Source organism: Fistularia commersonii, chromosome 20 (genome assembly GCF_037954325.1).
Source record: "Fistularia commersonii isolate RoL2024-O1a breed Wild chromosome 20, RoL_Fcom_v1.0, whole genome shotgun sequence".
Lineage (NCBI taxonomy): Eukaryota > Metazoa > Chordata > Actinopteri > Syngnathiformes > Fistulariidae > Fistularia > Fistularia commersonii.
Window position 1 is genome coordinate 2,732,940 of NC_141303.1, and position 72,089 is coordinate 2,805,028.

General features: G+C 42.8%; 2 protein-coding genes across 6 annotated transcripts; both read left to right on the forward strand.

Annotated features, from left to right (window-relative positions):
- The first annotated feature begins 950 nt into the window (after positions 1 to 950).
- evlb (Enah/Vasp-like b) lies at positions 951 to 51,536 on the forward strand. 4 transcript variants are annotated; one of them, XM_086166672.1, is made up of 13 exons: positions 951 to 1,286; positions 34,806 to 34,974; positions 35,910 to 36,087; positions 42,803 to 42,869; positions 46,066 to 46,133; positions 47,012 to 47,262; positions 47,365 to 47,462; positions 47,594 to 47,633; positions 47,896 to 47,947; positions 48,377 to 48,434; positions 48,536 to 48,596; positions 49,180 to 49,237; positions 50,092 to 51,536. In XM_086166672.1, exons 1-13 carry the CDS (start codon positions 1,282 to 1,284, stop codon positions 50,127 to 50,129), a joined length of 1,143 nt encoding a protein of 380 aa, XP_086022798.1. In that variant the 5' UTR covers positions 951 to 1,281; the 3' UTR covers positions 50,130 to 51,536. The 4 variants fall into 4 exon arrangements, with proteins under 4 accessions (XP_086022798.1, XP_086022797.1, XP_086022795.1 ...); XM_086166671.1 differs by lacking the exon at positions 951 to 1,286 and adding an exon at positions 13,516 to 14,255; XM_086166669.1 differs by lacking the exon at positions 951 to 1,286 and adding an exon at positions 22,007 to 22,196.
- Positions 51,537 to 53,236: 1,700 nt separating this feature from the next.
- Positions 53,237 to 59,924, forward strand: yy1b (YY1 transcription factor b). 2 transcript variants are annotated; one of them, XM_086166674.1, is made up of 5 exons: positions 53,237 to 54,002; positions 55,513 to 55,675; positions 56,922 to 56,982; positions 57,726 to 57,884; positions 58,841 to 59,924. In XM_086166674.1, exons 1-5 carry the CDS (start codon positions 53,402 to 53,404, stop codon positions 59,021 to 59,023), a joined length of 1,167 nt encoding a protein of 388 aa, XP_086022800.1. In that variant the 5' UTR covers positions 53,237 to 53,401; the 3' UTR covers positions 59,024 to 59,924. The 2 variants fall into 2 exon arrangements, with proteins under 2 accessions (XP_086022800.1, XP_086022799.1); XM_086166673.1 differs by having other exon boundaries at positions 55,525 to 55,675.
- Positions 59,925 to 72,089: the final 12,165 nt, after the last annotated feature.

A 72,089-nucleotide genomic window follows, 5' to 3' on the forward strand; every position in this document is an offset into this window, starting at 1 on the left:
GCATCGGTTTCGACCAACGTACACCGGTGGATCCCAGCCGCAGGTGCAGCGGTGGCCGCGCAATCGCTGAACATGCTGTTGTTTACAGATATGGAACAACATGGTGACCCTTTCAAGGAATTAACTTTATATATATACATATATATATATATATATGCATATATAGTCACACAAAAAGAGCTTGAGGTAGCAAAGATGAAGATGTTGAGGTTCTCTTTGGGCAGCAGATGTTTCTGAGAGAAGGTCAGAGAAGCAAGACTATGATGGGTGGGTGATGAACAGAGGAGGGATAGTGAACGTATCGGTGGAAGGATGCTAGGGTTGGAACTGCCAGGCTGGAGGTTCTAGAGGGGGACCAAAGAGAAGATTTTTGGATGAAGTGAAAGAGGACAAGAAGTTAGTTGGGGTGAGGACAGAGGATACAGAGAACAGGGTTAAGAGAAGTGGCCACTGATGTTGCTGCCCGGGACAGTAGAAAGGCTACACTCCTCTAGCAAGAAGTACTTCTCGGGAATCAGAATCATTGATCCCCAGGGGGATAGTGCTCGTCGTTTCACCGGCTCCTACTCACAGATAAGAAATATATAGGATAAATATATAAGAAAAAAAATCAATATTAAAAGAATGTTTTTTAAAAGTATATGTGCAAGTGTCTGGGTTATTGCACTATTGGTATCGGGTTTCAGAAGGAAATTATTGCACATGGTTAGTGAAAAGCTTAATGGAAACAAATGAAACTTTCAAGGTGTTATAAAAATATAATATTTGAAAACATTTTCTTTTGTGGCATTCAGGATTATGTATAGGGAGTTTTTTCTTTAAAAAAATCAAAATAAAAAGGTAATCTGGGTAATCTGCAAGTGCAGTACCGACACTGACCGCCAGGTGCCGCTAACGTGCCAGCGGACCGCGCCGGGCTCGGAACACATCGGCAGCCCGCTCAGCCCGCAGCCTCCCAGCGGATGAAGGGAGGGAAAGATGGCACCTCTGGAGCTGCTGTCAGCCGCCGCTCCGCCCGGCTTCTAGTTCCCCGGCCCGCGGCGCGGTGCCCGTCCCATGGCTTAGACCGACGCAACGGCCGCCCGACACACACCGGACGAGCGTTGAGCCGTTATTTCCCCTCCCCACGCCGGACGGAGCCGAGGACCGGGGCCACCCGTGTAGCTTCTCTGAACATCTGCGTGGTCCGGCGGCCGCAGGAAACGCCGACGCCGGTACCGGAGCGGAGACGAAGGTCGGAGGAAGCGCTCTTCATCGCCCCACGCGTGGACCGGGAGGAAGATGAGGTAGGCGGACGCGCCTCGCTGATTTTTTTGGCGCAGCCACTTCGTGGGTTAGGAAGATGACGGTCACGCGTGTGATATTCACCGGTGGAGTGTGACGCAGCTCAAGTCGGAGGCCCGTCCTCGCCCCCTCCGCTTTCCGGTAACCGACCGGGGCCCCCCGTCGACCGACAGCCCACGTCTCCCTTCCCTTCCCGGGGAACCGACCGCCGTGGGCCCCCCCGGACGTGGAGCTCCTTTGGAGCCCGAGGAGCCGCCACGCACGGCGTGACTCAAGCGCACATCCCTGCGATGAGTCACGTGGAGAGAGTGGGGTGGGGTTGTCATGGAAACCAGGCCACGCAAGTACACGCGTTTTGATATATATTGAGATATATATTTATATTAACATAAGATATAGAAGTTATTATTTTAAACGGTCAACTGGGGAGTCCACGCAGGTGCACGCGCTCACACACCTTCCTCGGCCGAGAGCCAATGAGCGGGCGGCTTGTATCCGGGCGTCTTTGGGATGCAAACCATTTGGTTCGCTTGGTGCAGCTCAGTGGCCAATCAGGTTAGGCTTTGTTTCACCGTACCGGGCTGACACCAATCAGACACCGGGGTGGGCGGGGCCTCCAATGGCTGGCACAGGTTCACCAGAAGCAGGAGGGATCTCAGTGTAATGTGTTTTGGCAGTGTGTGTGTGTGTGTGTGTGTGTGTGTGTGTGTGTGTGTGTGTGTGTGTGTGTGTGTGTGTGTGTGTGTGTGTGTGTGTGTGTGTGTGCCCCAAGGTCAGAGCTAGTTTCTCCCCCCACGCAGAAACGCAAGTATCTGACAGGTGCCTTTGAGCAAGGCGCTTTCTTGTCACATTTAAAGCAGAGAAGAGAGAATAAACGGACAGCAATTATAAACAATTGTATTCAAACCAGAACTGGTTTTAATTATTAGAATTTAGGAAATTGAATTAACATTCCAGAGTAGTAAGAAATTAAATTGCATTATCAGTTGAAACAGATATTCTCAAACTCAAGGTCACAACCCCCAAGACTGATAACGCTCACTGTCTGTGGAAATGGAAATTCTTTCGATTATTTTGATTTTTACCATTTATTTTTTGTGTAATATATCTGTCTCTGTATCATAGGTAATGTCTCCCAATTCTCAAGCAGTTTTCTTGAAACTCTTTGGTCATTTCATGATATTTTAGATGATTCATTGCAGACATGTTGTCAGTTTTGGCTAGCTATTAAGTAATTAAGTAATTTTATTTAAATGAGATTTCTCACCAATTAATGTGTTCAATTTCATTTCCGTGTTTTAAAATAATCATGTGAATTTCTTGAGGCAAAATCATATAAAATCTTCCTGTAAACTGGGTTAACTTAATGGGTGTGATGAAATATAAGGTATGTTACTTTCAAAGAGATTTACAGCAAAGAGATTTACAAAATGTGTTGTTCAGCAAAACCGCAGAATGGAGACATTTTCCATGAAGGATTTTGACTAGACAGGTTTTACAGAAAGGTCTTCAAAACGTTGAATTCGCCAACCTGCAAATTCACTTTTTAAATATTTTCTCTCATCATTTGATCAAATTAGAGGTCAATACTGGGAAACGTCTGACCTGAAAATGCATTTAAAACGCCTGCATTTCTATTTGAAAAGCATCCTGGCAGGACGTCTCCCTCGAGCAGCGCAAAAGTGGCTTCTCGGTTTACCACAGTGCATCATGGGAAATCTGGTATCACGGTCTACACGGTAACCAAAGGGTGTCTTTAGTTTGCATCAAGCCTGCTGGAACAGCTTGTAAGCCAGTCTGACACAGCAACCAAACCATATAATTACAAGTATGGAGTTCAAACACGATGACCTTTGAACCGATAGACTTTTCCACGTTTCCACAGTGTAACAGAAGAGGCCGTAAATTATGTGTTTGAGCTTCACAACACAAAATGACTTGTCTGACCATTATTATTGATTTGTTTCACATTTTTAAAGTCCATGAAAGCCACAAGATGAAGTATTAGATATTGAATTACCACTGAAATGACCTAAAAGCTGAGCTGGTGGTTCAGCAAACGACATGGTTACTTGATGCTGTATTTAGAGTGCACTTGAACTGAATTTCTACTTTATGATGAACCTGAACTGTAATGGCCGCACAATGTATTCATTCATATGAGGAGTCACTAAATTCACTTCAGTATGGAGATGTTTAATTTCAGAACAGCTCTATTGCTTTATTAGTGATAGAAAGATGCACAACTATTCCAATTGAATAGTGTTGTTTGTCATAGGTTTCTGCATCGTACATGTGATCCGTTATTCCAGCCACTCTGAAAGCTGCCTTCCTGAAAAGAGATAAAACACCTCAGTCAAGTGACTCCGAATGAGCCCATTGAGTCATCCCCAAATCGTTTTTTTGGCCGGGTTTCCCCTCGTTTAAGCGGAATCATAGACATCAGTGACCTCGTGTCCCTGACGCTCCCTTCAACATCTGCCTGGACAAAACAAAACTCAGAGGGTAGAAATTCCCACACTGAGTAAAGTGATCTGTGCCTGGGAGTCAGCAGAGGGAATGAATGTTCAGAATGAACCCAACTGCTCACACATAAACAGTGTTTGTGCATATAATGATAATTACCTCTAATTTGTTTTTCAATCTTAACTGCTAGGGCTGCATCTTACGACTACAAATATATTTTATTGGGACAGACTCGACCACATAGCTGTGATTTGTGGGCGACTGTGTGCTTCACGGAGCTGCTCTGTAGGTGGCAACATTTGACTCGCCACAACCAGACTGTGCTCCGGGGAATCGGGTGGGTGTGAGTGACTTTATCTGCACCGTGTGATTGACCTGTAGTACAGGTTTGACTGATTGTGAAGGTGAAGAGTTCGGTCCGACCGTAGAGCACGACATTTGCATCTAAGTAGGACAATTGACGTTTACCTCTGTGATATAATCAGAGTGTTTCTGCCAAAGCTGCATGTTAGATCAACAATATTATGACACCCGCGATACAAGAGGGCGTAGTTTTGGTCCCATGACCTGGCGACCCTGAGGTTCACTGATCAGCATTTAAAGGGAAAATAAATTATTTAATGCATCCATGGATGGATGAAAATTTGCTCAAAAGAGTCGTCTCTAATTACCGTGAAAATTAAGAAAATCATATAATTCTGAAAAATAGATACTATCAATCAGAGCAGATTTGAAATTTTTTGGTGGATCCTTAAAATTCCCCAGGTTGCAATTAGAAGTTAACTATATAAAATCATGGACAGAGATTCTCTGAAACATAGTTTACCCATACTTAGATTATGATTTGTTGGTAATGTAAGATTTTCAAAGTGAAGATAATTCACGTTTTATTTTAGTTATTGTGGTTGAAAAGAAATCCAGTTTATACAGTTTACTATATGCACATCCATGTAACTAATTACTATTTATAGATTGTCATGTTAAATATCTTTAGCAGGGTTGAAAACATTAGAAATTATTTAAAGAATCAGCCTTTAGGGATTTTCACACTTTCACACCCGCAGTGTGAGTTCCTCTACTTCTGATTGGTCAGTTCATGAACATGTGGTCAGTAACAAGGAAGTAACGTTGTTGCTGTGAAGCTATGGAAGTGTGGAGGAAAAGAAATAAACAAAAAAAAAAAAGTGCGGATGTCAGGGGGCTGCTGATGGACTCCATCATTTTGAATTTAAAGTTTCCTGGCCTGCATTAAAAGGAATAAACAAGGCTACGTTTTCAATTTTTGTCTGAAAATTAGTTTTAAAAACAAAGAGAAGTAACCTACTCAAACGAACCTCTAAATAAGGGAATAAATGAAAACCTTTTGTTTTCAGTATATCTTTGTTCCTTAAATATATTTCATGCCGTAACCCATTTGATTTCTCCTAAATGGAATTGTATCTGGTACATTGAATTAAAATGTTTAATTTAGATCAAAGTTTCCTCTAGCTCTAACATTGTTTTTGTGAACTTTTTATATTAAAAACACAGCTTAGTTTGATTTATTTTGAGAAATTGAAACAAAACAGTTTAACTTAGTTAGAGTTGTAGCTATTAAAATCAATGCATTCCTGCCAGCAATTTAGAAGACTGGTCTTCAAACTTATTTGAAAATCTATGCCATTATTTTAAATATGCTTTGGGAAAAAAAAAACATTTTTTTGTCTTTATGATAAAAAAAAAAAAAAAAAAAAATGTTTCTTGTGTGGTGTTATTCCAACTGCATATTTACAGATAATCCTTTTTAGAAAAAAAAACAAAAACAGAAAACAAGGGATATGCTGAAAAATCAATCAGTCCTGTGTGTGGTTCATCAACGGCCTGAAATGTGTCTGTATCTGGCGCTCATTTGTCCGGATTAGGCCTCCTGGTTTCAGTTTCATCTCCAGCAGCAGGGAGGAGGGTTTCCGTCGGTCTCGGGGGAATCCAGTTAATGCCGGTGGGCTCCGAGTTAAGTCTTTGATCGCAGGTGTGATGGAGCACACTGTCCAATCCCTCTCCGGCGGGCTCCGGTTTAACCTCCTCCGCTGTCCCCTGCCTGCTGATCTATTACCTGAGATTTTCCTGGAGATGACCAAAGACCTTGTTCATCAAACAGTTTGATAGGACCCTTCCAAACATGATATTCGCAATTCTTTTCCGGCTTGCAGTGAGTGTATCGTCAAATCGTCTTCGTTAGCTGAGTTGCACTCATTCGAATTAACAGTGACTGTTAGTCACACGTTAAGGACTGTATAAGTGTGACTAAGCCGACCTTCTCATACAGTCTGACAGCGAGATTGATATGGTTTGCGCCTGGGGCCCCCTGGCCCCCCCCCCATCGATGCCTCCCTCTGTCGCCACCTCCCATGTTTGCATGGATCTGAGAGCTTCATTAAGCTCTGACAGAGTGCGGCCTCCATCGATAGAGTGGCAGCCTGATGCATATTGACGGGCTGTTGCCTCGGATGTGTGTGACCCATATGACTAGCAACATTAATAGCGTGTTCTGGATTAACACGGGACAAGGACACACACATAGAGGGGAACTCAACTTAACCTGATAAATGTATTGTTGTCTTATGGTACTCGAAGTGATGGAGTGGAGTCGGGAACGCTCACACCCGAGGAGGTCGCCGATTTGAATGGATGTCTTGTTCTCTTAGACAGTGGAAAGGAATATTTAGAGTATCTTGTGCCAGACCTCAAATGAATCATGGAGATGTCATGGTTTATGGTTTTGGCTGCAGTGTACTGCGGCACCAGAGTCCTGACTGACAGCAGAGGTCACATTTCTCCCCGAGCTGCGTTGTGGCCATTGTGCAGCCTCAAAGTGCACACCTGCACTTTGAAGCCACACAGGTGTGTAATATGGATATCATCTTCAACATAATACTAGAACCTTGAAGTCACGGCCTAGTTGAGAGGCTGCATTCATGTGTCCATTTGGACACGGTCGCATTTGAAAAGGCTGCATTATGATACATATCTTCACATGGTTTTGATTGGTTAAAGCAGCGGCTATGAATGGTCGACTCCTGTTGACTTTGGCGGCCCCACCGGGCAACAACATCAGTGGGCAATTTTCTCACGGGGCGGGGGGGGGGGGGGGGGGGGGGGGGGGGGGGAATATCATTGTGTAAAGGTTTGGCTTCAGCCACCTGGAAAGCCTGGAGAAACAAGGCATGCCATTTCTGAAAGTTTATTTCCAGAACAGAACATAAAATGGGTATTGTTTTCCTTTGGGGGAATCATCTTCCTCCATCTAACCCTCTCCTCTCCAACTAACTTCATGCCCACTTTCCCACCGTCCATACATCCCCCGTCTGGTCTTCCTTGAGTCCTCCTGCCTGGCAGTCCCAACCTCTGTATCCTTCTTCACAGATCTTCACTGTCCCTCACTTTTTCTCCAGAACATTTAACATGTGCTGTCCCTCGAATGGACTCATTCTTGGTCCCGTCTGTCCTCCTCACGCCCGAAGAGAGCCTCCACATTTTCATTTCTGCTGCCTCCAGCTTCCTCTCTTCAATGTAATGAGTAGCAGTTGGCATATAAATGATGAAATGTCATTGGTTTTTTCGTTTGGATGGAAAAAAAACAAATGTCTTCTCTCCCTTTGGGCTGCTCCCTTCAAGGGTTACCACAACCAATTGTGCTCCTCCATCTAACCCTCTCATCTCACAGACTTCACGTCTTCTTTCACCCCATCCATAAATCTCCTCTCTGGACTTCGAGTCCTCCCGCCTGGCAGTTCCAACCTTAGCGTCCTTCTACCCAGATCTTCACCATCCCTCCTCTGCACTCATCCAAACTAACATGATGCAATCTCTCATAATTAGAAGGCCTTTGTGATGCTTGTTGACAGAACGCGACAGCCGATGCAGAAACTTGATAGCGTGCAGATAGGAGTGACATCTTCTCGCTCAGTGAGACAAAGGAATAAGCGCACATCCCAAAACGGCATCGTTTTTTTCCACTGAGGCGAGCAGACAGGTTTAGATGTGAGCCCAAAGGGTTTCTGCTCGCAGAGGCAAACAAGCAGGGGAGGCTGATTCTTATTCATGTTGCCAGCTGCTCTTTACGCAAAGATTCATCCCGTAAAATAAGCAGTAAAAACAATCCAGACTCTTCCGATGATGAATGAAAGGTCACTTTGTGTTTATTTGGTCTCTCCCGCTTTGCGTAGGAGAAACATGAACTTTCAGTGACTCGCACGCATCTCCATATTGCATGCTCTCGCTCGATGCTGCAGTCACTTTGCATTTCTGAGTAATAACGCATCCAAATGTAATACGGCCAGACGTGGGGGAGGACAGAGTACGCTCTGATCCGGCCAGTGTCAGGTGTGAGGTCATGTGACTTGCGATGGTAACATACCAGAATTCTTTTTGCGTGTCAGGCGTGCAGCTTGTGAGTCACAGTGATGCTCGAGACTGAGACGAAGCAGTGAGGCTGATCCACGCAGATGTGTGTGTCTGTGTGTGTGGTTGAGAGAGTTAATCAAATCTTTGTGAATGAAACAGAAATCCCTGCCTGCTCCCCCACTCTGTCGTCATCCTTCCCCGCCCCCCGACTCCGATAATCCTCTGTCGGCTCCCAATGGAGTGCGATATAATTAAAAACGATAGGCTCATATGAGCCAGACGTGTACGTGTGTGTGTGCATGCATTTGTTTGCGACTGAAACGCAAAACCCTTGCCCGAGAGGACAAGCGATCGCAAGTTGACCGAAAAGGCAGGGAGCATCATAGATCTTCAACCTCCTCGCCATAACACCTATCGCTGGTTGTTAAATCTTCTTTCTCGACTCTAACCCAAACGGTGTGACGGCACGCAGGTTGATGAGGAGCGCTGAGCGGATGAAGGTGTGGGAAGTCAGATTGGATTATCCGAGCCAAAATGTGGCCGCGTTTGGACAGCGACACGTTCGTATTGTTTAGACGCCAGCGCATTTGACAACGGGGTCAACGGGCACCTTCATTTACATTCACGTTTCTTTATTGTGCATTAAATGTGCACAGAATGGAACTTTGCCTTTGGGGGTAATGCATGGACCAACAAACACACACACATACACGCGCATTAGCCTGCATGGCCATTCCAGTAAGGTATGCTGAGATCATCGAATGATGAATATAAACGTGATGTTTGCGCAGAATGTGAGGTCAGCAATCACCCATTCGCCATCTGTTGTCCAGTAACGGTGCAACGTGGTACATTTTTGCATTCAAAAATAAAAATGATCATAACGTGCCACCGTTTTTCAGCAGCAGTCATATCACAATTCCGCGATGAATATGTCAGCGCACGTTTTTTAATCTGGATTAAGTGAATGATTACGTGAAAGCACCAGATGACACCATGTGTACAATTTCATATGCTGGCATTCAAAGGCATAAGGTGACATATGGAGGGGAGACCATCTAATGATTGACACACTTTGTTATGATGGTTTGGACCTGACGTGACACTGCCGGGTCTGGTCACTGCCGAGACGTGAGCTGAACACGTTCCTGAAAACGATGCAGCTTCAGCCGCTCAATCCCTCTCTCAAGCTGAGATCGGTGTGATTCATCCCCCAACACACACATACACACACTCACACTAGCTAGCTAGTAGCCATGCTGTGAGTCAGAAGGTCGGTCATCCCTCCTGCTATATGTTAATGGAAAGGTTACAATTAAGAGCACGCACACGTACACACACACACACACACACACACACACGCACACACACACACACACACACAGAAGTGCACATGCACATACACACAAGGGAAAACAAAGGTGCTAGCTTCGAGGATTACAACGGTTTTCCGCTCTGACCTGAGAAAAGTGACGAGTGGGGGAAGGGAGAGTGCTGTACTGTAAATGGAGTAGGATGTCCTTTCACCCTCCTCCATTTCTCCACCTCTCTCTCCATTTCTATCCCTCCATCTCTGTCATCCCTCACTCTCTCACCTCGCTCTCGATGAACCTAAATGTGTTTGTGCGATGTGTCTTGTGGCTCTCGGCACCATTTTCCCGATGATTTGCTGTCACTAGAACATTAGCAGGAAGGTTTCTGACATCATCGGCAGATGCAGAAATGGAAATGAACTGATTTCTGAAGCAGCGGTGGAATCCAGTCAAGTCCGTCGTCGTGTCAACCCGTTCACACACTCGCACACAACAATGGCGGCTTAGACCGCAGTGTGAGGTGGTAACCACATCATCAGGGTCAGATCAATATCAATACGCTAATGGACCTGTCCGACGGCATCGGTAACTAAGATATCGACATACAACAAACGTAATATTATCCAGATCCTGGATTCATACTTCTAATATTTGGAATTATGAACAACAACAAGTTTGTCTAAATCAGTGCTAAAGATTTAAAAGGAGTCAGCGCTTCACACAAAGCCATTTCTGAAATGTGTATCAAACCTGTCCTTGCCAAGCATGTCTGAAACTGATTAATGATGATTGGATTAACTGATGCAATTTGTCACACCGAAGCAGATATAGACTATGACATATATATCTTGTGTGTGTGTGTGTGTGTGTGTGTGTGTGTGTGTGTGTGTGTGTGGCACAATGATATGCACAAAACAGCAAACTACCCCCTGCACAGCTTGCATTGCCAGAACTGTGTTATTGAATCAGTTTGACTATTTTTGTAAAAGTTAACTAGAAGATAATTATACATACAGCGAACGCACAGGTAGATGGGAGTTCCGGCTGGGCATCTCTGCTTGTCACTCCTTCAGTGCCCATGGGTCGCCCGCTGCACGCTCATCAGCCAGGAACCAGTATTCATCAACGTTTTGCCTCTTTATGCTTGGAACGTCTCCAGTTGACGTCTCCCTGTCTCTCCCTGAAGCTGATTGGTGTTACTCCCTGCGGCTGTAGTTGGTGTTAGCTGTTCTTTCCCCAGCGTCCGACCTTCCTCTTCAGCCAGAACCGAAAGCTGCCGTTCTCTGTAAGAGGTGTATTGTTGACAGTCCTACACAGCCTCAGCAACCCACCTCAGCACACACACACACACACACACACACACACACACACACACACACACACAAACATTTATATTTATATATATATATGTATATATATATATATACTGGACTGTCTCAGAAAATTTGAATATTATGGTAAAGTTCTTTATGTTCTGTAATGCAATTACAAAAACAAAAATTACTTTTTCATGATATTCTAATATTTTGAGATAGAATTTTCTAGTTTTCTTAAGATGTAAGCCATAATCAGCAATATTAAAATAATAAAAGGCTTGCAATATATCAGTAGATTTATAATGAGTCCAGAATGTTTGACATTTTTGTTTTTGTAATTGCTCTACAGAAGATAAAGAACTTTATCACAATATTCTAATTTTCTGAGACAGTCCTGTATATATGTGTGTGTGTATATGTATATATGTATGTATTTGTTCATATATACACATATATGTACTGTGTGTATATGCATGTATATATCTTTACTTATATGTGTGTGTGCATATATATACACAGACACGTGTGTGTGTGTATGTATATATAGTTAAGCCTAATTTTGGACATGTATCCACACAAATAATTCTGGACTTAACTGTGTGTGTGTGTCTTGCACTGCAGACAAAACAATGAGGTGTAGTTTAATTTCACCTTGTAGCAGCATATTGTTGATTTTGCTATTTTTTTTCTTGTTAGCTGATAGTTTCTTCACTCATTTTGAACAATTCCATTATTTTATAGTTGTCTTTTTGCAAGCCTCCTAGTGTTGTGTGAGTGCTGTGCACGGCTGAATCTCCCCGGGACACCTCTTTAAATCCACCTCATTTCCTCTCCTGATGCCTTGCTTTGTGACATGAATACATGACGCAACTGATTGCAAGAAAGAAGTATTTCAAGAGTAAATATGCAAACTAATATCTCATGCATAAAAAAAGGAGCGGGCTTGACATTTTATAAGATGTTGAAAGACTTGCAGCGGCGAGTAAAGGGGCAGGTAAAGCGGAGTAAATTGCATGTTAAATTGCATGTCCACTGTCGTCTGCAGCAATTACAGAACCGGCCCTGTCATGCATCCACTATATTGCAAGTCAAATCAACAAAATTGCCTCGGAGCCAAACGCAGTGGGACAGAAATGGACTGAGCTGTACTAGAAAGGGACCACGGGTGGGATATTTTCCTCGGATGTCAGACATGTCCAGTAAATATGGGAGGGATTTATTGTTACCGACCGGCTGCTGTGATTGGACGCCGGCCAGGGGATTATTTTATAGCCACGCATCCCATACTGTATATTAGTTATAATCTTCATACATCTGGGTATATGGAGCGCATTCATATTAAAAGGGCAAATGTCAGCAGAGAGTTTTCTTCGCCGCACACATTTTTTCACGTCAAAGCACGGAATACCCAGGTGCCTGGAGCAACATGAATAATTGCTGAATACCCCTAAGTTCTCACAAATATCTGTAGCCGCGAAAGCGTTTCACAATGCAGCTCCTTAAAACGGAAGGGTGTCATGACAAACATTTTCAAAACAATATTAAATATTTTACGTGCCTCTTATCGCAATCGTGGGTTTAGAGTAGCGCCGGAGTTTTTACATGCCGATGCGAATTATGAGGTCTATTTATAGCGCCTGAGATGGCTGATGTCAGAGGAGGAGGAGGAGGAGGGGGAATCGTGTTTTCGGTGGGTTTTTCATAAAGCTAACGCAAGTTGAGCCAGCCAATTGATAATCCTTATTTCACCCAGTCTGCTACATTTCTGTTCAACGGTGAAACTCACAGTTTATAGGTAAAACTCCTGGGGAACGTGTTGTTGCTCTGGCCAATTGATTTCTTCATATCAGTGATTTTAATGCTAATCACTGTCAAAATATCAACATGAATCTAAGGTTCCACTTGAAATAAGATCATACTTTATACCTAATTAATCCTATTTCAAGCAGAACCTCGGATTTGTGTTGATATTTTAACGCTTATTAGCCATTTGTTAGGTAAAGCTGTAACACTGCAAGTGTTATGTGTGTTTATATATGATATCTGATGGCTACATGAAAATGTGCCTTGTTTGAGTGGTTGCAGGCGCGGCCGTGGCTCGATGCCCTGCTCCATCAGGCGTCAGGGTGAACCTGTGCCCGTGGCGCCTCCACCCACAGAAAACCCCTCAACTGGGGTTTTCGTGTTTGCGTCCAGGCTTCCAGCTTTACCAGTTGAAAAACTGCATGACTTCAACACTTGATGTGCTTACACTGATTGTGTTCATAGCCAGTTGTATTTCCTCCACCTGTGTCCTACTCTTCTAATGAACATCTGCTATGAGCGTGTGTGTGTGTGTGTGTGTGTGCGTGTGTGTGTGTGTGTGTGTGTGTGTGTGCGCGCGTGCGCGCACGCGTACATCCCCAAATCCATGCCACCGCAAATTATACGAGAAAGACAGGAGCCATCAGATGAATTAAAATCTGTTGCTCCGCCCCTCTCCTCTCTTTCTCCGGCGGTGGGTTTACGCATCCCCGCCTCAGCCAATCCAGCAGATGGGAGAGAGGGAGGGTTTTTAGAGAGGGGGTGAGAGGAGGAGGGGGAGGAGGGGCAGGACCAGCAGCCTTCAGGGCTGGCAGCCCATCGCTCTTATCACAGCTGGGAGGGAAGAATGGAAGGGAGGGAGAGCGGGAGGAGGGGGGATGGCGAGGGAGTAGGTAATCCAATGAGACACTGAGAGGAGAGCCAGTGCAAGGGCAACGCCTCACAGCATCGGGATTCTCTCTCTCTATCTTTATCTCTCTCTTTCTCCCCCGCGCCTTTCTCTGAAGCGTAAAAAAAAACAAAGGGCTCTCATTTAGTATCCTCTGCAAGTGGCTGAGGTCTGCTCCCCTCACATTCCTCATTTTATCACCATCCCAATTTTTAGCATTTGTACTTTTTTTTTTTTTGGTTCTCCTGTAAATCCTGGCTTAAAACCTGCATAGGGATGAATTGATGACTGAGAACCTGGATTTTTTTTTTTCCTCTTTGGCTTCCCTTCGGAGGCAGAGCTTTCCCCAGGAGTCATCTTTGTTTGCCGCTCGCAGCTGCTGAGTGTTCGGTGACTGCTAGTAGGGAAATAGGTTAGTGTGCCTGTTCGGTGCTGGGCAGCGGAGGTGATTTAATGTTCTGTGCACGGAGGAGGAGAGGAGGGGGATGCCTTCCCGGCGGTAGCTCTCTGTAGCCCTGCGACCATTTGGGGAGAAGGTAACGAGGATGCCACCGTTGAACTCCGACCTCTAGCCGAAAAAGTGTCAGCGACCAAATCCGGGGAACGGCGGGGCTCGGAGCTGAAGAGAAGAAAAGCAACAACCGGTGGTGTTTTTCGGTCTCCGTGGTCGTGGAAGTGGGGTTGACCCGCGCTTCGTGAAGCCACCATGGACATTAACCTTCAGTCACACCGATTCTACTTCCCCCAGATCTACTGTGCCGACCCGGGGGCTCAGCCGCAGCTCACTGAGTTCAAAGTCAGGTAGGAGAACAGATGGGTAATGTGCTTATGACCGTTCCATCTTTATTCCTTCATACTGTTGCTCACATGTGATTTCTCCACTAGCTTTTACCGCCGTCAGATATCGAGGCGTAACAAAAATGTCGATCATGATGTTCCTGCATAGGGAGCATCTGTGTGTGCGATAAAAGGCACCGTTAGAGGCCGGTCACCCTTGCAGGGGGATGGGTTTGCATGTTAGTGTTCGGCCCCTGGGAGGAGCAGAGGGCATTGATGGCTCATGAAAGAGCTCGCCAAGTTGGTACAGAGGGGGTGACAGTGCCGCGGTTGTATTATTTTCACCACTCGGGGCCGCGGCAGCCCTTGTTCGCTTCCTCTGTGGCCCTTTTGTTCTTTGGCGTTTGCACTTCCCCGCCGCTCTTCCTCTCCGGCCGAGCGCTGAAAGTGCTCAAGGTGCCTTGTTGCATCCACAGCTGACGCCTGGCGTCACCGCCGCTCCAAGACGCATGCTCAGATATGCAACAGCTTCCCAGCCCTTTGTCTCCTCGAGATGTAATTATGCCGGATGTAGATGTTGGATTCAGCCAAGCAAGAACTCAGACCTGACGCCGGATGACACGGAGCAAGAAAATGTTTGCGTTTGCACTCCGTTGAACCGCACGCTCGCCATTGCCTCGCCGTTCTTTTGGCCTCACGGCCCTCTTTCCATCACCGCCCGTGCATTTTTCATTTGAGATTTTCCTTGTAATCTGGACTGCGATATGTTTCACAATTCCCCTTTAACAGCTCTGATTAGTGCAGCTTTAAAGGACTCAGCCAGAGTTTTGCCCCGCTAAGCAGCTTTTAGCTTGGCCAGGTCTCTAGGCTGGAACAGGTTTATGGGGCTACGATGTGTCAGCATCACGGCCTGGCCCTCTCCCTGGTGACTCCAAATGGGTCTAAAGTCATGCCCTCAAACAAAAGAGACCAGCATATCATGCATTTAGAAAAGGACGCCAGAACAGCATTAGACCACTTCTCACATTTACCTGTAACGGTAGCGGATAACCCCCCGGTTATTCTAACAATTGGAATAAAAGAAAAGAAAAACATAGCGATTGCATCCAGGGCCTTCTTTACCTCGGTGACCGCTGGAACGTTTGAATCAGCAAAGATTGGAAAATGTCAGCAAATATCAGCGTTTGATGTGTTTGCAGAACAACAGCCACACATTTCCGGCAATGCCCCATGCCTTTGCACGCTTTCCCACACTGGGGAATGACATACACACACACAGAAATGCACACCCTCTGCCTGCTCCTGCAGAAATGTAGGTGGTTTTGAGTAATAACTTACAAATCAGATTTGCTTTTCTAAGCAGGCGATGAATGCCTGCTTTGAAAAGCTGAGAGATTTTCCTGCGCGTAATCATATTAATCACTCGTCATATTTTTTTGCCCCGGTGTCGAAATGAGTTCACCCCAATCAGCCACGGCGGCATCAACGCGGAAACGATTGTAAGGTGAGCCGGTTGAGGCTGGAACCGAAGGGGAAGATGACAGATTCGTGGAACAACGTGAAAGGGATGTAAGGTGGTAGCAGGGGAGAGAGGGGGGATGGTGAGAAAAGCAAAGCTAAGCAAACGAGAACAGTATATTGCAAGTGTGAGGGATGGAAACAGGCGTGGGGATTGGAGGAACCAATTTGATTGTCCAGGAAAATACATTTCATTTTACATTTTTGGGTTTGGTGCTTGGAAGCACTGGGGCGCAGGGCTCTATGGACAAGCCCGCGCGCCATGTTGACTGTGGTAGACACAACCGCTATATAGCCAGATAACCATGACAACCAGCGCAGGCCGATCTATGAACACACAGACACAAACACGCAGACGCAGAAACTCACACAGAGACCTTCTGTTGCAAGGCTTCTTCAAGCGGGGAGAGGCCCAACCCCCTTGCAATGTTGCATTCGTGCAAAACATTTCCTGACCATGGGTGGAAATGACTTTTTGTCTCCGAAAAACTCCTTGTCCATTGGTGAAGATAAATATATTATCACTTTGTGGGGGCTTCTTTTAAGTCGGTGAAATTCCATTTGTAAATACTGTGTCCAACAGGTTACTGCAACAGATATTGTAAATGCGTTCAAAATAATACATGAATTGCAACTGTTTATTGAGTTTGAGCTGCAAGAAAAAATTCATAAAGTCACACTAATTTAATTTACTTTTAGTTACCTGGTTTTATTTAGGAGAGGGAACATCAGCAAATGACTTCTGTTCTCACACGACTAGCATAGTATGCTAATTGTTCCGGTAGCCTCAATTAGCAGGTGTTCAAACGAGCTAACCGAGTGCGCTAGTAACTAGCAACTCTTCCCTCCAGGTCCATGAAAACATGTCTTTGTCTTTAAATATATCAATCACGGTCTTCTCCCCACATGTTAACTTTATATTTGATGTTAATGTTGGACTTAAACGTCACAGTAACAAATAGCAACTGGAAGTGAATGGACCCGAAGTTCGTCCACGTTCAGAATCCCGCTGTTCAGGTCCGCTGAACTCTGTGTGCTTGATCTGGAAAGTGATCGGACGAGTCATAATGTGTTTTCTATCATCAATTATTTTATTAAATGTGGTGGTTTTGGTTGGTTTCCTGGTGGAAAGGTGGAATTCACCACATTAGCGAGAAAGTTTTATCGCCAGTTGATTCTTCTAATGGTGTATGGTAACATGGTGGCAACTAATTTACCTTTCCATAGAGATTTTCATTGTGTTAAGAGATACTAGCCCATTGCTGAACAAGACATGGTATGAAATGAACACACTTCTCACCCATCTGTGATCAATTAACATGATCTAGAGATGGGCCCCTGCAACAAAGCAGCCTCTGCTATTTACATCAGTAAACACATTGCAAAAGTGACAATATTCATTCATAAATCCCTGATAGTTGTTGAATTAGAGAGTCGGCAGCAGACGTAGGCCCCACACTGACTTACAAACAATGAAGAAAAAAGGGTGACTGGAGGACAGTTGCTTGCATTTCCCTTGAATTACCTTGAAAGACTTAAACCCAAGAGCCTCTGTTATGTTATACAAGTTATTGCCTGAAGATTAAGTCTTGTGATGATGGAGGGGCTTTCTGTTTTCCAGGATTCCCCGAGGAAAACCATAATGTGTCTTATTCTCTCAGTGCACTGATGGATTAGAGATGCAGTCCTCCACACATGCATGTCAAACATATAAAAAGCACTGCTGGAAATTTGTGAGATATTCTGGGTCATTGAATCCGCTGAGTGATGATATGTGGCACAAACAGAGACGGGGATTGTGTGTGTGCGTTGCAAAACGGACTACGGATGCCCGCGAGTGTGTTAAACGCACTGTAATTTCCCAAGTAGTCTTCAATGGAGATCACTTAACCTTAATGCCCTTCAGCGAATGCTCAACTGTAAAATGGATCACATGTAAAGGCGTCTGAGTTTGCGTCTGTTCATATGTCTTCATGAGCGCGTCTCCACGGTGCGTCAGAGCGCTTAAATGGCATCGTGGGGAACGGAGTACCGCCTCGGGGCAACTCTTCAGCTCAGCTCTCTCTCTCTCTATTCACTCTGTTTCCAGTTTCCTTTTTTTTTTTTTTTTCCAGACACATGGACGTATTTCTTTTAGACAATCTCCTCTCACCTACGGTGAGAGCTGAGCTGGGAAAATTTCTCCTCCCGCAGCCAAATGGAGAGACATGCATTTTTTAAAAGCCAACACTGCTCTTCACTTCACTCGCTATCCGTTGAATCTTTTTGGACACGTGCGCAAACTCACCGGGTTGAAATCGCTATGAGAAAACAAGGTGATTTTAGGGGATCGAATAAGCATGTTATTTTTGTTCGGACTTGAAACGCTAATTATGTCTGCACCTGATGATTAGTTTCATGACAGATTAATTGCCTCGTAGTCCATGTTTTTTCCCGTTTCTTTTCCATTTTCTCTCAAATATTCCCATACTTCGGGTCCAACTTTTCTGGCGGGCATGGGAACGAGCAGCAGCGGCTATTTTTTCTCCTTTTTGTCTGTTGGATTTCTTCAAAAACGGCCGTAGTGGGCGATAATCCGTGTAAACCTTTGAAACTGGATCGTGATTAATCGATAATCAATTCATCATTTTCGACGCCATTAAACCGACATGCGGTTGCAACCCTACACGCTTTGCTTGCGTACATGGAAACAAATGCCAGAACGGACTCAGTATTTCAGCATGTCCGGATCGTCGCCAAAATGTAATGTGTTCGTCGTTCAAATGTGCAACGCAAGCAAACGTCCGTGCAAACATAAAGGTTCATTCAGATTCATCACTCCTGCTCTTCGCACCTGTGAGGAGGCTCATTTATTTGCCAATGCTTTAAGGAATTGCTCGCCTCGACTTTGAGAACATCCGTTCTCTTTTATTTTCATGTGCTTTCCATCCGGTTGGCCGTTAACACGGAAGAAATTTGAATTTGTCGTGAAATGGAAAAAAAAGGTATTCTCCTGTTCTAGTGCTTTCTGTCCGTATAGCTTGCTCTCATGTGAATTTACGATTTCACAGAGAAGTGAGCCCTCTCAGCGCTCAACAGAATTTCCCTTACAGCGCTCAAAGCATCAAATATATTAAATTGGGAAAACCCTCTAATGATGTCTCCCTCCAGAAAGGATTTTCTAGTCATTAAGAAACCGTAGCACCCGTAGAACTTGCTGCGATCGGTTTCAAGATGAAATAGATTTTTCTGTCAAGCCACAGCCTCCCTGCCAGTGAGACACTTCGGGCTGAGCTTTGGTCAAAGGAGGCAGCTACTCAGATCCCCACGCTCCCGGGACGCAGGGACACTCGTGGTCCCGGGAGTCTCGAAAAGCAGAACGGGGGCCGGAACGTCCGGTTACCGAGCTCCTCTTCCGCAGAGCCATCTTCCAATCTTCATTTGGGAATGTGGACGCCCTCACTTTGTTTAAGAAAAGACTTAAAGAAAGCTTTTAGGTAGCACTAGGCTAGTCTCTAGCTATGCTACGGTAGGATTACTCTGCTGAGGGATATCCCATGATGCATTTCTCTCATCCCTCCCACTCATATCGTGCCCAGCAACTTCACCCGAGTCCCCGGGCATCTGCCATTATCCTTAAAATAAATGTTAAAGTTATTGCATCATGTAAGCGAGAACCACGTAGCTGTTAGCGCTAGTGTTATTATAAGTATAAGATCATTTGTGACTATCCTTCCCACCCTTCATACTCTTTTTCTCCTCCAACCGGTCGAGGCAGAAGGCCGCTGGCATTAAGCTTGGATCTGTTAAAGGTTTCCGCTCCGTAAAAGGCAGTTGTCAGCGCTCTGACTGGAAGAATATCTCCACGTTCGAGCGGGGTGATTGGAGTTTGCGTGTTCTCCCCATGTCTGTCGCGGGTTTCTCCAAAAACCTCAGGATCACCAGTCCAGTCCTTGAAACTGTGTGCACGAGAAGCAACGTAGCTTTTAAGATGCAGCGCCTTTTCTACAAGTACGTTGCTGAAAAAGGACCGGGTTCAGGAGGAAAACTCTGCAAGGAAAAACAGAGAATCTCTCCGTCTCAAAAAGATGAAAACGTTCCTCGGTTATGCACGAGTTGGAAACACGCAGACGTTTGCAGGGGGCAACCGTCTTCCTGTCGCGCCGTTACAGTCACTCAAATATATATGACGCTTTTTCACAGTCCATCTACCAAAGTTCAGTCACTTGCTTGCAATTTTAAATTTGAACTGCCTTCATTGCCTGATAAGTGGAAGCACATTGTGTTGCTCTTTTTCTATCTCCGTGCAATTTTCCATCAACAATGAAGTGTAACAACAGCGCAACTCTCCCCTCCAGGTAGGGAGGCTTTTGTCGATTTGCTTCCATGTTATTTTTGCCGGTTTTCACTCTCTCCTCCGGTCCTCATGGGGTCCGACAGGCCTCTGCCCGGCGGTTTGATTTTCTTGGCCCGTGCCGCTGACTCCAACCCTCACGCTCGCGGAAGTCAAAGTTTGATCCCGCTAATATGTTTACAATGGCGGCTTCCATTTCAGAGGCGGAGGAGGACCGCCCCGGGCTTCGGCGCGCATATTAGACATTCCGCAAACGTTCATTAATCCGAGATCAAAAAATCCCCGCGCTAGACTGGAATGTCGGGCTCCTCGCTGGACATGAAGCCACTAATGGCAGACATAAAAGAAGTGTTTTAAGGTGATCTACGGTCAGCAGCGAAACTGAAATCTCTCCTTCGCGCACCTTGTCAAATTACAGCCGAGCGTTAGCGACCACAGCAGATTAACTTGTTTGTTTATGGCCGCAGACGTATTGACCGTGTGTCGTCTCCACGGATGCTTATGTTATGTCAGAGGATTTGGCCGTCTCCGCCGAAACATAAAGAACCGCACAAAGTCTAAATCCTCTGCTGTTGAGTCTCGGTTATTTTCCACTCTCCCTTCAGCCTCTTCCCCCGGCGGGGTTAGACGCAGTCCTGCCTTGAATTTTCTCTTCATAATGCAACAGCAGGAGGCAACGGCGGAAGAGAAAATGACGAGAACATTTGGGGAGAAGCTCTTCCAGGGGAAGTCTTCCCAGGTATCTCTGTTCAAGCGTGAGCACCGGACATTTTTCGGACATTTCAACCAACTTTTATTGGTTTTTAGATCGTTGAAAATATGTCTCGATAGTCCGATTTCGAAACGTCAAGAAACAATCAGCTCTACATTCATGTTCTGGTAATGTTATGAATCAAGCTTGATAGCGAACGTTAGCCAGCGGCTGATCTGGCGTCAGTCTTTGACTCGGCCTCGACTCCCGCCGCCGCCGCGTCTCTCAAAGACGTTTCCGCGAAGGGTCGAGGAAACTCTCAAATGCTTTATTCAATCAAGTGGAGCCGCAGAACTGCCGACCCTGTCCTGCACTCACAGGCTTTCAGCTGGATGTCAACAATAAATTCAGACCAGTTTTACAGCGCTGGGACATTGGCGAAACCTTTTTGGCTCTCCCAGCTGACCTTTCACATTCTGTTGGAGACTATTAACGAAAAAGGCAGCAAATTCCCCAAAGCGAGGAAAGGAACATTTGTTACAGCAAAAAGTTAAATGTTTTATCGTCCGTAGCAGCAGCCCTCAGAGCCCGTGCGATATTTCATATTACACACATTAATTCGCGTTAATACGCGACCGCATCTTTACGCGATTATTCTGGGATGAGACGGGATGTGTAGCCCCACTGCGAAGACAGCGGGGTCGGTAATTAAAGAGCAGACCGTCTGAAAGCTCGTGTTTCTGTTTTTTATTTATATCTCGTTGCTCATTCATGTTTTTTTCTTTCTTCATAGCCATATTTTCTAGGCCAAGTGAATATTCCACGCCAGTTGTCATGCCAACAGATTAGCCTGCTCTTGCGTGATCTCAGCAGTCATCAGAGTCTAGGAGTGTCTCTGTGTGTGTGTGTGTGTGTGTGTGTGTGTGTGTCCATGTTCTCTGCGGGGGCATGCAGGCTCCCGGAGCACACAGATTTCCTGTTAGATTAAGAAACTCCTTCAAATTTGGTGTTCTGAGTCTAGTTTTTAAGGACGTACCATGACTTGACAAGCACCACTGCTGTCTTTGACTCCAAGCAACCGTTCCTAATAGAAGGAAACAACATGAGATCATCTCATTTGCATGTACGCAGAATATACTATTTCTGTTTTCCTCGCTGTCTCCCGACTCGCATGTCTAAAAATATCCAAAAACTTGTTCTTCTAAGCCTGCTCTCCTGATTCAACATGTCAGAGTGTAGTACCTCATTCTGAGTGTAAACTCTAGATCCGAATGATTTTTAGTGATCTAGCGAAGAAGCGCATGGCGTCTCTCCGTGGCGCGGATTCGTCGATTATTCGCCCCCTCTTCCGGTGTTCGTCGGACAACCGAGAAATCGCGATTCCCGACCGTCGGGCGTCGCCTCAGCTGAGCGCAGTGAAGGGGTTTGTATTGGAAAGTCTCCTTAAATGTCTTGTAAAAACAGAAAAAAACAAAATCGGGTAGGGAGGTTTAAAAGCATTTTTAAATCATTGGCAGATGTTTCTCTGGCAGCAGCTACTGGCTACCAGCCGAATTGTTATTTTAAACCCGGGTGTCGTTGTTTACCGAGAAATGCATGAGCGCCGTGTCGTCCCCGGTGGAATTAAAACAAACCCAAGGGGTTTTTAAATCAGGCCTTGTGTCTATGTAAGAGTCCAGTGACGCTGTTTGGTTTAGAGACCGCGGCATTTGGGAAAAGACAGGAAGCAGAGCTGGAGGTGGCAGAGATGGTTCTCTTCGGGAGTGTTGATGGTCGTCAGACGGACGGCAAGACCAAAGAAGAGATTTATGGATGGAGTGAAAGAGGACTTGAAGTTAGATGGAGGCAGATGATTGGCTGCCCAACGGAAACCAAGACGTTGGTCTTTTTGTACCTGCTTTTGTTTTTCCGCCATTTTCATGGTTTGTGAGAAGCGAGAGAATGTCTCGTCATTAGCAGACAAACAACTCGACCGAACATCGGCTCTCGGGTGTTTTTGCGAAGCCGCTGCCCGCGGAATAAGTACTCATAAAAAATACATCTGCTCCCGTCGCTGATCCGTCCGGTTCATGTTGGAGGTTGAATTGTTTTTCCACTTTCATGGGATGAAAATCCCGTGGAAAGTAAGTCATCCTCCAGGCACAGTGAACGTCCGCTGAAAATTGTTCAGTGAAGTGGTTGAGTTCCTGAAATATTTGCCTCCCCCAAGAGTCCCACCTCGCACCGACGGTAGCCGAAACACAAACAAACGCGATTTAAACAGGCCTACGCATCCGAACCGACAAGTATTCCACCGAAACGATTTTCTCCGAAGATAGTTTTTGAAAGGAAACCGTAACCGGTATCGGACGCATCACGATTCGGCAGATTCGTTTGCACATGACTTTGCAAGGAGGAGGATATAAATCCCAAATCCGTCGAGACTGAACTATTTGAAGCGGTGTCGTATCTGACAACTTATCCTGAGTCATAACTTTCCCATGAACCGCCAGGCTTATGGCCGTGGCGCGAGAAGGCGGCATGTATATTCATTCCAGGCCGTTTATTTTTAGACGTTTCCTTTGCACATTTGGCAACTAGGTTTGTTTTACGACTGTTTGTATTAGAGCCGTCAACCTGTTTGAAAAGTTCGCCTTCAGTGAAGGCCCATTTTTCTTTCCTTCTTTCCGCAGTCCTTTTTCTTTCTCCCCCTGCATTCGTATCCTTTTTTTCTTTTTTCCACCCGTACCCTCTTTTCCGCCAAAACCTCAAAAACGCAAGTGAGCCGCTTATGTAACTGTCCTGCACGACAGTTTACTTTCTCCTGGACCACATTTTAACACACGTACACAAAATACATGCGTCTTTGTATAAACGCCCTGTACGTTTTATTTAAAGGACAAATGAACCCAAACGTCCTCCTTGGTTTTCTCTTCGTGTGAACGTGAGACTTAAATGGAAAACACAGTGGATAAAATTCATATCGGAATTCGGTTTTGACATTCAATCTTAACAAGTTTTTGTTGTATTGAGTTTTCTGGCATTGTTTGTTCAGGAATCATCAGAGATTGAAAACCATGAGAAAAAGTTAAAGCAATTTTAAAATTATTTGGCGATTAAATAGTAGAGCAGCCCGAAGGCTGTCGGCCTGTTTTTGGAAATCAAATAATGCTGACTATCTTAGTCATACTCTCTTGTCAATTCATGTTTCAGTGCCTCGTGAACTTTGCGAAATAAAAGATTTAGTGATGTCCTCATCACATCCAGGCTAATACCCTGTGACATTTTAATATTTTAAAACATTTCGCCATCTGAGTTTTACCGTGAAAGTTTTCCCCAGCCTGACACTGCTTTAGGGTGACCGTTATTTTCCGACTTTTGAGCGCACCTGAATATAAGCTGCACCGGCTAAAAATAAAGAAATATATGTGTACATATACAGGCTACAGTTGTCTAAGCCGCTGGTTGTCACATGAGATATTTACACAGAAAGATGGGATACATTTTTTTTTTACTTTTAATTAAAATACGTACCGGTAACATCCACAAATACGTAGTGGGGATGCTTTTTTCCCGAACAGCGCGTGTAACACTGATGAAAAAGATGAATAATTAATAACACAAGGAAAAGTCCATCTATCCATCCATCCATTTTCTATCCCTGCTTTGTCCTACTCCAGATGATCTCTATCTTCGTCTTCCTCCTAAAACCGTTAAAACCATCTTCTTCAGTAAAGGAATTGAACTGCCTAAGAATTTCACGGTAATTTTATTACCAGTCCGATGTGACGAGGCTAAATGTTTTGGCGGCATGAAGCTCATTAGCCCCCCCAAAAAATCCATAAATTAGTCACATCATTGTTAAGCCGCAGTGTTCAAAGTGTACTGAAATAGTATCGGCTTATAGTCCGGAAATTAGTCAATCAGAAGATGAGGCTTCAGGTGGAAATTTCTCCTGGTTTGTGGATTTTGTGACTCAGTTAGTGGAAGGTTGGTGATTCAGTTCCCGACTCCTCCTGTCTGCAAGCCGGATTACGCAAGATGCTGAACTTCCAGTTGGTCCTGATGGTCTGGTTCGCGCCCTGCATGGCAGCTCTGCCTCCATCAGTGTGTGTGAACATGTGCGAATGCGTGAATGTGAGATACAGCGTAAAGTGCTCTGGAAAAGCAAGGCGTTGAAAGCGTTATATAAGTGCTGACCATTTACAACCGACCTCCATCCCGTCCCCATCTTCACATCCCGTGTTTGACTTCATCAGGGTCACTATGGTGTCATTTTTGCTAATTGTTCCCTACAATCAGGGACATTAAGGGTTTTCTAATTTGGTGGTCTTTACTGATAATGGGCTTACACCTTAACATTTTGAAAAGACTCGTGGAAAATCATCATCTCACACCAGCTCACATCTAAAGACTAGTGTTCGGAGTTTTAAGTCTCAGCCTAGTCTCGAGTAGCCGGAAAAGATTTTGAAAAGAACTAGATTCTTTCACCAACTTTTTCCACCATACAATATTTTCACCGGCTATTAACAGAGCCTCTGCTATTTCCGTCCATCTAGTATTAACATCTTCTGGCCGCAGCTCCGCCATCCGCTCCTCTTTCTGGACAGTCCGCTAACAAATACCGTCCCCTCCGCCAACACTGTTCTGGCGATTGTTTGTCTACCAGGTTTTCCTTTTATGGTTTTATTGGAGCTCATCTATTGGTTGTTGATTGTGTTACGTCAACGTTTAGACCGAAAGATAATATCGAACGCGAAAGCGGTGACTGTAAGATTGCCAACTTATACTTAACAACCGAGATGACGGGGACTCTTAAGATTTCCTTCCGACTTTCAGCTTTATGTCTTCGGCAGGAAAATTATAAGGTGTAAGCCGAGCATTAAACAGATGCGCTAGTGAGCGTGAAGGTGCTATCGAGTCGGTGAACGCCGGTGTTTGGGTGATAATTGCTTCGTTAACATCGGTAGCAAGGGTCAGAGGCTCGCGGAGCAGGAAGAAACTGTTGTTTCTGGTGTTGTGGATCACCTCATTGGCTGCATCTCTGGCTTTAGTTACGTCACCTTACAATGAAAACATCGCTCAGGAGGAGATTATGCAACAACTTCAGCTCTTACCGATGTGACACTGACTTTGCCTCCTACTCGACGCCCCAAATACCTCCCTCTTGCTCCGTCGAAATCTCTTTTATCCATCAAAAGAAGTAATTCGAGCCTTTCCCAAACCTACCTTCACAAACGTTCTCGTCACGTGTTTGTGCACCCGATTGCCACGCGCTTAAAGCTGTCTGATGCTGATGAACATTTAAGAGGGAAAAAAAAAAAACAAAAACAACATTTTGGTCGTTAAAAGTCTTCATATGGGTGTAGTGACACCAGAATGTGGGCTTGTAGGCACAGTCATACACGTGACATATTATGGGATGGCTTGGCCTCAGTTTCACCAGCGTCCAAGTGGCTCCTCTGAATTTAAAGCTGTCCAGATGATCTATTACTAACCTTTGAAGACAATACAACTTCATGGAAGTAGTTGCCTTGCATGGCAGCTCCGCCGCCACTGGTGTGCGTGCGTGCATGTGTGTGTGAGTGTGAGTGTGTGTGCGACTGGTGTAGACTTAGTGTAGACAATCTCCATGTTGACACTGGGAATTATTTCCAGTGAAGCTGCAACATCTTGTACTGAATAAAGTGAGTATATGTTAATTTAAATCTTTTTCTTTAATGGAGTTTGGTTGTTCAGTGGTGTCTTTTTTTTCTTTTTTTTTCACATCATGTGTTCCCTGATCCCAAAAATGCATTTGCATTTCCAAGGTTTGCGCTCATGTTTCAGGAGAGCATCAGTCTACGATCTAACTGGGGCGCAAACTTTTCTTTTTTTCCTTCCTTCTGTCCTATAGCTTCCCTGCAGCGATGATCTGCAGTGGATGAGTGTTTAAACACACTCATCCCAGCATAATTTAACGTCACTTTACCAAAGTGGCTTCTCATTAACTGAGCTGGACCCCTGTTGTTGGATCGCCATGACACTTTAACTCAATTTATTCAATTTTTGTTCCAAAGCTGAGGTTTAGCTCTGGCTCATTGCTAATGTAGCTTTGCCCTGGAATCCTTATAAATGTTTAAGCCGTCAGCTGTTCTTCTTTCTGCCTTATGCAGATTCGATGTTTCACGCAGCGGGCGCTCGCTCGTGCAGAAATGTACCGCACTTCCAACACAGAAGAAGTTTTATCGTGCAGCAGTTTGGCTCGAGCGCAGAGCCAGAGGATCCACCGTCGTTTTCCCCAAACAGAGGGCATTTATAGAGGAATGAGACATAAAGACAAACATTTTGTGGTAACGATTGTTCTGCCAGCAGACTCTCAGGATTTTGGCCGTCCCTTCCAAGCAGCTGGCTGCAGGACACAAAGGCTCATTCTGTTATCCCCTCTCTTCCTCCGTCACCGCTGCACTACAAACACAACAAAACTGTTCAGTGGTCAAGTGTGAATAAACAACAGTAATAGACAGAAAGAAAGTTATCTAATCGCTGAACTGATTCTCGTCAAGCAACTTAGATTATATTTGGATATATCTCTGGGGAAAATAATGTTTTGTTTTTTTTTTAATTATTTATTTTTGTTTGGAAAATAGTTTTACCTTTTTATTCATTTAATCACACAAGACAATTGATGCGGTTTGCAAAACCGCAAGTGGATTTTTCTCCGCATTGGACAGGCAGCAAAGTAGCGTATTTTCCAGACTATTAAGCGCACCTGAATATAAGCCGCACCGACTGGAAAAAACAAACAAAAAAAAAAAAGTGTACACATATAGGCCAAAGATGTCCACATCGTAGCACGAGATATTTACACAGAAACATTTTTTACTTTAAATTAAATATATCCACAAATTCGGACCGGAATGCTTTCTTTTCCAAACAGTGCATGTAACATTGCTGATGGGGAAAAAATCCATCCATTCTTTTCCTTTCCCCGCTTTGTCCAGTCCAGCTGATCGCTATTTTCATCTTCCTTCTGGGCACTAAAACCATTAAAGTAATTTACTTCAGGTTTAAACATTCAACCAATTTTACATTAAATTTTAACATATTATTTTTATTGTATTAAGTTTTCTCAAGTGGTGGCATTGCTTGTTCAGGAATCATCAGAGATTGAAAACCATGAGAAAAAGTCAAAGCAATTTTAAAATTATTTGGCGATTAAATAATAGAGCAGCCTGATGGTTTCCTGCCTGTTTTTTGGAAATCAGGTAATGCTGACTAACTTAGTCATTTTCTCTTGTCAATTCATGTTTCAGTGCCTTGTGAACTTTGCAAGATAAAAGATTTAGTGATGTCCCCATCACATCCAGGCTAATACCCTGTGACATTTTAATATTTTAACATTTCGCCATCTGAGTTTTACCGTGACGCCCAGTGGGCGCAGTGTACCCTGCACTGTACAACTTCTCATCAGCTCCCATAGAAAGTTTTCCCCAGCCTGACACTGCTTTAAGATAACCATCATTTCCCAACTATTGAGTGCACCTGAATATAAGCTGCTAAAAATAAAGAAATATATATGTACATATATAGGCTACAGTTGTTCAAGCCGCAGGTGACCACATTGTAACATGAGATTTTTACACAGAAAGATGTGATACAGAAACAATTTTTTTTACTTTTAATTGAAGAAATACCGGTAACATCTACAAATTAGTAGTCGAAATCCTTTTTTCCGAACAGTGCGTGTAACACTGCTGATGAATAACAAATGACACAATGAAAAGTCCATCCATTTTCCATCCCCGCTTTGTCCTACTCCAGAGAACGCTAAGACCGTTAAAGTCGTCTCCTTCGCTGTCAGAATTGAACGGCCTCAGAATGTCGCGCTGATTTAATTGGCCCGATGTGAGGCTAAATGGCTAAATGCTTTGGTGGCGTGAAGCTCGTTAGCCCCCCATAAAATCCCAAAATCGATACGGGAAAAATGCATGTATTTGTATTTTTAATGTCAGCGTTGGAATCCAACTAGCAACCTTCTTAACCACTGCAAGACATTTAGGAAGCAATAATGATCTATAAAGAAAAATAGATTGAATTAGTTTAAAGTACGTGCACTGTGTTTTGGTATCACCTGAAAACAAAAGGTTGCCAGAAAAATTCAAAGGAATTAGTCATAACTCGGAAACATTAGATGAGCTGAAACTTCTTTGTGACAAAAGTGTGACCTGGAAGAGGAAATACTGAGTGCTAGTAGGAGGTCAGGCTTTAGGTAAAAGAACCGGGGGCCAAATCTGATATCATGTCGGACGAGACAAAAAACAAAACAAAAAAATTCTAAATTGAAATGTCTCTGAGACAAAGAAATCATGTCACCTTTAATTTTGCTAATATAATCATCAGAAAAGAAAAGTGTTTTTGTTTCAGTGTCAACCAATGCAACTTTGCTGCCATTATTCTGAAAGCGATGAATACAAAGACCTCGTCCGTTACTTTGCATAAACCAAAAAAAGAACATTCAGACAAACACATTTACACAATACAGTGTGATCCTGCTGTCTGATGCAAACTGCTTTTATTTTCCTTTCCCTGCATTCTGTATTTGTTTGATAATGACTCAGTTTACAGTGAGAAAAGACAAGGTTCGGTTTAAATGACTGTGAAAACTGTAAAACAAGAAAGGATAATCCGTTTTCTATTACTGTTATTCTGCAATGCAACTGTGTGTGTGTGTGTGTGTGTGTGTGTGTGTGTGTGTGTGTGTGTGTGTGTGTGTGTGTGTGTGTGTGTGTGTGTGTGTGTATTCAGGAAGTAGAGCAGCAAGGCGGCTCTGACGTTCAGATGTCTGCAGGCTGGTCTCAGAGCCGGCGGACAGACAGACAACTGTCTGACAGCGCGGATTATTACGAGGGACAGTCAGAGGGCCGACACATGGAAGAAGCACTGCATCCATACACACACACACACACACACACACACACACACACACACACACACACACACACACTAACAGGAATTTTTAGACAGAAGAACTGTAGTGGTGACAGACATTGAGACGTCTATCACGACATGATGAGTCTATTTATCTACTTATCGTAATATCTCTTTTAATCCATGTAATTCCTCATTTATCTAAATAAGTATAATACTCCATTACTTATCAGACCTTTTAAGTATTATCAGAAGTGGAGATAATTTTCTTCTTTTTTTTTAAGCTTTTGTATAAAATTCTGCTTATTTTTAGGATAGTTAAGATTCTCAGTGACTTTTTTCCCTAAAATTCCTGAATGATTTAATGCAGAAATTATGATTTTAGCTAATTTCTGTTTGATTTTTGGGGCAATTTCCAGTCCCATAGACATTGTCCATTGTTTTATAACAATGACTTGAATGCAACACATACTGTGTGATTAGTTAAAGAGACAGCATAAAATTAGCAAAAAGAAAATTACAAAAAAATAGGATTTTATTAGACGATGACATGCATGCAGATGTGAGGACTAAACTTGTTTTATTTTTGTGATTAAAAATCACAGTATTTCTCATCCCTCGGATGGAGCATAAACAATAACGAGGCAATGGATCAATAGACATTACAAATGACAGACACATAGTTTGACTGAATGTGGCCCGGCAATTTTGCATGATGTTTTATGGGAACAAACAAGAATGCAATGGTCCATCAAGACAAACATCCGCTCTCCGTCTCACTTGGACTCCTTAAAGTATTATTTTTCCCATTACCGTGCAGCTATGCTAAATTTAAAATCCCACCTCTGTCTGTTTTCGTCGGCTCGTCTGCAGTGGAGATGATCAAAGTGCTAATTATGTTGCATGCTTTCGGGGCTTTTATGTCCCTTTTCTGCTGCGTGAGTGTGTGTGTGTGCGCGCGAGTGTGTGTGTGTGTGTGAGCAAGCGTGCACGCACATGTTTGCATGACCGAACTACCTGCGTTCATCGCAGATCACAGAACTGATGGTGACTGCATAAATGAACTGATGACCCTCGGGAAGTTTGTCACCAGAAATAGACGTGGAAGTAAATGCTTTGATATCGCAGGTGGGAGTGTGTGTATGTCTGTGTGTGTGTGTGTGTGTGTGTGTGTGTGTGTTGGAGGGCAGACAGAGGAGACCAGATGCAGCAAACTGTGAGATTGTTGATGTAAAGTGCATTCCTTCCATCAGATTTATGACGTTGCGTGTAAAGCGGGGCATACATGTGGTTTGCATAATGTAGGGCGTGCAACGTTAAATAAATCTGATTCAGTGTGTCGTTACTTTCTCCGACACACCGGCTGAGAGAAACATGGAAAGCATCACGGATATAATCTATAAAATAATTATATGATTTTATGTATTTCATGATTGTTTTGCTTGAAATACTTCCATTCATTCAACCTTTCATTCATTCATGTTTATTATAATTTATCCCAGACTTCTTGTTGTGAGTTTTGCCCAGTCTTGATAATTTTCCTGTGATTTCTCATTACTAGTTTTTTCATTAATTCATCCCTTCATTAATAGCCTCACTGCTTGTCTGTTTCTTTGCTGAACCTTGTTTAATTACAGGTGATAAAAAAAAACCTGTCGATAATATCGGAGTTCCCGTTATTCTTCTCTTTAGATCGGTAAATTATTTCCTGACTTTAAATGATGTTCAGATGTGTTATCAGAGACAACAGCACCATGTTCTTTTGTTTCTTCTTTAATAAAGAATTCTTTTAGCAGACAGTGATCAATGTCTGAATGCATGCATTTAAATAATCTAACATTTCTATTAAATAGTTTATGCAGTCAGATATCAAATATAATATTCATAACTAATATGCAATTCCCATGAATTCTAGATTGTAAGGAAAAGTAATAATCAAACTGTAATGCTTCTACACAGATGCATCGTTTCAAGTCATTTTATGATGCATGGAGGGAAATATTTGCTTATTACCATAGCAGTTTTGGAAAGAACAAAAAGAAAAAACAACACATATGTGTTTTTAATGCAATTTCTTACATCTTCATCGGTGAAGCGAAAGCAAAAACAGGAAAACAGAATGGAGAAAATGTTTTGGGGGAAGCTGGCGCCCCATTAACCCTGCAGTGACCCAAAACCAGGAGGAGCGCACCTTAATGGATCTGGCTGGTGTGTGTTTGTGTTTTTGTGTGTGTGTATGTGCATCTATGAGATGAAGAAGAAAAGTGTTACTATGAGTAATTATTTCTCTTCTTCCAACCGTAAGTGTATATGAATAATTCATGTGTTTATCATTAAACAAGCTCAGGGTTTGACCCCGGACAGACACGTGGGCCCAAGAAGAGGCCCGATGATGAAACGCCGAAGCCAAACTCTAACAGCATTTTCATCTTAAATCGAGCTGCGCGGGGCGCAACCGCTCCACAGCTTCTATTTTTCTTTAAATGTATTCCAGTAAATAATTCATTCATTCCTGAAAGTGAGAGTCTTTTAGCGTTTTTTTTTTTTTTTTTTGTCGAAAACAGTTTCCCAGCTCAGAGTGAGTTGATGACAGTCAGCAATGGCAGAAGAGCTGCTAACCTCTCAGACGGACGTTTCGTGCTCCCGGTGTTTCACGTGCATTCTGTGACCCACAGGTCTGACAGAATCACCCCAGGACCTTAGAAGTTATAAGATCACTTAAATCCTGCGAGAGTGAATTCTATGAATAATGAATGCGAGAGTCCTGGCTGAACTTTATCAAGCAATTTATCTGTGAGGCTAATGAGAAATGACCTAAAGAAACTGTGTTAATTCATAAAAAAATAAAAAAGGAGGTGCCATAATAACGGGCAAGAAATCATGTGAAAATTATCTCGAATTTCCTCTAAAATATACAATAAATTACATGAATATTAGAAATAAATACACCTGTAAGGAACAAGAAATAACTGGAAAAAAAAAAAAAAATCACAAGCAGTCAGACGAAAATGTAGGAAAATAGGAGCAAAATGTTTTATGAATTGTATTAATTAAATATGATTGAAAAGTGTGTCTACAGGTCAGATCAGAAGGGTTTTGTCAGATTTATTTTATCCTAATGCTTGTCAGGGCTGCGAAATATAGACGTCTCTCTAGAAGTGACGTGAGGAGACGAGTCCCAGGCACCTCTGAGATTTCTTTGGCTGTCACTGTCGCTTTGAGTTTGCTGTAGCGACAACCGCTTGTGAGGGCGGTGTTAAGTGTGTGTGTGTATGTGTGTGTCTGTGTGTGCTTGTGTGTTTGCGCTTGCGCACTGGAAATAAAGTCAGAAGTGTCTGATTTATTCATGTCCTGCGGAACAATTATTAATTTTTAACAAAGATAGCATGGAAACTACATTTTACTGTGTGTGTGTGTGTGTGTGTGTGTGTGTGTGTGTGTGTGTGTGTGTGTGTGTGTGTGTGTGTTTGCGGGCGTGTGTGTGTGTGTGCATGCGTGTGTGTCCCATAACTGTCAGTCAAAAAAAAAAAAAAACGTTTGCCTCAGCTCTCTTCTTCTTCCTTCCTCCTCCTCCATTTTTCCTCCTTGAGTCTCTTTTAGCTGAAGAACCTCATTTATTCATGCTTTTGGGACCTCAATACCATTTTAAGGCAGTTGCCAAGAACCGATTTTTAAATTTTAACAGTCGACAAGTTCAAGAAAATAATTCAAACACATCATTTTCATGCTCGGCGGCAGGGAAATCTAGGGATCCATAGGAGTCGACCCGATGCCCCAAGTCATCCTCTCTAATTGAGTTCATAACAAGTGTAATGTCATGGAGTGGAAGAAAACACTTCCAGGTTGTGTTAGGGTAATAAGGTTTGAAAAAAACTTTTATATATATGTGCATATATATATATATGTATATATATATATATATATATATATATATGTGTGTGTGTGTGTGTGTGTGTGTGTGTACTGTATATGTATATAGTGGTTAGCGCTAAACCGACACACTAAAAATTCATAGCATATCTCTATACCCGTAAGGAAGAGGAAATAATTGGAAAACAAACAAGTTGAAAAATAAGACAATTAAATTAATCAATAAGCAGTCAAATAAAATTGTAGGAAAATAGGAGAAACTGTGAGGGAGTGAATGCTTGTATGTCTCTAGATGAAGTGTGAATGAATGAGTGTATAGTTGCATTTCTTTTCCCTTTTCTTCTGACACAGCTATTCTCGCTGCTCGCCCCCCCGGAGGCTTAGCTGCTAATTTTAGCTTGGCCGGCTGGCAAAGACACAGATGGGATTTTTGTGTTAAACTCATTTGCAAGTCAGAATTGCCCCCCCCCCCCTTTTGCCCGCGCCCCCCTGTGTCTGCTGCACTTCCACCTCCTTTTACCTGTTGGCGTGCTATTTGCCTTTTTTCAGCTAAACACGCGGAAAAGGTAATAAAACACTTGCTGGGGAATTGTTACTACTGTTTACATTGTGTGTGTTAGTGTGTGTGTGCCGACGTGCTGTGATAAATGCAGTCAGAAGAGGAAAGCAGACAGACAAAACACTGGAGGCCACACACACACACACAGACACACACACAGACACACACACACACACACACACACACACACACACACACACACACACATACACACATTATGATGGCCTCTCATTAAGAATGTCAACAGATGCTGGTTAAAGGCTTGATTGCATTTGGATCAGACCCTCAGTGTAGCACTGGATTTAGGCAAAAAAATGGTACTTTTCTGTAATTTTCTCACTTTCATCCTCCCCGCCTTCGACTGTTCCGTAGAAATACTTCAAAACAATCCCTCCAAATACTTGCTGGCTTGAGGAATTTATCTTGTTCTGGAAAACAGGCCAAATTTAGACAGCAAACCAAGAACCAAGTTAGGTTTATGTTCAGCTTCGCCGGATTAAATGAGATGGCGTTTTTTGTATAATTGCATTTCACAATCAGAATTTTTTTTACATTTTAAAATTTGAAACATACCGATGGAGGCACTGGTACGATATCACCCGTTAGCGTACTGACGCTAGATTATGCGCCAATGCCTCAACAGCGATTGGCTGCAAACAGAACGTCATGCTAACTGACGCTCCCTGCTATGTTTCCCCTGCTTCCCTCCCGCAGCGAGCAGAGCATCTGCCAGGCGCGAGCCTCGGTCATGATCTACGACGACACCAGTAAGAAGTGGGTGCCCATCAAGCCCGGCCAGCAGGGATTCAGCCGCATCAACATCTACCACAACACTGCCAACAACACCTTCAGAGTGGTGGGCGTCAAGCTGCAGGACCAGCAGGTAAAAAATGATTAACAATACTGTTGTCTAATGTCCAGGTGAATTTAAGAACTGAAATATAAATATATTTTTCATTATGACCAATTTTTGTTGAAAAAAATAATGATGATTACGCAGAAATTCAATCTAAATAAAAAAAATAGAAATAAATACATTTACTTAAAAGTGTCGAAAAGCAATCTTTAAGATATTAAAATATTTAAAAGAAAGTATTAGTAAAGTAGTAAAGAAAGCATCTATCTATCTATCTATCTATCTATCTATCTATCTATCTATCTATCTATCTATCTATCTATCTATCTATCTATCTATCTATCTATCTATCTATCTATCTATCTATCTATCTATCTATCTATCTATCTATCTATCTATCTATCTATCTATCTATCTATCTGCACTTGTGTGTATAACTATACAACCACACACACACATATCACATATACATATGTGTATTTATTGATATGTAGATAGATGGATTTTTTTCTGTATCTATCTATCGACTGTATGTGTGTATCATAATTATTATTATTAGCAATTATTTTTTAACTAAATCATGACAATTACAAAATTACATGACAATTACAAAAAATAAATAGAAAAATATTTTATAGGCAGGCCATCACCTGAAAATTGTTCATATTTAAGTTTTTAATAAAATGCATTAAAAGGAGAAGGCAAACGACAGAAATGTGTAACTGATGAGTCCTTCCCTGATGGCCATGCCTTCTTTTATATACATATATATATATATAATTTATTATTATCATTATCATTATTATTAACTATTATTTGTTAACAAAATAATGACAATTTTCCTAAAATTAAATCCAAATAAAAACAATTCAAAATAAATACATTTACTTAAAGTTGGCCGAAAACAATCCTATTTAAAAACCAGATTTTTTTTGTGAATGGTCGTGCCGTCTTCATTACAGGTGGTAATAAACTACTCCATAGTGAAAGGCCTCAAGTACAACCAGGCCACGCCGACCTTCCACCAGTGGCGAGATGCCCGGCAGGTCTACGGCCTCAACTTCGCCAGCAAGGAGGAGGCCACTACGTTCTCCAACGCCATGCTCTTTGCGCTCAACGTCCTCAGCGCTCAGGATGGAGGTGCGTGTTCCCCCCGGTTGTTGAAAGCGCGCACGACGAGACCCACTTTGGGCGACTTCCGCTTTTCATCCCCGCCAGCGGATCCGATGGGATTCCCAGCCACTCGCGGTTGATTCAAAAAGCAGACTCGGCTCGCAGAAACAAGGTGAAGCGATACGGGGGGGAAAGGTTTGTGTCAGCAGTTTGACTGCTCGTCACCATGGTTACGAGGTCACATCAGGGACGGGCGAGCAGGGTAATGGGGGGAAAAAAATACAGGGAGAGAAAAAATCGAGGTTGGACTTATATTTATGATGCTGTAGTTTCTATGCCTTATATATTCATATGTTTTTAATAATAGATGTAGAATTTCATTGTACAGAAAAAGCTACCAATGGAATGTCTCTCGGTTCCCTCATTCCTTTGTCCGAGGGAGGTTTTTGTTTTTAATACTTTTACCTGCTATGGGCTTTGTTTTGTAGAGGAGCCAAACAACTGGTGCGTTAAAAGTTTATTGGAGCAAAATGCGATCGCCTGGAATCGAGTGGCTGAACGCCGCTCAGGGAGAAAAAGAAGGCGAAGTGGTTCGCCTGTCGTCTCGCATGCGGTCGTGACAAATCAAGCTTGCGTTCTTACAAGATTTGTAATTTCTCAAACACCCAAGTCATGCCGGCGGAAAAATAATGTCATAGGTAGTGCGTGTCTGTATGTATGTGTGTGTGTGTGTGTGTATGTGTGTTTGCAGGTAGCCTTTACACAAGTTAGCATGTGCAGGAACTTAAAATAATACAAGGCCAGAATCATATTCATTCATTCATTCATTCTCGATGCTACTTATACTCCATTCATACGTCATACAGAGACATGCAACTATGCAATGTCATTCACACATCTGTACAATTTAGGGTCTCCGATTAACGTTTTGCATGTTTTCGTACTGTGGGAGGAAACAGGAGGAAACCCCACACAGAAAGGCCGCCTGTCGGGGGGAAAAAACAGGGCCCTTCATCCAGGTGGCTAATCGGAGTAAAATAAAATATTACACCATGCTTGTTGCATGCAACATTGCATTTCTTTTGCAACCTGCATGCATTCACGCAACAGATTCGCCGCCTAAAAGTGTTGGAACCGAGCAGAACGTGGGAAATCACATCGAAATGACATCGGCGTGCAGAAATCGAACGACAGTAAAAAAAACAATGCGTGAAACTTGTATGTCCAGTGTGACACAGCCTCCCGGATGATTTGTATTAATGCAGCTCTGTGTGTGTGTGTGTGTGAGGGTATTTGAGGAGAAGGTGCGTGACCTAAAAAGTTTGAGAAGTGCCGCTTCAGAATATCCGCGTGAGAGACAGATTTGAAGGGGGGGGGGGGAACTGATGGGATCAGACAGAGCCTCATAGCTTGCCAGTCATTACCGAAGCAGCGACAGCGGCAGTGTGTCTCCCCCTGCAGCCCCTCCAGCCTCTTAATTAGAATGAGTCATTGAGAAGATCTCCCCCGGGGGCCCGGCGCCAGGGAGCGCATCTTTTCATCCACCTAATAACACGGGGAAAGGCAACAAAGGGGGCTTGAGCGGCGGCAGCACAACACAAGTGCAAATTCACCCGCACAGATAGGGCGATAATTCCACGCCTCCGCGTCGTCGGTTCAGAGAGCATAGGTTGATCTCTCTGGAACAGGGCGAAAGATACGATTGAAGCTCCTCGACGCGGCGCCACTGAGATTATAATTCGTCTTGAACTTAAATAGGTGTGTCTACCCCCTCTAGTGGCGAGGAGGTCGGCTCTCGCGGATCCTCCGCTCCAGAGGCACAAAGTGCCCGACGGACCGGGCGATTTACGAGATGGGAAGATGACCTCAAAAAAATGATCGGTATTTGGAATCACTGGAATTTGGAGCAATGTTGCAGAGACCCAACACAAAGACCCCGAAATTTAGTCTGGATTGAGATTAGTAAGATTAAAATAAAACCAGCCAGCAGCTGATTACTATTTGATGATGAACAGATTAAGTTTTGCAGATTTTTTTTTTTTTTGAATCACAGATTAAAGCTTCAAAACAGTTAAATCGTTGTTTTTAGTTTCTATGGAGTTATTGAGAACACACATTTTCTATTTTCATCGAAAAATCAATTTTGGTTATTTTTTTCTCGCTAATTCCAAAATAATTCTAGAAGTTAAAAAAACATGACTTTATGAACAAATTGGATATTTGTTTAATTGATTCCTTCCCTTGTTTATTTTTAGTGGATTATTCATATATATATATATGTGTGTGTGTGTGTGTGTATATATATATATATATATATATATACACACACATATATTTAATCATATTATTTTTTAATCATCATAATTATTATTGGTATAAAATAATATTTATATTATTATATCATAATTATATTAGTAATAGAATATGAGTCGAACTTATTATTATTATCATTACTATTACAGATAACAATCAGTTTCCCTGGAGAAGATGTTCATTAAATATCTAATTTTATTTCTATTTTCTCTTGTTTCTACTTGTTTATATATTATAGTATGTATTTTGTTGTATATGATTTTTATTATTATTTTATTGTATAGTCAACAACCAATTTCAATGGAAAACATGTTCATTAGATTGTATGACCTCCTGGAGCCACTGTATATTTCTTATTGCAATGAAATTGATAATACGGAAAAAAAAAGATAATGGCGACTTTTATTATCACTCCAGCTCGCTCCATTATCATGTATATCAGTTTTTACCCCATCAAAGCAGGGCACGATTCAGTTACCAGCTGAAGTGAAAATAAATTAAAAAAAAAAAAACATTAAAAGCGCCTGTCATAGATGAAAAGCTGCAGGGTTCTACGGAAATAAAGAACATGAATGAGCACAGGTTGAAGACGTTTGCGGCCGACGGCACGTGTTCACGTCTAAACAACACGCCGGCTCACCATGGTGTCGACGGCGTAAGCGGCATTTGACTACAGAGCCTCCAGAACAACCCGACCTTTGGAAACATTAACCCGAGATGCTCGCCGCGCTGCTGCCGCCTGCAGGTGTGGGTTACAGGGTGGTGACAGGTGATACCGTCCGTGGCACGGGAAGGAGGAGGTGGGGGTTTAGCGGAGCGAGGAAAGGTGATGGAGGAAAGGGGGAGGAAGGCCGGGAGGAGGTGAGAGATGGTGAGCAGGGAATGGGTCTGTCAGTGCCTGTGTGTCTGCTACGGCCGCTTCCTCTTCTTCAGCATGTCCAGTAGGTAGAAAAAAAAACAAATGTGTGTTTTTCCTCACCCGATCTTCCGCGCGAGTGTGGAAATTTTCCCGTGTGCACGTATCGACGTTTGTCCTATCACCGCGTCAACCTCCGATTCGGACTTCGGCTTTAAGCAGCGGGTATTATTATCCTGAGAAGTTACTCTTTTAAAAGCGCGGGGGATAAATTCTGTTCGGGTGAAATGACTTCAAATGATGAAACTGTCATTTTTATTACAACGCTTTCGCTTCCGAACATCCAGCGAGACTTTGCAGCCTGCTGTGTTACGTGATGTCAGAACAAAATGCTCATACGAAATGTGTTGGCATCTCGAATTTAGAAAACAGGCACAGATTGGAAGACAAAAGAGGGCGAGTAAGTGGACTACTTAACGCCCCAAATTTGCACAAGTGAATACTTTTATATAATATGTAGCAAAAAGAGGAAAAAACCCAACAGATGCGGCGATACCCTGCGTCAGAATACTCAAACACACAGGGATAATCGCTATTGTGATCTTACCCAGACGGGTGGGATCAGGGAACAATATTTGAAGAGCTGACAAAAGCCGCAGATTCTCCGGCGGCCTCATGAGGCGAGTCGTTTCCATTGACTCCTTATCTCCTATCTGAAGATGCAGCGCTTTCCCCCAAAGCTGCTCTTAGAAATCAGACCCGGACAATGTATCGCTATATCATAACGTAACAGATTTTTCCTTCATCAAAACGTTATATTCCACAAATCCCATTTCTGTATTACAAAGACATTTCTGAAAAGATGAAGTTCCGCTGAAAGCATCGAAGAGAGGATATTCACAGCCGTATCAGATATTTTGCAAATGAACGTACGATGAAAAAAAGCTCTCCCTGCCTTTTTCCTCCACCTAGACTTTTTGGCATTGTTGTAGAGGTCTCCCATCGGCGAAAATAATCTTGACCGTGGACATTTTGTTTGTAGCAAATCCCACGAAACACTGACTTGAGGCCTATTTGTCTGCGGTAGCTTTTTGTTTAACGTCCTTACCCTAATTACCATGGTAACTAACCAGTTGAGATAAGATCTGTATATCAGGAAGTGAGTGTAATACAGCCTCTGGTGGATGTTTGTTTGTCGAGGGAGGAAGCCCGGATTGTGCACGTGTGTGTGTGTGTGTGTGTGTGTGTGTGTGCACAGGATGTGGTACCAGATAGGAGGCACCAAGCATGTCTTTTGTCATTTAGTGTTATTTTGGGGATTCTGTCACTTGATCGATGGAAGCCATTAGCCTGCCGGAAGAGTTCCCTCTCCTGGAGACGTGAGCGGCGGAGAGGACGCTCCGCTGCAGAGGGACCGCCTCCGCCCGGCCTGTAAAACTGTTACGTAAGGGACACTTTTCATCCGACAGACGGGAGAGAGGATTTTCAGATGTGACCTTAGTAACCCCTGAACAAGCCCCATTAAATAATTTCACTTTTTTTTTTTTCCCCCTTTTAGTTTTTTTTTTTTTAATGGACTTCCAGTGAGTTTAATCCCTCTTGAAAGAAGAGCAATTATTCACCTTCAACACCAATCTGTGATTAAAAAAAAAAAAGTCAATATTCACATTCGCGCGAATGTACATTTGGATTCTGAACCTGAATCCGAAGTCGACGAAGATTAATGTTGAGTTCGGCGATGTGAACAATTTCATTGAAAAGTGGCGGCTCCCCCCCCCGATTGGTCTGTAATCCCCGAGTCGCTGTGCTCCGCTGCTCCTAATCTCATCATGTTTTAAATTAATTACATTCCCTATCTTTCTCCCCATCCTCAGAGCTGGTGGTCTTATGATGTTAAACAGATTACGTTGACTTGGAGCTCACGTCAGAAGTCGGAGAAGAGATACTTCGGTCAAAAATCTGGGATCGGACACTTCCTGTTGTTTTTCCTGTCGTTTGGTCCGTGTTTGTGCAGATAACACACACGAGCCTTGGGTCTATTGAACTGAAGGACAATGGAACTGAGTCTAAAACTGGCCTAATATTGTCAAACTTTTCTGACGGTTAAACAAAGCAGCCAGTAATAATAGATAGTTTTGCAGAGATCAGCTAAGTAGATAGAATGTTTACATATTTGGATATTATGCAGCACATTACTCTCTTTGGATTATTCAGCGGGGTTGCAATCGTAATGTAAACAAACTTTGCTTAGCTCACATGACGGTGCCGTGATTTTCTCAAAGAATTGGATTTGGACCAATCGTGAGTGTATCCTTCCAAGATATGAGAGTTCAGGAGTCCATCGTCTGCTTTGAGGCTTTCTGTTTTGGCTGCTGCGCCCAACAGGTCCGCAAATTCAAACGCTCGTCTGCTGCGTTTTCTCAAAGGCTTTTTAAAGTAGCGTCTCTGAGGGTCCTCACATGAACTCAGCAGTGTATTTTTGTTTGGAATGAGAGAGAGAGTCATCCGGGGAGGAGGATGTCAAAATAATGGCGTGGATCTTTGACTCTGGTGTCTTTCACCTTCGAACTTTGAATCTCTGCTTTAGGAAAACTATTAAACACACACCAGATTACGCCAGCCCAGACCCTTTCCCCTACAATTGAATGGTTTAGAGGGTCTGTTTCTGAATTGGATTATTTTCATTAGTTATTATTATATTACTTGTTTCGGAACATAAAACATCCATATATATGTATATATACGCATATAACTACATATATGTGTGTGTATATATATATATATATATATATATATATATGTGTATGTTTGTGTGTGTGTGTATAAATTTTTGTGTTTTTACCTCTTGTATATATGTTATTATTTTATTATATTAGTTTTTTAGGAGCATGAAACATTTATAGATATGAATAAATACATATATATATACATGCGTGTGTGTGTATATATATATATATGTGTGTGTGTGTGTGTGTGTGTGTATATGTATATATTTCTGTGTTTGTGTGTGTATGTGTATATATTTTGCTACTTGTGTATATATATATGTGTGTGTGTGTGCCACATATAGAGATGTAATTTAGGTAATTTAGAGTCGCTAATGAAGCTTCTGCATTTGGGCATGTAGGTCTCGGCTCATGTATAAATATATTTATATGTATAAGTTCAGACACACACACAAATACAGACACATCTATGTATTTATATGTTTGTATATGTGTATGTGTATTTATATAGATACATACATATGAATCTACCATTATCGATATATATTAACGAAAATGAAGGTATGAACGGTGTTCTGTCTCATGTGAAGGTCGACTTCTGGCCTTCAACTATACAAGTGGTTAATTCTCTCTATCGTTCACCCGGGATAAATGAGGGATAAATATGCTTTTCGTTCAAATTACCCGTCAGAGGAGAACGAGGGCATAATAGTCAACAGCTGTTTAATTCCTTGTCATGCCGCGCTTCATTGTTTTAACTTGTTCCCATTGTAATTAACATTTAAGTGCCTGTAATGGATTATTAAAGTTGACTTGACGCTCTCCCCGCTGTCACTCTCATTTTCAGGTCCAGCAGTCCAGCGTCAAGTCCAGAACGGACCGACTTCAGACGAGATCGAAGCTCAGAGAGCAAGGTGAACAAAGAAATCGGCTTCTTCTTGCCCAAAATCGCTCGGTGTCGACAAAATGCTGGACGCAAACATTTTTCCAGCCCTGCTGAGGGCATTGAAAAGCAGCTTTGTGTCGTTCCAGGGATCACGGCACGGTTAAAACCCCGGTTTGGGGTGGACGTGTTATTCCTTTCAGATGAGTCGTCCCGTTTTTAACATGAACTTTGGCAGGAAAATATGAAGCGTGCGCATCATGTTGTACAATGCAGTAACGTAGTTGTGTTTTGGGTTTACTTTAGTCCGATTGACTGAAATCCAATATCCGTTCTGTTCTGGCTCAGTTTCGGCCTCCGTCAGCCATCCAGCGTTCCACTTTGCTCGTTGGCTTGTCCCTGTTTATTTTCCCCGCACCATGTAAATCCTCTTTGGTGCGCAAAATAATATGAAATAACTTTTCCGCCCCACCCCTTCCCGCATCACAAACCCGTACGTCTTGAAATGTCCAAACCTGCGACTTAACCAAAAGGCTAAAACGTTGTCTGCGTTATTTTTTTGTATTTCCTCCCCTCTTTATTCGCCAGATGTCTTGCGGTCTAGTTCAGGATCAGCAGCTCCCGCTCAGGTTATTTTACCAAATTATCTCCAAACAGTTGGGTGAACTTTGGGTGAACTAAGCGGCACACTGGTTAGGATTAGGCTGGTAAGTGCAGTCCCATGTGTCTGACAACCTGTCACACGCCGAGAATATGAACTTTATCGGAGAAGATAAGCCGGCAGCCGCTGTCGGTGATTTTTTTTTTCATTATTTCAATTTTCCCCATTCCCTACGAAGACAGTGAGTTGTAAAAAACACGGCCGACAATTTTTGCCACCCCGACATAACGGTTGAAGTGCCTTTTTAAAAAGTCGACCATATTCTACCTCTTCTCGACTAGGTCTTTGCTTTGTTGCTGTTTTTTTTTTTTAACCTATTCCAGCTCTGCTCATTGGTTCATCCGAATGCTAAATGCCGGGGCTTAAAAGAACAAATATGATGGGGTTTACGGCTCTATTTGATCCCGTGTCTGCTGAACTGTACCTCTGCGACAAAGGATTACAGCTGCGATTGTGCGTGGAGATTGTGTGTCTGTGTGGTGCCGGTGAGCGCGCACGCATGCGTCAGACGCCGCAAATTAATTTTCCGGAGCTCTCTCCAGTGGCAGCGTGGCGTTACTGCTGCGCGCCGCGCAACTGGATCGGGGAGGTCGCCGGCTCAACAGATAGTCCTTCGAGCAAACAGCGGGAAAAGCCCGCTTCCTCTAAGCGAGCTGTCTGTCATCCTTCCTCTTCGGCGGGGGAGGGACGTACATTCGCTTTTCGCCTCAAAACGGGAGGGAAGAAAATAGAGCAGCTGTTGCAAAGGATGCACAGGTGAAGGAGAGCGGGATTAAAGGTTGGACGGACCAGGAGGGAGAAGGTCAAAGAGATACTGCAGAACAAAACATCTAAATTATGCATTTGATACAGGAGAAGGGAAGTATTATAAAGTCAACGCTACAACCGAAGAGTTTCCCCTCTGCTGGAGTCAAGATGAACTTCTGTGTTCTTGGAGTCGAGTTTTGGTGCAAGAAGGCATGGCTGATGTTACCCGTGCCGGTATCCAGCCCAGTAGCAATAATGTTTTCGAGGCTAGTGTGGGTTGTAATGCTAACCGTGCCACATGTTACATAGACCCATCAAAAGCACTCATATATTCAGAATACAATACAATAGGCCCTTTAATCGTCCCACAGAAAGTGGAAAGTGCACTAGAGGTAGTTAAATAATAAATAAAGTATCAGAAAATATAAATATGTAAAAAATATAAACACTCCTGGGCTAAAAATTTAAACTAGCAGCAGACAACAGACATGGCACCCTCTTTGTTTTGGATCATTATAGATATCATATTAGTTTACGGGAGGGGAGTTTATTTTTAATCATATTTTTTTAACGTGGCCGTATTATTTTGAACAGTTAATCGATTTTTACTTTACTACTTTTATTTTGAAGGCTTGCAGGTTTTCCAGATAAAGAGCATACATTATTTGACCCTTTCCATTTTAGATTAGGTTTTTCCAGATATTGTGTTTTCATTCATTCATGACATTTTCCCCTGATTTATTTACTTATTTATTTTCGTTGTCTGTCTTCAGATGTTTGCCCTGGATGTGGCGTTGGGGGTTCCACGGCAACATCTGTTCTGACATTCCTCCGCAGAGCCAGAGACCTTGTTTCACTTCAGCAAATCAGATCTTGCGCACAGAGAAATAATACAACTGTATCACAGATCTGGTTTTGTGTAGCAGCTGCCGTCCAGCTCTGCGTGACCATCTGCGTCGCCCATTTTCTTATCTTACTCACGAGCACCTTGTTGAATGTGCGACCGGATCAACATTTACTGAGGAAAAAGCGCAGGCCTGATTAAACAGCCTGTAGATGCACCTGCTACTGTCAGTTAGCCTGTTAAACTGCTTTGTCCATTGTTAGTAATGTCATTGGTTGCCAGGCGTGGATTAAAAATGCACGAGGCCCCCGGGCCTGAAATCTAGAACCTCAAACTTACTAATATGACACTCGGTGGTATAAGTTTTTGCATGTTGAGGAATGAAACGTGTCCCAATTTTGAGATTCAACTCGAATAAATTTTGAAAACGTTTAAATTTGGCTATCCGATGACACAGAATTCAAGTCAGGTTTTAAAATAAAAGACAAGCCAGTGTATTAAATATTCCAGTTTATAAATGAAATATCAGACTGATAAGATAAGATAAGATAAGAACAACTTTATTTATCTCGAAGGAAATTGTTGTGCCAGAGTTTCAAGCAAAACATAACAATAATAGATAATGGTCGGAAGGAGGGAGAATAAGAAATACAATAAAATATAAAGTGTCAAAGTTAAGGCTATCAAGTGTTTTAAGGTCTAAAAAGTACAAACATTTGAATATTCCCTTCGGCTGATGTGTCGTCGCGTGTTTTCAGTCAAATTAGACCAATAATGTGTTTATCAAAGATGAATTCGGCGAACACATTAAGACATATTGATGTTATTTTCAAGTCCAAAGAGGGGAAGGTAATGTGATTTCAGCCCGACAGATGACGTCATTCAGGCTGCCGCCGTGAGATTCTTGGCCTCTCTCCTCCCGTGGCCTGTTTGATATCAGGTAACCGTCCGCCTGTTTGCCGTCTGTCCCTCCAGGCAGATGATGGAGCAGCAGCAGCAGATGCAGGCGCACATGGAGCGGGAGCGGCGGTCGTCCAACTCAGGTACCCGCATCCGCCGAAACGTGTTTTTCGCCGTCATTTCACGCCAACAACATAAGTGGTCAAGGGTATGTCAAAATATCAAAAAGGAAAAGTCGTGATATACCTATTAGGATGTAAACATAATACAAATCCTCGCCGCATTGAGATGTGTTTTTAAGTAACACAAAAGATGGAGCCATATGTTGAATAAGGAGTTTATTTAGGCCAAAAAAAATGTTTTGTAAAAAATAAATAAAGAAACAAACAAACAAACATACAAACAAATAAATAAATAAATAGGGAATTTTTTGGGGGGTTGTGACAAAATATTTTTTCTATATTAGATATAAATTTACAATGAATTGACAGCTGTAAAAGGAAATAAAGAAATAATTACTTTTTTCATATTGGTATTATTGTAAAGTTTAAAAAAACACAAAAGACGGAGGCATATGTTGAATAAGGAGTTGATTTAGGCCAAAAAAAAAAATTTGTAAAAATAATTAAATAAACAAATAAACAAACGAACAAATAAATAAATAAATAAATAGGGATTTTTTTTGTGGGGGGGGTGACAAAATATTTGTATATACTAGATATAAATTTACAATGAATTGACAGCTGCAAAAAGAAATAAAGAAATAATTACCTTTTTCATATTGGTATTATTGTAAAGTTTAAAAAAAAAATCAGAAAATGATTAGTCATAATATTATTTGATAAGATTAATAATTATTTTTGCTGATAAAATCATAAATCGCTACATTTAAAATTCCGAACAGACATGAGCCCCATTTATGGAAAAATATTTTAGTTGCGTAATTAAGATTTGAAACGGTTGAATATTTCACTATTAATGTTGTTTTCCATAGATTGATTCGCTGTCAAACTGTCTCTAGGTTCTCCTTTCCAAGGCCACCCTGCTGTGTTGTCTGTGGCGCCCCCGGTCGTACCTCCCCCGATGAACATGGGCGGTGGGCCGCCACCTCCTCCCCCGCCGCCGGGACCCCCGCCGCCCTCGGCAGGGGCGCCTCAACCCCCTCTCCCCCCTCCGCTCCCCCTGGGCGGAGGGAGCCACGGGGACGAGGCCCCTGCCCCGACGGGACTCGCCGCCATGATCGCCGGGGCCAAACTGCGCCGCGTTCAAAGAGTGAGACACCCGTTAACTTCTGCTGCCCGCATGTGTCGATGGCGAAATATTTGGCGCATATGTACATAAGAATCTGGCCTTCCTTCCCCCTCACCCTGCCAGCCTGAGGACAGCTCTTCAAGCGCCAAAAATGATGCCAACCGAACAAGTGGAGGCAGCGGAGGACTGATGGAGGAGATGAACGCGCTGTTGGCTCGAAGGTCAGGGAACAATTTGGACTAAAGCACACGCATCACGTGGCGCTGACATATGAAACTACCGAGCAACAATTGACATGTAACGTCCGAGCTGGAACATGTAGATCTAACTTGAGGCTTCTTCTTGCTCTCAGAAGGAAAGCAGCTTCAGAGAAGCCGGAGGACAGCCAAAACGTAAGTGATATAACGGTTTGCCGTTTGTATAAGAATACGCTCATCTAATGATTGTTTTCATCATTTTGGCCTGGAACAAATCCGGCAACATTCTTGGAAACACGCTTATTTGCCACAAATCCTGCATTTGGACTGATCCGCGCACGTTCTTATTCAACAAACGCAGTTTCCCGTTGTATGTTTGTTTCAAACTAAAAGAGCTGACGGCAGTTCCTGTGTTTGAAGGCCAGGTGACCTCACGGAAATTTGTATTTTCCCGCAGGATGATCCAAATTCTCCGTCACCCAGCACCCGGGGTGCGCAGAACGCCACAGGTAGGAGCATGGCACACAACCACGTGCACGTTTCATCAGTATATATATTATCTGTGAAGCATGTCTTTTAGCAGTTAGTTGCTAGAGGGGTATGATTCTCCAGCTGGTTGAAGCATTGAAATATTTTGACATCACATTCCAGCTAGTCCCATAATATTTTGTTATGAATCTACTTTTTTTTTTTTTTTTTTATTAATTCAACATAGTAATATCATCTTTGTTGGCCCTGATTTTAGGGAAGTGTTTATTGGAGCGTCAACAACAAAATTAAAAATTATGAAGTGTTGGGAAAAAAAAAACAACTTTTTAAAATTTGAAAACACATGTGCTACTTGCATTTTGTACCACTGTGTTTTCTGTGCTCCCAAGTCAAGTCAGCAGTTCCCCGCTGCGTTTTTCCCATCTAAACCTGCTGCTTTTCTCATCTAGATGGTGCGAAAAAGCCTTGGGACAGGGCCAACTCTGCAGACAGGTCCATGGCTTCCAGGTGAGAACCTGAAACATCACATCCTTCGGGGCGCGTTCAAGAAGCAGAATGAGTGAATCTCACAGTTGGCCGGCGTTTGTGTGTTTCCAATGGCGACGCAGGGTACGGGCCGCGGGGAGCGGCAACGACACAGACTCATTAGACGTCGACAGAATGAAGCAGGTAAAGAGTGCCACCCTCAGTCGAAGCCAAAATATGACCGATCATAATAAGTCAAAGTGAAAATCAGCGTAATTTTTAATTTCTCCACATGTAGTAGACATACAGAGGAATCCGGACGACGTTTCTCACTTTCCCGCGGTGACTTGAAACGAACAAAATAATAGGAGACTGCACATTAACAGCAAAGAGCACAATAAACAAACATGAAACTATAAAGTATAAAGTGCACGCAGATACAATCGACTGGTACTGAGGGGAAAATATGACAGAGATTCAACAGCATAAAAATCTGAAATGTATGAATATATGACATTTGAATTGAATAAAAAGAGAAGCAGCAGAATTTTCGACACAGTTAAGTTTAAAATATTGAAGAAATACTATAAAATAGCAGTATATAATACAAAAATAATAATTTTTTTTTTTTTGAAAGTCTGTTGCCATGTTGCTCAAATACCTTTTCATATGGCTCTTACTTCTTTGAGTCTTCCTACGGTTAACAATTGTGTCTTTTTCTTGTGCAATCAAAATGTGTGTGTGTGTGTGTGTGTGTTTGTGTGTGTGTGTGTGTGTGCGGCGTCAGGAAATCTTGGAAGAGGTGTTCCGTGAATTGCACAAAGTGAAGGAGGAAATAATCGATGGTATGTTTTCATTTTTCTTTCCTTTCCTTTTTTCCAACATCCGACAGCCGGCGTTCATAAGAACGCTCCTTTTCTTCTCCGAGTGCTGACATTTACCGGAATCCCTCCTGAGGAGTCACGGGAGGCAGCGGCTTTAAAATCATTAACAGGAAAACAGAAAACAAAATTACTTCGAACAGTGATTAAGAACTAATGCACGGCAGATTTAATTACTTTTTGTGGTTAAACTACTCTGAAAGGACCATGTTAAACCAACATGAGTGCTACATGACTATTTCAGTTTGCAATTATGCTTCAAAACCAGGGCGCTGTAAGCTTTTCCGCCTCACAGCAAGAAGGTTGCTGGTTCAATCCCGACATGAGGACTTTCTCCCCGTTTGGTTTCATCCGGGTTCTCCGTTTTCAGCCTCGATGTCCAGAAACATGCAGCAGCTTCATCGGAGACATTAAATTGCCTGTTGAAGGAGTGAATGGTTGTTTTTTTTTTTCAAAGACGCGAACGAGAGGGTGAATGGTTTTATGTCTCCCTGTGTGGCCCTGTGGCGGATTGGTGACCAGTCCAAGCTGGAGGAGACCTGGATAAGCGGTGGAGCTAAAGAATGAATGAATGCTTCAAAACAAAAATAATCCTCGATAGATAACGTTAACACAGACAGAAAAATCCATCAAATTGTACACCGTGAAAGTATACAACTCATACGGTGCACATTTCTATTATTCTCTATTTTTGAAAAACGTCGCATTGTTGTCTCTTGGTTTGTAATCCGAAAAATTACAAACTGAAGAAGCCGTTTCCGTGAGATCAGAATGAGGAGCCTCACTGTGTTCCTGTTTCTGCTTTCTGTCCCACACAGCCATTAGACATGAACTCAGTCGAATTAGCACGACATAATCTCTCAGAGCCGCTCCCTGACACGAACCACCCTCTCCAGCCGTCGTCCCTGCAGCAGCTGCCGCGGCCCCGAGGAAGAGGAGAAGTCGGAAACGGAGGCCCAAACTGTGACACCGTGTTCATCCTGTTGCGCCGGGGTGTCCAAGCAACCGTGGCGGCCGTGTTGCCGTGACACCTCAAACATGTGTGTTTAACATTATAGCTTTTTTTTTTTTGTTTGTTTTTGGAGGGAAGGATGTGAATGGGGCACTCTCTCGCACTGATTACTCCGATTTCTTAGCGTCCCCGTCTGTCTTTTCGCCCATTTCGTCCCCCCTTGTCCTCGGCCTCAAGGAGAAAGAATAAAATTCGACATTTATCTTTTTTCACAGGTTTGTTTTACACTTTTTTAATATTACTATATAAACATATGTGTAATATATATATATATATATATATGCCTTACTATCATTTTTCCTTTTTTTTCGGTGAGGTTGATCCGGGGTTTGATCATTTAGGGTGCATTTTTATTGTCCAAAACATTTTGATTTTAGCTGTAATCTGCTGCAATCTCTGAGTTCTAGGATTACATCATAAATCTGGACACTTGGAATTCTAGTCAAAATCGGTCTGACGTTAAAATCACAAAACAAAAGGTTTCTGACTTTCTCTCAGCGATTCCTGACTTTTCTACTTGTGTTCCTTTTAATGTCAAACTTTCAATCTCAAGATTCTGAGATTACAGTTCCAATATTGTAAAAAAAAATGATGATAATGAATATAAGGTTGACCGGTTTTATGAGAAAGAAAAAGCCTGCTGGAATAAAGATGAATATCAGGCATAATGGAGCTCTCTGGATGCCAACCTCAGTATGACCTCACCAACCACAAAGTGTTTCACATGTGGCCCGAGTCCTCTTTTAAAGGATAATGATAGTAAGGAAGATATTATTAATTATTATTGCACATCATTTTATTTCGGTTGTTTTTTTTAATTTTATTTTATATAGGTTGTTCTCTTTTTGGTTCTATGTTAGATAGAATTACAAGCATTTCCAAGTGTTTTCTCATCACCTGACCACACATTTTATATGGTTTCGGTTTGGTTTGTTTGTTATTTTGTTGTTGTTTTTTTTTTTTTTCATTTTATTTTGAATCCTTTTGGCCAACACAACAATGTGTGGAACTATGGCAGAAAAAAAGAGGGTGGGAAAAACTTCTTTGGATATTGCAATCTTATAAAAAAAAGAAAAAAAGTACACACCAGAGTATTTGTGATCATGTTGTTAATAAAATGTTTATTGGCTGCTGCAAGAATATGGTGACGTATTGTTCATTTTTATTTTTCTCCTTTTATGACAAAGTGCTTCCTGGTTTTACAACAAGGACAACAAGAACACCCAACTTTAAAATTGAGTCAAATAAAACTGTGAAAATGAGGCTGTCTCATCCCTTTTGTGTGTCGCTTCAAGGGCTAATCTGACGCCTCTCTTGGGTTTTGGATGCATTTTTCTTTCTTTTGAACATAAAACCTGCTATTATTGAAAATGGATGCCCGAGATTAAAACTGGTGCCACACCTATATGAGCACAGCGTCTGGGCTGGTTGTGTGTAGCCTCATCGTTCAAACGAAAGGGTTTCATACGGCAATGAAATCTGTTGTACTGACAATTTATTTGCAAAATAGATTTTGGAAACGCTAGATTAATCTAATACAGTATTGTACCATTTTAACTAGCTTATGTTGAGATTTATTGACCATTCACAGATAATTGAAAGTGGTCTATTCCGTCATTGTGAATGGACCAGCATGTAATGGATTTCTTTCAGGTTGCTTCCGCTGCAGCCTTGGATGAAAGGCCCGTTTTAACCGCTATTGATATAAATAACTTTTTTCAGGTCCGGCGTTTCTGTTTTCATCGCTGGAAAATGACACTCCAAAAATTGGCCTTTTCTCAAAATACGTGTGCAGCATCAGTGATGTTCCTTCCATATCTGTAGACTCTTCATCTCGCCTGAGTTTATTACTTTTTTTTTTTCCAAAGCTTTCAGTTTGACAGCTTCCTTTGTATGACACTGCTACATTCCTTATTACGGTTTCCCCTTTGTGACCTCACATCTTACAATTACAATAACTTTGACTGTATGACATCATAGATTCTCATTTGCAAAGGGGTCCTGCCCCTGTGCCAGCTATCAGGTTTTCCGCCTCCGTTTTTTCACCCCTGCCTGAAATGCAGACCCATACACAAACGCTTTTGGTATCTTTATTAAAGCAATGCATTGATATAACGACAACCGCTTTTTAAACGAGTGCAATGAATAATGGTCAAATAGATACAATAAGTCGATCTGAAGTTGATGTATAGAGTTTGGTCGGAAAAAAAGATTGCACATCATTCATGCTGTCTGAGATCATTTTCAAATGTTACGTCAAACTGGAAATGCACGCAAGTTTTATTTGTAACACTGACATTAGTGATGTTAAAGCAGGTGTGTGCCATCTGTTGTCAACGACAAACATCAGCAATCGGGGAGGGGTCTACGCTACATTATGTCGCGACTACTTTCTTTTTTGAGATAAAGCAGGTCGGGCCAAATAATCAGCGGCCGTGAAAAGATAACTGTGCTTTCCTCTCGTCGACAATTTTATCGTCCGGACGGGATGACGTTGTACATTTTAAGTTAATCACCCGGCAAGAGGCAATAATATTGTTCGGCATACTTAATGCCAACTATCATCGATATGCCCATGTGAGAATGACTTTTTCCGATCAGATGTTCTCAATGGCATTAGAAAAAAAAGAAAATGTTATTGAGAATCCCCCCAAATTCAAGGGTTTTTCTTTTCGTCATTTGGATAGACACAGCTGCGCAAGGTCAAGAGAGGAAATAAAATGATGTGTTATTAATTACAGCCTTGCGTAAAAATCCATATCAAATTAAGTAATGTCGAAATAAGTGCGTCGGATTTAGAATAAAATAAGAAAAAGTCAACCACATGCATATTGTGTCCAAAAAGTTTGGAAACCACAGGGAGTCTCCACTATCAACAATCATGGCGCTCTTCGCCCCCCGTTCTCGCGAGATTTCCCCGTTGGAGCCGATAGTGGCGACGAGATTTGGCGTGGGACGAAGTGGAGAGAGTTGTTGCCGAAGAAGAGGGAAGGCAGACGGAGGCAGGAGCAGAGCAGGGGGTGTGTGTGTGTTTGAGAGAGAGAGAGTGTGTTTGCGGGTTTCAAACAGGAGCACAACACGGCGTGAATGAGAGAGGCAAGCTGGCGGAATTCAACATGGCATCCGGAGATACGCTGTACATCGAGACAGACGGCTCGGAGATGCCGGCCGAGATCGTGGAGCTCCACGAGATAGAGGTGGAGACGATACCGGTGGAGACGATTGAAACCACGGTGGTCGGCGGGGATGACGACGACGACGACGACGACGATGATGAAGAAGAAGAAGATGAAGACGACGACGACGACGACGACGGCCAGCCCATGATAGCGCTCCAGCCGCTGGTTACGGACGACCCCAGCTCGATTCACCACCACCACCACCAGGAGGTTATCCTGGTACAGACCCGCGAAGAGGTGGTCGGCGGGGATGACTCGGACCTGCACACGGACGGCACCGGCGGGGGGTTTGAGGACCAGATCCTCATCCCGGTGCCCGCACCCGGGGTGGAGGACGAGTACATCGAGCAGACTTTGGTGACCGTAGCCGGAAAGAGCTCAATGGGGCGAATGAAACGAGGAGGCGGCGCCGGGGGGAAGAAAGCGGGCAAAAAGAGCTTTTTAAGCGGCGCGGAAGCGGGCGGAAGAAAATGGGAACAGAAGCAAGTGCAAATAAAGACACTGGAAGGGGAGTTTTCGGTTACTATGTGGGCTTCGGGTAAGTAACGCTCGCAAAGCCGAATGTGTCAGATCCGCTGTTAGCCGTTGCATGAGGCCTCGTTGTCAGGGCGTTGTCCTGCTGCACCAGACTAGTTCCTGGAGGGCTCCGTTGCACCGCCGCAAGATGCGCGTTTTCAGCGACTTTTCGAGGCAAGGCTTTTACTGTAGCACATCGAAATGTTTTTGTTTTGAAGGGAGGCCATGTTTTAGGTGTTGCTGGGCGCCGCCATATTCCCCGAGACGAGTAAGTATGGCGGCGGCCCCGAAAAAATGGCGATAGTCGCGGCCGGCCAGAGATGGCGGCGGTGCTGCTGTTGCTGCTGCTAGCGGGGAGACACCGCTCGGCCTGCGGGAATTAGCAGGCCGCAAAGCTCAAACGCAACTCTTGCGGAGACTTAGCCGACTTTTCCCCATCGTTAGACGTTCAACGTGTGCTTAAGTGTACGTTGAGGGTCGGAACAAAACGTCTGCGCCAGTTAGCTTGTTATTAAGTTAGCAGTTAGCAGCTAGCTGCCGTTAGTGCTAGCAAGGCTGTGTTCCGCGGCCGCCTCCGTGTTGCGTTCACGGCCCCGCATGTTTTTGCCCCCTGACAAACTGTTAATCCCCTCTTTATTGCCCGCAGCTGCAGGGCGACGCTCTCCACATGGCGGTTTAAGTCATTTAACACCCACAACGACACCTCTTATTGCTTATTTTCTCTGCATAGTGACATTTTCAGAGGATGCAGTGGGTAATTTAGTGCACTCTACCGGTTGATAAAAAGTTGGCAGTAGAATAATCGCGTATTTTAATGTCCTTTTTTTCCCCCGTGTCTTTTCACTTGAAACAGCGGAACTCGAATCAGCGTAGCAAATATCTGAACATTATTCTGTGTAATTTGCTGGAATAACGAGGCCCGGGATAGTTGCAAACCTCCCCCTTTCCTCAATATTGATGCACATCGTCCAACGCTTTTGTGAAAGGGAAAAAGCTGAAGTAGTAAACATTAGTTTCTTAACAGGGGATGAAGATGGGATTAATTGTATCAGTAATTATTATTTATTGTTATTTAAAAAAATCCGCACTAAAATCAAAGTAATAAGGTAACTCATTGATTTATTTTTTTCTTGTGTTTGTTTGACATATAACAAGCAAAAAAACCAGTGAAAATTGTCAAAAAAAAACGGCGGTCAGTCCTCACCCTGCAGGAAACATAATTCACAATCTTACCAGCAGGGGGCGCTAATGGACCGAGCACCGAAGCGAGGCCGAGCTTCAACTATATTAACAGTCCCGGAAATAGTGCACTCTCCCCCCTCATATACTCTGCATGTTTTGTCTGACCCCTTTTCTTTCTGTTTTGCTTCAACAAAAAAAAGCAGCGATATTATTAAACGCCCTAGTTCTTAGTTTGCACGCAACAGCAACGTGCCTTCAAGGCCGCTGCAGAAGTATTGCCCTCTCCCCGCAGGCTTGTAGTCAGAAAATACCAATCTGTTATCGGTTCAGTCTCTGTAATGTGTTTTTAGATGATAATAAAGACATCGACCATGAGTCGGTGGTGGAGGAACAGATCGTCGGGGAAAACTCCCCTCCGGATTACTCCGAGTACATGACGGGGAAGAAGCTGCCCCCTGGTGGCATACCCGGGATCGACCTCTCGGACCCCAAACAACTGGCAGAATTTGCCAGGTGAGTGATTTTTTTCCCAGTCTTTCGGAAGAAATGTCACTCATTTGCAGCACGGTGTTTGGATAGACATCTTCCAAGAGTTCACAAGAGCTCCTGTTCTGTTTGTGTACGACTATTGGTTATCTCAAGGGAGAAGGTTCAACCAAGTTAAGTCACAATCGCGTCATATCTCTGGACGGCTGTTTGCCTAACAGGTCACTGAAACGGTTTGTTTGATCAAAAAATCAAATCTAAATATGAGACTCAGGGTTGCACTTTGGCTTGTCACAGATATTAAATTCTATTAAACAGGTTGTGTTTTATGAACATGCTCCCCCCGATAGATGTTTATCAGATACTCGGCAAAGCAATTGCACCGAAGGAGGACTGGTTCTAACAATCCATTATGAAACACGACCTTTAAAACATTTAATTACTCTTCCAAATTCGGGTACATTTGGGGCCTTTTTTCAGATAATTGCTTTTCGCCTGCATCATTCATCTGCATCAACCACCTTCATCCTTTCACTCTTCTATGGTGGTGCTCGGAAGTGTGGGCTATATTTTAAATAAAAGCTGAAACAGATCATAAATTCCGGATCGATGGGCTTACATTTCATTTTGGATTAATTTATGATAATCTACAAAAACAATTATCAGAGAAATAAACAAGCCTGTTTAAGACCCTTAGACATTTCCTTGGTTGTCAAAAGAAGGAAAACGATTCTTCAATAAAGTTATTCAAACGGTTTTCCAGTCAAGCAAAGGCACGTCACAAAAACAAATTGAACTCCTGTCAGCTTGTATGGTAGCGATGTGCCGTAGTCGCTTGTCACTCAGCTGTAATCACAAAGTGTCTCACCGCCTCCCGACGCAACGCCGAAGGAACATTTCCAGTAAACAGCATTGACAATCGTCGTGCGTTTTCAATTGCGGTGGCTTGTTTTGGATAAATATGAAAAGAGATCCCGTAGAACGTCATCAGAAGGGATTTGTCGAGGTTCTTCTTCCTGGATTTACAGGAAAGGGAAATGAGTTAATGCCAGTCGTGCGTTTTCACATAAGGAATAACAGTAGCTGCTATTTTGACCTTAAGGATGTGAACACATTTATTCTCGCATTTATCTCAATTGATTTTTATTATTATTATTTTTATCACTGCTTTACAGTAATGGGTTTAAAAGCACGTGCAATGCTGTTCCGACAGATTCGGGTTATTTTGTTTGCATGTTTTCAGGAAAAACAATGTAATTTCCTCTGCAAACAGGATGAAACCCAGGAAAGTCAAAGAGGACGATGCTCCCCGGACGATAGCCTGCCCTCATAAAGTGAGTCATATTATCGCTTTGCTGTTTCGGGGTTCATAGTTCCTGATCTGTTGCCGTCCTTTCGCTGCACCGCGTGCGGCTGCGTTTCTCTAAAGATTATTGTTAAGTGAAGAAAGCACTTCAGCGTATCGATTTCCGTGTACTTACAAGAGCAATCAACCCTAATCTGAACTTTTATTTGGTTCACTAATGCCAAGGTTTTTATTTCCTCTATGTGTCAGCTTCTGCTGGGGTGTGAAGCTGCCGTTAACAGTAAATCAGTACCTTAGGAGCCTGAGTAACAGCTTGGCTCCTTACAAATGAAGTGTTTGTATTCAATAAATTCCATCAGTATCCGCTTTTTCCTTTTCTCTGGCAATTGCAATAAAAATGATCACCTCACCTAAGAAGTCCATTTTCATAATGATGATTGTTGCCGTTTACCATAACAATTAGCCCAAGAGAATTGAGGGAAATTAACCTGGGCCGGGTGGGGGGGTGAGCGTAGAGGACTCTGCAGATAACTGGGAGTGAGAAAGGATTTATTAACACGTTAAATGTTAGTGGAAAACGTCATTTCCTAAGCTTCTGAGCGACTCACAATTGAATAAATCATCCATTTTATTTATTGAATTTTTTTTTTGGTTTTTGCTATGCCTGGTTGAAAGCCTGCGCCTCCTTGGACTTGAAGCGCCGTCTCACAAATACCGGCCGGCCTCATCTGCCATTTTTCAACTGTGCTCTGCACTTTCCGTGATCCCCAGGGCTGCACAAAGATGTTCAGGGATAACTCAGCCATGAGGAAGCATCTCCACACCCACGGGCCCAGAGTGCACGTCTGCGCCGAGTGTGGCAAAGCCTTCGTCGAAAGCTCCAAACTCAAACGCCACCAACTTGTTCACACAGGAGAGAAGCCCTTCCAGGTAGGCCCCGGGGGGCGCGCTGAGAAGTCACAGTTCGGTCAATAAAGGCTCTCGCTGCAGAGCGATGTAGATCCCGATAATCGCGAGACGCTTTCCTCCGCGTAAATCCTCTCGTTCAGGGTCGAGTCCGTGCCGGTTGAGGGTTCGGTTCATATTTTATCAGCGCGTGAATTCAATTTTAAAGCAGGTTTTCGTTGTCGCGCGGTAAAAGATTTAGCACAAAAAATGGCCTCTCCCTCGAAATTATACACATGAATTTGGAGATGAGAAATACACTGTATTTCAATTAAGTACGAATGGCTTCATTTGATTTCCTATATATTATTATTATCCAATGGCAGACCAGCAACACAAACGCAATGGGATTTTTAAAGTAGACACCGAATCCCTTTTTCCAGATCATATTACTAGCAAAACTATCTCTTGTTTCCTCTTAAATTCTGTTTGTATTTTCCTGCTGTTGTTTCTATTCTCTGAAATAGCTCCATAAATCGTGGCTTTCCAAATGGATGAAGTGCAAAGCAAAAAAAAACAAACCAACAAAAATTCATGAACAGTATTTCCCTTTTGTTGTCGATTGTCCATTTACTGGTGTTTTTATTATTTACTTGCCGCTCTGCTAATTTGTTAATACTTTCTTCTGTCCGCGAAGTAAGAAGGCAACGATAACGAGAATGCAGCGCATCGAGCCGGGATCAGCACAAAATTGCCAATTAATCCTCCGATAATTTCTTAGAATAGAGCATGAAATTAACTGAGAATCAGCTTTATTTGCCGTAAATGTCACAAAATACTGGAGTTAAATATAAATACGGGGAATTTGGGTTTGGATCCCGGGCTTGTGGCGTCTTCGGGGCCCCGAGATGCCGACCGGACGGGAAAAGCGCATTCGGACGGTGACTTGTGTTGCAGGGGTGGTTGTAGTGAACTCGCTCTTCCTCCGTCTTTTCTGTCAGTGCACCTTCGAAGGCTGCGGCAAGAGGTTTTCTCTGGACTTCAACCTGCGCACGCACGTGCGGATCCACACTGGAGACCGGCCCTACGTCTGCCCTTTCGACGGCTGCAATAAGAAATTTGCCCAGTCGACCAACCTCAAGTCTCACATCCTCACACACGCCAAAGCTAAAAATAACCAATGAGACCCTCCACCGGTGTCGAGCCACGCGGATGAAACAAACAAACAAAAAAAAAAAGTGCGACCGAGAGGCCCGCGTGAAACTCCTTTTGAAGACGGAATGAAAAGCTTGAGACTTTGATTTCTATAAAAGATCTGACAGATAGACTTAAAAAACACTGAAATGCAGCTTGTTCCCTGCCTCCCTTTCTTTTGCTGTCATTTTGAACAAGGAACACAGTGAGTACCCCTGTGAAGCCCCCATGTCCCTCTAAGCTGTCAGAAGAACCCGTGGACTTATTTTTACCAGAGAAGCAACAAACTGTTAGTATTTTTATTTTGTCGCATAGCTTTCATTTTCCTCAAGTGTGCATATTGTACACTTGACTCAGGCTGGTTGTAACATTGTGACTTTTGTTTCTTTTTTTTTTTTTTTTTTTTTTTCTTTCTCTCCCTTTTCGTCCCCTCTGGCAATATGGATCGTACCTATTATACTAAAGGAGGCCCCGGCCTCATTTGGCACGCCTGTTCCACATGTATGAGAAATTCAAGAACCGCTATATGTTTGCATTTCCATACTCTTGGGTTGTATTTTTCTCTAACCACAAAATAACCTTGTATACATGTATTGTATGGATGTATTGAAATTACATAGACATAGAGGTGTGATTTAAAGTGTTAACCAATTAAACTTTTAGTCATGAGTTGCTTTATATTTTCTATGAACTTTACAGAGAAATGAGTAATATAAACCTACTCAAAGCCTGTCTATAAAACAGTATCTGACACATTCATTGAATTGATTACAAAATCATCACTTTGTTAGAATGTAATGTACAGACAATTAACCTCCTTTGTTGATATTTACACTGATGTATCTCAACTGCCCAAAATAAAATGGGTCACTCCAACCCTGTTGAAATATACAACACATTTAGAAGTGCATCTTTTTGATTGACAAGTTCGGCTGCTAAGTTGAGGCCCGAGTTCTCCCCGGAGTGGATCCGTCTGTGACGCCATCGGTTTGGATTTTCGCTAAATGTTGTTATACTCGTAGTTTTTCGGCTTTTTGTCGAACACCACTTTTTATCTAAGATCATACGTATCGATGCATCTTTTTTTTTTTTTTATTGAGCTGTCAGTGCACATTAAAATATGGGGCAAAAAAAGAGAATCCAACCAAAGGCTCAGTTTGAACTCCCTCGCGTCCATCGACGGGGAAAAAAAAGGATTCTACCTGTCAATGCAGAGCAAATATTTTCCCGTCACGCCTTGACGCGTTATTTCGAATATTTGCAAGAGAGGAACCAGTGGGTTGGCGAGATGAAAAAGGAAAAAATAGGATGCATTTAAAGACCCTAATAACGCGCGTTTTAGTGTATGAATAAATGTATTATTGCATATTTGCATTTGGGGAAATGATAAATAAAACAACAAAATGATCGTCACCGCACCAATTTCCTGATCTCATGCAGGATCAAATCTGTAAATCGTAGTTTATTCAGTCACATTTACTTATTATCAAATTATTACATGCAGGTTAAACATGACAGCTTGATAGATCGGCGAGAATGCTCTCCCCTTGGTGCCTCACCTGTTTACCGCGGTGATTAATCCAATCAATATATCCAATTAATTGCATTATTCAGACAAACCCAAAGGCTAAGAAGAACAAGTCTGCGTTTTTTGTTTTCATCGCATTATTTATTTCATTGTCCTCGTAAGTCTGTTTTCATTCCTTCCCAGCAACCAATATTCACTTATCTCAACACTTCAAATCAAATGGATATAATTTAAAACTAAACTCCTTTATTTTTTTTATTTTTTTTCAAACTGTAAAACAATTGCTCTGCAGACCGTTGGCATAAACAAACGAGGAACTTAAATGCAGCTACGTTATCACTGTTCCAATGAATGAGTAGACGTTACAGCTCAGCAATTGTGCGTCTCATTTGTTGCTACTAAGTGGTTGACCATTTATGCCCATTTAGCTGCTGAGTAAATAAAAGCAATTACAGAGCCCATATAAAGAATATTTTAGCTGCGGCTAATCAGTCTCTATTATTTCATCTGGCGCAACGGCCAAATATCGAAAAGAGCATTTGATTTGCTGTCAGAATATCCCATTCCGCCTTTGTAACACGCTGTCATCGCCTTCCAAGCTTTGCTGTGTGTTTGAATCACCTGTTTTGAAACGTTTAACACACTCCCGGCCCCAAAGATCAATTTTGTTTTCCTTCTCATAACTTAATACCCGTTCAGAGAGCGAGCGAAATTGTATCGTACCTAATAATTCAATGCAGAGTTGGAAACGATTTTAGGTTCCCGACGTGCACTTGTTTCATTTACAGTCATCAGCAAATAGCGTTTCATGTCTCTGTGGGATTGTTTGGAAAAAAACATGTATTATTAAATCAATCTTCACAAGTAAATTCATTTTGGCCGTATGAAGACGGAAAAAAAATCTCAGGATTCTATTTTTTTTTCCCCCTTTCGTTTTCACATCAAATTATGCCACCTGAAATTGTTCCTCGTGACTGAGAAACTGCTGCAGTGCTCTTTTTGTTAGGAGACAAATAAAATGAATTCAATTTGAACTGTAGCTGTTAAATCTTCCACTCAGCGAAAGTCATCCTTTAATTCTCCCAGTCGTTATTCTTGTCGAAAAAAAAACACAGCTGGCTTCATTGACGCCTAAATGATAAAATAAATATAACCAGGAGAATCAGGAAGGTCTTTCATATTTAATTTCGGATAACAGACTTTCTGCCGGGATTTCCTTCGCTCTGTTTAGTTTCTCCGGAGGCAATTTTTTTGGTTAACACATAATTTTTTCCCCCCCTTCTTCTGCAAAAGCCAGCAGGATTAATGCGTCCCGCTGGAAGATCCGGCTCCAACGGCGCTCTCCGTGGTGCTGAACTCCCTCAGCCTGCTCACTGAGATGCAAGGTTGTTTTTCTTTTTGTTTATTTGTTTGTTTTTTTGTTTGTTTTCTGTACCGGCGGCGAGATAAAGTGATTCAGATGGATTGTCTGAAGCTCTCAGACCTTCTGGTTGAAATTCACCTCCAGGTCTGCTTGTCTCTTCATCCAAAACCAACTCAGACTGGAGCTCACCCGCGCTGCGTGTGCTTAAGAGTGTGTGTGTGTGGTTGATTTAGACCTGATTTCATTTGTGTGTGTGTGGGGTGGGGGGGTCTGTTGTATTTTTTTTTTTTTTTTGTTTCTAAGAGGGCATTTATTCACGGCGTCGGTTGTTTTGCTCGACAAAAGCAGGGGAGAGTAAATGCACTACTTGTTATGCAGCTGAAGTCTGTCAAGCCTCCAACACCTGCTCTCTTTCAGATGCTTATTTCATTATGGCTTCTCCCTCCCAGGAGTCAAAGCACTTGTGTGTGTGTGTGTTTGTGTGTGTGTGTGTGTCTTTTTTTTTTTTTCCTTTTCTAATCCCGTGCTTCATGTTTACCTGGATGTTAATCGCTTTCTCGTTTTTTTTGTTTTTTTTCTTCCTATCCCCCCCCCCTTCCCTCCCCGCTCCGTCCGAGTCTATTGCTTCTTTGCAGCGGGTTCTGATCGCGCCTACAATCTCAACACCCCGGATTTTTCCTTTCATTAGTTTGTCACTCTCGTACTCTCCGGCAGCGAGCAAACAAAGCTTTATCACACCGAACTGCTCTCCGGTGGCGAGAAAACCCACAAGCGCCGCGCTAAAAACCCTTCATCTTGGAGGGAAGACTTTGTGGAGAAATCCGTACAGATCCGCTCTCCATCCTCCGCTCTTCATTATTTATTTTACACTGGTTAATAACACGCCTGTGAGGATCTGCACATCAAGACTTGAATATGATGTAAATGAATCCCCAGGCAAACAGCCGGGAGAGTAAACACTAAATTGTCTAAGCTGTCATTAAGCCCATTGTATTTGTGGGGGACTAATTGTTTTGATCCGCGTGCACAGAATGCCGTGAATGCGCGGAGACTCACGCCGATCTGCTCCCGAACACATAATGGAATTCTGTTCGCGAGCGTTTCGATGCGGCGAAGTGACTCAATTCACTCTGGAGGTGAAATTGCTGAACTTAAATCTGTTCTAGACGCATTTAAATCTATTGAAGTGCCCCCCTCCCCTCCCCCCCCCTTTTTTTTCTCACAGTGAGAGAGATGCTATTTCCATGCAGAAAATATGTTGCCAAGGTAACAGAGGAGAGTGTGTGTGTGTGTGTGTGTGTGTGAGGGAGAGAGAGTTTCTCTGTGAATACTAGAGGATGCTGCAGACTCAACTCTCCACCCTGTCAGCGTCGCTGCTGTACATTTTCTACCCGTGTTCGACACTCGCTCCTTTTTTTATCTCCTCCTTTACTTTCATTCAAAGTCCAGATGTAGGTAGGAGGATTCCGGAATAAAAAAAAAAAAATGTGCAGCGAATGCAACACCGACCGCCATCTGGTTTTCGGTGATGAATGTAATGCACTTTGCATTCCTCCGCCTCTCCAATGTGTTCAGTGCACTGATTTAATTTATTTGGGTCTTTAACTGCTGTTTGGACACATAGAAAGCAATTTAAAGATTCTGACTTCAGCGGCGGAAGAACATTTCAAGTTCCAGTTGAAAACAGATGTGGGAGTTTTTACTCCAGTCTTGTACTGAGTGATGAGGAAAGTCGAATGGGGTGTGTTTTAAATTAAACACATCTTTTTTTTTTTTTTTTTTCCCCTTCCTCCGGGCTGCTCCCCTCTGGGGTCGCCGCAGCCAATCATCCGCCTCCGTCCGACCCTCTTCTCTCACACCGACTGACTTCCTGTCCTCTTTCCCTCCATGCATAAATCTCTCTGGTCTTCCTCTTGGCCTCCTGCCTGGCAGCTCCAACCTCAGTGTCCTTCTTCACCGTCACCTCCTCTGTTTTATCATGCTCTCCTTCCGCCGGGACTCCTGATCCCATCCGTCCTCCTGGCTCCAGGGTAGAAGTTGGACGTCTCCATCCCAGACGGCATCTCTGTTTTCACCTCTGCTTTCACTCCGTCCGAAATGCATAGACATCAGGAATGTGCAGATATTGTGCAGAAATGTGCAGAATGTGCAGAAATGTGCAGAAATATCACCAGTTGTTGTTTCTGACCTCCATCTTTTGCTGATGTTTTTTTTCCACCCGTGCCCGGTGTTTTATCTTTTTTTTTTTTTTTTCATCCCCTCTATATGTAGTGTCACTTTATTATATACCCACACGTGTTTTTAGAGGAACGCGTGAGCAGGATTTGCATGACAATGGATGTGATGTCACGGTTCCCCCTGGGAAGTCAGACCTCCGGTGAGCGCGGAGGGAAATTTCCATTTTTTTCTATTTTAATCGGAGGGGCAGCGGGCTCTGTGAACGCAGCACAAAACGTATTCAAAAGTAGGGTGAACTGTTAATTTTTTTTTTTGTGTAAATTTCACCTAGAAATTAAAGTAAACCCAACATAAAGTTAAAAGCTAAAAATAATAAATTTTTGATTTATTTTCTAGATAAGATAAGATTATTTAGTTTAAAATTAAATGAAAATATTTATATATAGATAAATATAAATATAAATATAAAATAAATATAAAATAAAATAAATATAAAGATATAAAATAACTAGCATGGCTCGGCCAAAGTGAACTGCTTTTGTTGTTTGTTTGTTTTTTCTGTTTTTTGTTTTACATTTATGTCATTGAAGTGGCGGAGAGAAGAAAAAGTGCCCCAATAATGCACCCAAATGTGAACAAACCTTTTCTCCAACCCAATCAATTGTTTTTTGACCTTTCGCAGGCGCAGAATCGCCAGACTAAATCACCTGCTTAAATATTTATAAGTCGCTGCACCTGCCGGCTCGAAATTAGACTTACTCATCTAATAATGTTGCACATAATAATTGATATACGGAGACAGGACAGTTTTCCACCGGAGTGGGATACTCAATTTCTCCAACTGTTACTTTGACTGCAGGATTTTTTTACACTTTGTTACCGAATGCTTCTCTGTCTATTGGTTTCCCCGTGATATTGAACGCACTGCATTGACCTAGAGATCCTCACTAAAGGAGTTACATCTCCAAGCGGGTCTCCAAGGTGTCGGAGCGTTCGGCTTCATCCCATCTGTTAAAGGGGTCCCTGGTTGCCAATATGTTATTGTTCTATTTGATCGATATTTGTACCAGCTACATACAAACAATTAGAAAATGTACAAACCCAAAAAAAAAAAAAACCTTTCACCTCATAGGACGCTTTTGTTGTTTTTACGTCACAAGGTTGCAGCGGGGTCGGACCCGATTATTTTACCCTACGGTATAAAAACATTTCATAAACGCTGAATCCAAAGGAGCTTCAAATTGAAGACGCAAAGAGGCAAGAGTCGGCCAGAGTCGGTGTTGTGCGTGCAGCAACTGCGTTGCTATGCTAATATATACAAGGCAGTGGTTTCCACTTTTTGTCATCAGCTGTTGACTGTAAACAAACCGACGGCCGTGCTTCCTCGGTGATGGTGCCGGTGTCGATCTTTTGTCATCAGATGCTGTTCCTGCAGTAGTGTGTTGTTGACGTCCTGCGTCTCCCGCCTGTGGCGTTTCTTCGAGCGGGCGTCGCTCGTTTCCCGAGGACCTTTTGTCCACATGTGAAAGGAAACTGTAGGCACGGCGTTTGGCTTCAGCCTCCGTTTAAAACCAGCAGCGGCCGTGAGCTCTTTCAGCAGCTTAGCTTGGCTAAATGCATCCGGAGAGAAGCGGCGAGAACCCCGCCGTGGATCTCTAGGAAGTCGTGTACATCCACAAACAATTTTTCCTTTCTTCTCTTCTTGTCCCTTGGAAAGCAGTTTTGTTCCCCTTTGTTTCCCTTGGGCTGAAGATTGCACCCAAAAGCAGCACAATGCGGTATTATTAGCATATATACCGTTCTGAAACGCTAGCAGAAAAAAGTCAAGACAATGCAACTTGTATATATCATCAACCTTGCATGCATTGCGCTAGTGGCTGCCCACGTAGCTTAAAATATATATACTGCTCAAAAAAATAAATGGAACACTTGAACAACTCAATGTAACTCCAAGTCAATCACACTTGTGTGAAATCATAGTGTCCACTCAGGAAGCAACACAGATTCATTTTGACTTGTTTTAAGGACATTACATCAAAGTTGGATCAGCCTGGAGTTTGTTTTTACACTTTAATTTTGAGTGTGATTCCTAATCCAGACCTCCATGGGTTGATCCAATTGATTTCCATTGATCATTTTTGTGTGATTTTGTTGTCAGCACATTCAACTGTGTAAAGAGCAAAGTATTTCATAAGAATATAGGATGTGTTTTTTAAGTGTTCCCTTTATTTTTTTGAGCAGTGTATATTCTTCGTGCTTCTTTAACAACACATTCAAGTACGAGACGAACAGTGACGCTTATTTATACCTATTTTTCCTCCAGGCGAGGCTCCCTTTAAGAAAAAAAAAAAAACAACCCCATCCAGTCAATGTTCTTCACATTGTTCGGCCCCAATGTTACTATCAATATCTCACAAAATGATAAGTGAGCACGGTTTCAGCATCAGCCTCTGTTTCTCAATACATTCTGATTATCTTGCCGCTTTTTTAGAATATCTAACTCTGGAAGGCGTCTCACGCCGGCGGGATCCGTGGCACCGCCGGTGCCGTCAAACCCTTAATTGTGATTATTCTTCCAATTCTAGTTGCCTGCCACCATCCATCGGTCCTCGTGCGAGGACGTTTCTATTTGAATTCTCTGCACGTCATACCTTTGGAATACAGAGAGATTTTTTTTTTTTTTTTTTTAACCAATAAGTGTAAAAACAACGCAGAAACATATCGTCTGTTTAGAAATAAGACTTTGCAGGAGGCTACGCTGCTGCTAACACAGAGGGCCTGGCTGAGTGCTCGGGGCAATAAAAAAAAAAACACATTGCTGCCGTGACCTCGATGTACATTTATGGTGATTTTTGTTTTCCAGATGCCATTTGCAGTTCAAAGTCGGCGCTTAGTTGTTGCAATTATTTTAAACAAATGTTCATTATGCATTCATTCATTATCTTATCCTGCGCTGTGGCCGGAGCCTATCCCTGCCGGTGGAGGGCGAGCTGGGGGCTCAACCTGGACCACAAATAGAGACCAAAACATTCACCCTTTCATTCAAAAGTCATAGCGCAAAACCATTCACGCATCATGTAGAGACCAAAACATTCACCCTTTCATTTATCCATTATATAGATAAAAACAATAATTCACTGCCTCGGTCATACGTCATTACGGGACCAAAAACATTCGCCCTTTCATTCACAGCTCGCATTGAACAAAATCATTTAACCTCTCATTCATTTGCAAGATAGAAACACACTCTTTCATTCATGCATTATATAGAAACCCAAAACATTCTCCCTTTTATTCATATATTATACAGATAAAAACAATAATCTACCGCCTCAGTCTTGGAGACAAAAACATTCACCCTTTCATTCACATGGAAGATAATAACATACTCTTTCATTCATGCGTCATATAGAGACCAAAACATTCACCCTTTCATTCATACATCCCATATATAAAAACAATAATTAACTGCCTCGGTCAAAACATTCACGGGTCATATAGAGACAAAAAGCCTTCGTTGCTTCATCCTCGTGGAAGATGGAGACAAAATCCTTCACTCTTTCATTCACAGGTCAATAAGAACAAAACCATTCACATGATGAATAGAGATAAAACCATTCACCCTCTCCCTCATTTTTCAAAACCATTCACTCTGCCGTCTTGTCAAAATCTTCTCGTCACGCCAACCGGACTTGAATTTCTTCGCTTGAAGACACGTCACCGGGATGAGGGGGTGAAACGTCTTCAAGCGAAGAAATTCAGGTCCATCTGGCGTGACGAGAAGATTTTGACAAATCCACCACGACTGGGATGACCGAGAATCTCCTCAGACATTCACATGGATGATCGAGACACACAACCGTTCACCTTCTCCTTCTTACAGAGACAAAAAAACATTCACGCGCTCCGTTAAACCCAGACGAGCGTTTTGGCTATCTTCAACTCTCTCGCTGTCCGGTCAGTGATCCCGATCGCTTGTAGCCGTTGAGCTTCTCTAGCTTCTGAAACTCCAGGTCGATTTGTTGGTCCTCCTCTATTTACCGCCGTAATTCCATAAGCTCCATTTCCTTCACTCGTTCTTCAAATTGGGCGCTTTCTAACTCCGTATATGTTCCCTTTTCCGTGGATTTATTGCTGTGGTGCATTCAGGAGCGAAGGATCTACGAGAACCCGAACGGGATCATTCCAGCAGCGGTTAAATACTCAGAGACAAAGTAGGCTTTCAAACACGCTCTTTCACATGGCAGATAAAGACGCACAACCTTTCGCTATCATTCGCAAGTCATAAAAGGACAAAACCATCTAACCTTTTCATTCATCCGTCATGTAGAGACGAGCAAACATTCACCCTCTCATTCAAACGTCTTATATGGAGAAAAAAAATCACTCCCTCATTCATAGTAACCATTCACCCTCTCACTCATTCGTAAAAAAAATAAACATTCAATCCATCATTCACACGTCATTTAGAGACAAATATTCATCCTTTCATTCATGCTTCATGTAAAGAAAAACATAATCACTCCCTCTTTCATAGTTCACGTGGGTTCAGGGGTGTCAAACTTATTTTCAGTCACGTACGGCCAAATTTGATGTCAAGGGGGCCGAACCAGTAAAATCATTACCCAGAAGTAACACAAAGTCCAAATTTTTCCTTTGTTTTAGCGTAAAGGAGGTAAAATGGTAAATTATAAAAATCTTTATATGTAATGAACTGTTCCTCTAAAAGATTCATGATGAATTAATACTAAAAATGAATATTGAAAAAGAATTGATGAGGTTACAACCTAAAAATTTTGTTGAGTTAAATAGAAAATCTTGTTACTAGAATTTATTAGAAAATTGATTGGGAGCATGTAAAATGTTTACAAGGTTATTGAATCAATCTTTTTAATTTTGCCCTTTTTTTGCTATCGTTTTCGATGTTTTTATAGAAATAAAAAAAGAGAAGATCGTTTTAACATTGTTACGAGATGTTTTTCCATCAAAAAATCATTTTGTTTTCAAATTTGGAAGCCAAAAAATACATTGCAAAGTTACCTTTTTCATTTTTTCCTTGCTCGTCCAGATGCATGCCGACGTAGAGCCTTGCAACCTTCATTCACAAGTCATCGAGATGCAAAAACATTCACCCTTTCATTTACAGCAAACAAAGATCTGAAAAGAATATATAAAATGCAACAAATCCGTTATTCAATTACGTTTCCCGGAGTTTCTTTAATGGGGATCTGACGGACAGAAATAGCTGCTTTGACCAGAAGAACGTGTTTTGACAGACGTCTGCCAGAATGACGAGCAGCACGTTTTTCTCGTCGCCGGGAGCTCAGACTCGCGAGGGTTTTGTTGATAATGAAATTCTGTTTGACACAAGATTCATATTACGTTTGATTTGTAAACCGAACCGTCGGGGAGCCTTTTTTTTTTTTTTTTTTTTTCTTTAAGTGAAATGAGCTGTTTAAAATCCCAATGGTGTTTTTTTTTTTTTTTTTTCTTCTTCTTTTTAATCCATCACTGTGATGTGCAATGCACAGGAAAAAAAAAAAAAAAAAAAAAAAAACACACACACATCCGGTATCACAGAGGCAAGAAACTACACACAGTCACGACAAGATTAAAAAATGAATCCGATAACGTCGAGGTCCGAGATGCCACGTGGCGGTCGGGGTCGCGATGCGGAGACGCCTCCGGGTTGCAAACGCCAAGAATAAAATTCGATGGCGGGACTCAAAGACATCTTGTATCGGTCGTAGCGGTTCAAAGTGTGAGATAAAACATATTTACATATTCATATATTCAGGCGTGTTTGATGAGGGAGTAGGATTATGTGCCATTTTAAAGGTTTTAATGTGCTAATTATATCTTTTCTGCAAAATACACGCGAGACTCAAATGATAGTATTTATGAAATTATTTCTGCGCGTGCAAAGGGAATCTTTGAAACGAAATTCGACTTATTTATGAGGCTCCCACTGTTTTCCGTCGCCGTCGGCTTTGTCTGGCTCTCCGCGACCGGGGAGGAGACGTCAATCACGAATCGACAATTTTATTTCGGCTAATGCTTCATATCGGGATCCTGGTCACGTGCACGCTCCGAAATCCCCTTCAAAGGAGCGTCTACATTTCAAACGTTCGCCCGTCGCGACAATGCAAACGCGGCCTCGGTTACATAAAAGTCCTCTTTAAGTCGTATTTACGTAGCGCTACCTAACGTTCCCGGCCGTAGCCTCGGTCGCCGCGTCCCGTCGGCTGCGGCGGATGACAAGTGATCAAGCGATAGCTGCGGGGCTGCAGTCGTGCTCGAATCCCCGAGTGTGTTTGAGCGTTCGCTTCAGATGCCCAATTAGTATGAAATCCATGTAAGGTGTGACACGGCGGTCTGATATCTCAACTTAACAAGCACGGATAGCTGAGATCACCCGGAGCAATAAATAAGATTAACACACGAATACCCGCGGATTTATAATCCTGCGTTTTTTGTTTGTTCGTTTTTTAACGGAAACCTCCCGGATTTCTTACTGTGTCCTTCACGTCGACGTGAAAACGGGAGACGAGCGCGACGGCGAGTCGAAGAACACGGCGGCGGCGATTTTACCGCTAGGGATCGGTGACCCCGAAATCCCCCCCCCCCCCGTTGAGGCGTACGTACGAGCGTGCATGAATTTTACAAAACAAATGAGCTTGTTGAAATATTTTCCGAGTCATCTGTTGCGTTTTTTTTTTTTTTTTGGAAATATATTGAATTTTTGGGGGTTCGTTCCCGGCTAATTCCCCAAAAATGCCAACCTCCCCTCCCCGACGGACCCTTAAAAGACGAAGAACGCAGAATCCGCCGGCGTCGGTTCATTTCCCCCGCGCTTATATTTAGTTATCTGAAATGAATGCTCAGAGGCGGACGACGTGCTCCGTTATGAGATTTTTTTTTTTCCGGGGCCCGTGAGATATTTGGCGGAAGATTAGCGCGGGCGCTTTTATGGGATTCACTGTGGGCTTTCCTCTTTTTAAAGGGCCTGGAAGGGGCACTTTACGGCAGAATTAAAGATAAATAAATATATAAATTTGGATATGACTTACGCTCCCCCCTGCCCCTCTTGTCCGCTGGGGTTTCAGCTAGTTAATCGTCTGGTTCTGAGGCTGAAGAGAGGATTCTGTCGCGCAGCCTCCTCCTCCTCCTCCTCCTCTCCATCTCCGTTCGTGTCTGAGCGGGCGATATTTAAACTCGTAATTTAAGTGTTTTTTTTTCTTTTTTTTGCTCGTTTCATGCGACACGTAGCGCTTGTACACCATTACAGACATCTGTGACAATTTCGAAATGCCTCCCGGAGGCCGACCCTCCCCGGCGAGGTGTTCTCAGGCACGTCCCGCCGGGAGGAGGACGTCCCCGGGGGGAACGACCCGGGTCACACCGGAACGAACGGATGGATGACATTATTATCCGCGTACAAAGAAAACGGTCCCTCACAATAGGACCGCGTGTTATCCTGATCCGACACTGATTTTTTTATTTTTAAGAAAGGAAAAAAAGGTGCAAGCGGACGCCCGACGTCCCTTAGATCAGTGTTTCCCAACCGCTGTGCCGTGAGAGATCATCAGGCGTGCCGTGGAAAAATGCCCACTTTCACCCGATTGGTCCGAAAATTATTTATCCAACGCAAATAATGTGTCTTCCTATGTCTATGTGGGCAGCGTGTCCATTCCATGCCAACGGGTAGTGAATTGACCCGTGCGTCTGTGTATCTGAGTGATTAGTGACGCTTTGCGTGATACATTTTTAAAATAAAAAGTACTTGTATCTGCGTAAACAAACAGGCAGCGTTGTTGAAAGCTACCAAGACGAGTGAGAAAGCAGTGAAAGCTGCTATAAAGTTGCTGAACTCGTCTCTAAATCCAAACAGCCACACACCGGAGCAAAACATTAATACGACCTGCCGGCAAAATCATTGTAGAAGAAATGCTCGGCTCTGGCGTTGATAAAGAAATAGCCAGTTCTC

Excerpts from the sequence above, each read along its gene's own strand:
- evlb (XM_086166669.1), top strand. The coding sequence starts at position 22,045 with ATGATTTTTAGTGATCTAGCGAAGAAGCGCATGGCGTCTCTCCGTGGC. Across the intron at positions 42,870-46,065 it reads ATCGAAGCTCAGAGAGCAAG|GCAGATGATGGAGCAGCAGC; the intron begins GTGAACAAAGAA and ends CTGTCCCTCCAG. Across the intron at positions 47,634-47,895 it reads AGCCGGAGGACAGCCAAAAC|GATGATCCAAATTCTCCGTC; the intron begins GTAAGTGATATA and ends ATTTTCCCGCAG.
- yy1b (XM_086166674.1), top strand. The coding sequence starts at position 53,402 with ATGGCATCCGGAGATACGCTGTACATCGAGACAGACGGCTCGGAGATG. Across the intron at positions 54,003-55,512 it reads GGTTACTATGTGGGCTTCGG|ATGATAATAAAGACATCGAC; the intron begins GTAAGTAACGCT and ends ATGTGTTTTTAG. Across the intron at positions 57,885-58,840 it reads CAGGAGAGAAGCCCTTCCAG|TGCACCTTCGAAGGCTGCGG; the intron begins GTAGGCCCCGGG and ends CTTTTCTGTCAG.